Source organism: Carya illinoinensis, chromosome 7, assembly GCF_018687715.1.
Source record: "Carya illinoinensis cultivar Pawnee chromosome 7, C.illinoinensisPawnee_v1, whole genome shotgun sequence".
NCBI lineage: Eukaryota > Viridiplantae > Streptophyta > Magnoliopsida > Fagales > Juglandaceae > Carya > Carya illinoinensis.
The window spans coordinates 30862985-30935073 of NC_056758.1; the positions used below are offsets into that span (position 1 = coordinate 30862985).

Sequence of the window (72089 nt, forward strand, 5' to 3'; positions counted from 1 at the left end):
TTGATGGGGAAACAAACCGGTGGGATGCTGGGTTACTCAGGAAAACTCTTCCTCCTAGAGAAGCTGCTGAAGTGCTGAGGATACCTCTAGGTACTTCCCATAGAGAGGATAAGCTAATATGGCACCATGAAAGCTCGGGAGAATATATAGTGAGGAGTGCTTATAAGCTATTTTGGTCCCTAAAGAACCACAGGCCAGGAGGAGAATGTTCAAACTATCAGGCCCAGCAAAGTTTTTGGAAGCAACTATGGAAACTGTCTATACCACACAGGCTTAGAATTTTCTCATGGAGAGCATGCAAGCACGGATTGCCTACTATGAAGAACCTGATGGTTAGGAAGGTTGTAACTGAGGATATCTGTAAGCTTTGTCATGAGAGCAGGGAAGACACAAGCCATGCACTAATCTATTGCCCTTCCATTATACCCCAATGGAAGACACTTTTCAACTATTTATTCCAGGAAGGAGACCAAAAGGACTTTATGGAGCTAGCAATGAGGGTGCAAAAAGAAGGGCAGACAGGGGACCTAGAGAAATTCTTCCTCATTGCCTGGTCCTTCTGGTATAGAAGAACTCAGTTCTATTTTGAAGGACAAGTTCAACATCCACAACAATCTGCAGATCATGCCCTGTCCATGTTTAAGGAGTCACAAGGAGTTCAAGGTGGTAGCAAACAGCTTTTGATAAGAAGTATGGGGTGGAGACCCCGTCCCACATGGGTCCTTAAGCTCAATACAGATGGGACTTTATTCTAGGGGCAATGCAGAACAAGAGTGAGAGTAATATTGAGGGATGAGAAGGGGAGAGTAGTGCTGGCTGCGTGTAACAAAGAACCTGAGTTCTCTGATCCTATGGAAGTGGAGCTACTTGCCATCTTGAGAGGTCTCCAATTATGTATTCCGATGGGCATCAATGAGCTTATTGTGAAGACTGACTCTTTGCTCAGTGTTAAGGCCATAGCAACAGAAGGGGAGTCCAGGTCCCCCCAAGGAAATCTGATCTCCTCTATCCAAGACCTTTCAAAATAGGTGCCAAGGGTAAGTTTTCAACATGTTAGTAGAGAGCACAATGCAGAAGCTGATGGCCTGGCAAAATTAGCACGTTTTGTAGAGAATTTAACAGTTTAGTAGGATTCAATTCCCGAGTGTATTTCTCAAATTGTTTGTCATGATGCCAATATGTAATTCTCTTTATGACTCTGATTAATGAATGTGAGTCTGATTGTTATTAAAAAAAAAGGGAATAATGTCACATATAGTCATAAAGTATGTAAATACTGCGTAATTATTTTAAAAAATAGTATGATTCATTATTTAAAAAATTAATTTTTTTTTTCATGTGAGTCCTATTTACTCACCCTTTTTAAAGAAATTGCACAATAATTGCATGCTCCATGGCTGCAAATATCATTTCTCTTGAAACTATCCAACATGATCTATAAGAGATGTGAGGTGTTTTTCTATTAACCTTTAATTTAGACAAGATCATAACATTTTGATATATATATATATATATATAGCACCTATAGATCAAACTGGCCGAGAATTGATACAACAATTTTGAAGCCCCATTGAGGTATTTGTTGCGCATCAAAATCCAAGGTACTGACATGGAATTTTACTTATATATATATATATATATATATATATGTGCGCGCGCTCGAAAGTATTTATTCTTTCTTTATTTTTTAGTAATTTTTCTAAATTATATCTAGAAGCCAAAGCCTCATATTTGTAATTATGAAGAAAAATAATATTTACAGTCATAGAGTGCGCAAGTGTCATACAATCTATTTAAAAAAGTAAATAACTATGGAATTCATGTGAAAAAAATTAATTATTTAATAGTATCATCACTTTTTTTCAAAAAGATTATACAGTGCTTACGCACTCTATGATTATATGTATATAGCATTACTCAATTATGAATAAGCTTCCTACTCATTCTTCCTTATTAATTAGAATTAAAAACAATGCTAATTAAATCACCGGCCTATTAACAATTAATTAAGTACTCCATTTCCTATATATATATATATTAGGACATATGACTTATATATATACATGGAGAATGGGGATTCCATACTTGGTTATCTTAGTGAGAAATTAAGGTATTGTCAATTGATATAAAGTACATTGGCATTAGGACGTATAACTTGGGTTGGTTTGGTTTGGTTACAAATTATTTCATCTCATCTCATCTCATATAATCATTATAATTTTTTCAAATTTTTATATAAAATATAATATGCAATTCAATTTTTTCAAATCTTAAAACAAAACTAATTTTAAAAAATTATATTATAATAATATTTTATTCAACTTTTAACAAAATATTTTACCTCATCTTATCCAAACTATACAATTAAACGAGACAAACCTACTTAAAAAACAAATATAAAGTAAACTAACCATTGTAGGAACGTCTACCGAATTTCCTCGATCGGTCAGAATTTGATCAGCAAGCCAATCCATTCCAACAATTTTTTTTTTTTTTTTAAAAGGGGGCAAATTAATGAGCAATCAATAATATTAAGGAATAATGAATATAGGAATGTCGTTTTTCTTTTCTTTTCTACAAGTTAAGAAGACCACTCTATTTATTCACTACATGTACGTGACGATGACTTTTGACGTGCCCTTCCACCATTGCCATTACTTGTAGCTAGGGATCGAGCCTCCTCAATTAAGAGCTAGGGTTCCCAAAAGATTACGTTACAAAATCCGATGACATCTCCAAAGTGTGCAGATTAATTAATGCAATGGTGGTGGACTACCAGTGGAGATTGAGTAATTATTAGGTTATTTATTTATTTTTTATTATTTTGCACTATTTATATATGTATATATATATTATCCTTAGGAATATAATGGACCAGGAAAATTAATTAAAGGTAGCTAGGCATATATTTAGGGCGGGTTTGTGTGAAAAAGTTTTTATCTCAAAATTTTTATCTAATCTGATCATAATCTTATTTCATTTCATCTCATCTCTTTTTCAAATATTATTAAAAAAATATTTTTAAACTTATAATTACAACTTTTCCGAACTTTTAAACAAAAAATAAAAAATAATTCAACTTTTTCAAATCTTTAAATAAAAATAAGATTAAAAACTATATTCTAATAATATTTTTTATTTTATAATATATTTTATTTAACTTTTCCTCTCTCATTTCTCAAAAACTAAAAAATATTCAAGTCAAACTATATTATTACTATTCATAATTAATCTTATTACTATTCACGAAATTCTCATCTTATATCATTCTTTAATCATGTCCTTAGAGCACTAGTATTAGCTTAATTAAATGCCAGCACATCTTTAAAATTTGAAAGAATATAGATGAAATGAGCTATATTGGAGTAGTCAAATAGTGAGAACTTTAAATATGAGTTACATTATTTTCAAGTCTTTCTTCATATTTAGAGATGCACTAATTTTCTTCTTCACATGTAGTATTTTATTCTAAAATATATGACCCAATTGCTCCATAACATTTCCAACGTTTTTCATTTTCAAAAGTGATATTTATTCCAAAATATCAGACCCATGTTTTTCACAATAATTTAAGTAAAAATTAAATTATTAATTAATATATGGTTAGTGTAGTTAAAAAAATATGAAAAAAATAAAATTATTATTATTATAAAATAATATTATATTATTATTTTGATTAATCTAATGTAAAGTTATAACTTGAATAGTTTTAAATTTATAAAAAATATATATTTTTAACTAAATCTTAGAGGTGACTTTGATGGAATCAACGTGAATGCTCTTATTTTAAGTATAGGCTTCAGGCTGTTCTTTTGTCTCCTCAGTGAGTCTTCTCCCACGGCTCTCTGTGGAGTCCTGCGGCCTATTTATTGGCTACGTTTACTTTTAGTGCTTTTTGGAATTGAGGCTGCTTGTAAGAGTAATGAATGCTAAATTTCTTGCACGAGGCTACAAAATGATGCACTCCTGTACGTGGCTGTAAGGGAAGGAAAATAGCCTTGCAAATTAACGTATCTACGTACCGTATTGTTAATTTGAGGTAGTGCTGAGGTTTTGAAACTTTATAATTAAGCAACTGATCCATGAAAGGAATTGCAAAAATATTACATTATTCTTGTGAAAGATATCTTATTATTCATAGAATTTTGAGATATTTTTAATATCTAAACAAGTCCTTAATATTCTTCCATTCAAGAGTGGTGTAGTCAATACCCTCTTGGGTAGCCTATGCCATCGTGACAGTGATAGAGGGTGGATCAATGATAAACACACCTCTTTTTCACACCCTGCAACTTAATTGAAATAGTGGTACTATGCTCAATCTGGGTGAGAAATGCGCGTTCATTTGAATGAAAGATAGGTAAATTTATATTTAAATGTGTCACATCTTATATAGTAAAATAAGAATTAAATTATAGTATAGCGTATAGAATTTTTCAAATAATTAAACTGCCCTAATAGATTGACTACCATCCAAATTATGCAACCACCTTTTCAGTGAGAATGTACTCAGTTATCAACCTACAAATGCAGCCACCAAGTTGAAGTGGTTGCATACCTGGTCCAGTTCAGAAAGTGATATTCTTATTCCCGGCCCACGGAAACAAACAAAAAAAAACCCAAGGCATAAAGAGTAGGATCCTCTATACTTTTCAAGTAATTTGTCAGCTATATTTCTTTTAATAACTTTTCTAGATCAGTATTTGTCACTATTAAACTCAAATAGTTATCATCTTAATATTTATCACAACTAGCATATTAAATTTAAAGTTTAAAATAATATATATTTACATTCTTAACATTATATTTGAGAACAATGATTAAGATTTAAGATAACAGAACCAACAGAATTATTATTAATATACAACTTTAAGATAATCAATATTTATTTTTTATTTTTATTTATTTGAATTGTGGAATGCCAAATCATGGGTTCGAGTTGAAGTGAAAAACTTATCTTAATGTTTTCTATTTTAAAATTGTGTATGAGATGTAACGGTATCATTACTCTTAAGCTAATCAAAAGATTATTTTAAAACATGACTTTTTTTTTTTTTTTATCAATCTTTCTAACTTTTGCTGTGAACCCAATATCCAAAAAAACAAGAACTAAATACTATGTTTCACATCGCTCTGTTCTTGTATGTATATTTTTTCCACGTTTGTCTACCCCTTCTCTTTTACCTCAAGTTCTTTTTCTTTTTTTTTAAATAACACTAATCCATTTTCTTATGGGCTTTGGTTGAAATGTTATGTGCCCTAGCCCAACTCCCTAATGGGCCTGATGTCATCGGGCTACTTCCCCGCTCTTTCCTTTTTGTTTCGGCGTAAGTGTCACGGCCGATCCCATTCAAGACCCCAAAAGACAAGTCGGGTCAAAGAAGACCTACTAGTTTCCCATTGGGCAGGAAACTACGGAGGAAAGAAGCATCGATCCACGTGGCAAATAACGATTGGCTTGAACAACATAGAGCGTGTTCTCATTGGACAGTTTTGGCAAGAACACGTTGCAAAGCGTAGGTTCCCTAGACCCCGTCTTTTGGGTCAGCCCAGTTCTCTGAGAGGGACTCCGAAAAAACTCCCAACAAGTGCCAGGGTGCCGAACCACACATACAGAGATCCGACTTTTCCCTCGATCTCTACAGCTCCCAATGGCGCATCGAAGGACAAAGCTCTTGTTCCTCTTTTGCGCTCTGTGCTACGCTATCGCCGCCATTGCAGGGTTGGACGTCATCTCTCTCTCTCTCTATCTCTCTCTCAAATGCTAGTGTGATGAATTGTATTGTTGCGATGCTTAAATTTTCTTTGGTTTTCCTGCCAGGAAGAGCTACTATGATACACTGCAAGTGCCGCGTGGTGCCTCGGACGACCAGATCAAGAGGGCGTATAGAAAGCTCGCGTTGAAGTACCATCCCGACAAGAACCAGGGAAATGAGGAGGCTAATAAGCGATTCGCCGAAATTAACAACGGTATTCACTAAAAACAAAGCTTTTATTAAAATCTTTAATCAATCCTAGTTGTTTTCTTTGATTCCTTAATTAGTAGGTGCTGATAATTAGTCTCTTCACTATGATTATTATTTGTTGATAGCATACGAAGTGTTGTCGGATAACGAGAAGAGGAATATTTACGATAAGTATGGGGAAGAGGGGCTGAAACAGCATGCAGCTAGTGGGGGAGGCAGAGGTGGCGGAATGGGAATGAACATCCAAGATATTTTTAGCCAGTGAGTCTTTCTTTTTAAATACATTTTTCTTTTTAAAATTGTGAATGCTCGGTAATAAAGTTGAACTTTTTTGGAGGTGGAAGTTTGGAATACTTGGATTGAATCTCTGTTGAAGTTGTGAAAAGGATGAGTGTTCGTCTTTTTGGCGTTTTTTTTTTTGTTTTTTGTTTTTTGTTTTTTTTTTTTTTTGTGGTGTAGCGTATGTACATGCTAAAAGCATAAAACTAATTTATGGGGATTTCAATGGTTATTGTTGGCTGGCATTTGATAAAATGAAAAATGAAAGGATGGCGCCCAAAGTTTGATCTGCTATAACATTACACGATCTATTAAAAATACATTACACGATCTATTAGGTTCATCAGGGTGAGTTTACGATTCTGTTATTTTACATTTACCATTGTTGTCATTAACTTCACTTGGAAAGCTATTATTGTAGATGTAAGAAAGTTTATTATGGTGGTGCAATTATCTATAGGGGTATAGTGAACAATCAGAATTGATTTGGCAGATTGATTTCTTTTGTCATTGTAGAGTCATCAGTCATTCCATATATCTTGTGTAGCATGCGTCAACAATGTGTTTGTCTCTTTATTACTAACGTGAGATTGTCTTCTAGGTTTTTTGGTGGGGGCCAAGCGGAGGATGAAGACGAAAAAGTTGTTAGAGGGGACGATGTGATTGTTGACTTGGATGCAAGTTTGGAAGATTTATATATGGGAGGATCATTGAAGGTACTACTGTGTTCGATATGTAATTTAGAGCATGTATGTCCTGAAGCAAAAGAAATCTTTTGTGAAATTGGCTATATAGCCAGACATGGCTGAAAGAACAAACTGAGCAAGGGCATACGAGTCCTGAGAAATACTTTATGGGAATCACCAAGCTACTAACCAGTATTCATAACCTTCACATCTAAGAATTTTAAATGGAAATTACTGAACTACATTTACCCCAACAATCAAGTACTAAATTTCTTTTTAATGTGCTGTTGTTTGGTTTCTGTCCTTTTTTTAATCTCATTTCACATCTGCTAGTGGATGGGGTGGAAAATAGCCTTTTAATTTCATTTATTGAGCTGGGCCAGTGTTTCTCCTTGTGTCCTGACTTAATTTCTAGAAATGGTAAAAACAAACAAATATTTACAAGTGATTAAGTGGTGTTTGTTTTTTTTTTTTTTTAAATGACCTTTTATGTGCGATTTATCAGGTTTGGAGGGAGAAAAACATTTTAAAGCCAGCCCCAGGCAAGAGACGCTGTAACTGTAGAAATGAGGTTTACCACAAGCAAATTGGTCCAGGGATGTTCCAACAGATGACCGAGCAGGTATGCAATGGCTCTTAACAATTCTTCAAAGAAAGTCTTTTGAAGTGTTTCCCCCTGTTTTCCATCATTTTCCATTATATCTTTTCCATTTTCCATTATATCTAGTTTGCTGGCAGCATTAGTGTTTTTTTTCCAGCTAAGCCTTTGTTTAGCTTCAAATTATGTTCTTGTACACTGCAGTGGCATGATCACTTATGATTTTTTTGTCTCCATCTCTTGGTTGACCACTATCCCTTGGATGCTCTTTCCTTCATTATTTCTTTTTTTGTTTTGCACTGTCAGGTCTGCGAACAGTGCCCAAATGTCAAATATGTACGCGAGGGATATTTTGTCACTGTTGACATTGAGAAAGGGATGCAGGATGGGCAAGTATGCTTTTAGATTTTTCAATTTTAAGCTTTGTTATGGCTTATTTATTTTAGATCAATAACTTTACAATCTTTAGTTTGTACTTCTCTTGCATATCATCAGCAATGATATTCATGTTTTTTTTTATAAGTAAATGTCAAATGTCAAAAAATAAGTTCCGTTGCCGGGACTTGAACCCAAGCAATGATATTCATGTTAATAACATGCCAAAAAAAAATAAAGAAAGAAACAACAGCATTGACCTCTCCCCGCCCCCCCTCCCCTCCCCTTTTTCTCTTCTAAAATCACAGTTGTGTTAAAACTAATCTAGAAGCAGAGAACAGCTGTATACACTTACTCTTAAATATGATATTTGTTTATTGCAGAATAACAATTTACATGCTTTTCTCAGGAGGTTGTTTTCTATGAAGATGGTGAGCCTAAAGTCGATGGAGAAGCTGGAGATTTAAGGGTTAGCTCTTTAACAATGGTTTATGGATTGGTATTATGCATCTACTGTCTACTGACAATATGTAACAATTTTTGGGCAGTTTCGCATCCGCACAGCACCCCATGATCGCTTCAGAAGAGAAGGCAATGACTTGCACACAACTGTCACCATAACACTGGTAACTATTCCTGAATTTAAGTTCTGTGCATATCAATAGCTGGCTTTTCATTGGATTTTCTTGGTGAAAATTAAGTCAACATCTTCAGTTTAAAGTATCTATCACTGTATTGCATGGCATACCTGAGACCTCGCAAACTTCCAGTCCAAAATGAACTGTTAGGTCTTTTGTGGAGACTATAAACAACAGTTAGGATCATAATTTGAATTCTTGAAATAGAGAGATCAAAAAAAGGAAGGGGGGGAAGATGCGTGTTAGGTTTACTGAGCCTAAAGAAACCTGAAGGAGGTAATTAGATGGTCAAGAAAAGCTGATTCGGGTTTTCAATTAATTTCTGCTTAGTATAATAAATCTGAGCAAACATCAGACTTGGGCATTCTCATTTCGCAGTTTCTTTTACTCAATTTAATCCTCTTAAAATGCTAACTCCTTATATGATGTGGGGCTGATTTTCTTAACCTTTTCCAGGTTCAAGCTCTAGTTGGTTTTGAGAAGAGCATCCAACATCTCGATGGCCATTTGGTTGACATCAGTACAAAGGTAAGGAAGATCATATCATCTAGCTTCATTTTATATAACTAAGATCAGTAGTTGAGTGGGTGGAAGAAAGGGCCTATTGGCAACTTGCCTGACATGACTGCCTTAACTGCTCAGGGAATTACCAAGCCCAAGGAAGTGAGAAAGTTAAAAGGGGAGGGGATGCCGTTGCATTTTAGCACAAAGAAAGGGGATCTTTACGTAACATTTGAGGTTTTATTCCCAACATCTCTAAAAGAGGACCAGAAGACGAAGATCAAAGCAGCTCTTGGTTAGAATATAGGTGAAATGTTTTTGGTTGGGTTCAAAGATGTGCCCATTGTATCATGATGATGATATTATAGAAAATTCAGCGGACCCTGAGGTTTTTCCTTTTTCTGTTATTGTTTTAGTACGTTTCTGAGATGTTTATGCTGTAATCATTGAAGCCATTTGGCATACCAGTTTTCCCTCGTTAGCGGCATGGTTTCTCATTGTTTTAAGGGGAACTATAATAGGAATGAAAAGGTACAAAATTTACCGATGGAGCGAGCATTGATCTCTTTGCATTATGCTTATGGAAGTGCTGAATTTAAAAAAACTTCAATTTCAAAATTTATCAAAGAACAAGCGGAAGTCCATATCATACATGCTATGGTCACAAAAGCCCACCTTCCAAAAATCTACGCGAGTCACGAAGGAGTAGGCTAAATTTAATTCTCACAGGACCAACGGAGTTGGAAGTGTTATAAGATGCGAGCCTTCTCTGGTTAGAAAGATGGTACGAAAGTCGAGACTAGAGTTCATGATGTAATTGAGTTTCAAGGGCAAAAGCTGAGGTAAGCCTGCATGCACAGTTGCACATAAGCATCAGTTATTCTCATCAAAATTAACTGTCAGGAACAATATTGTTGGGGGTATTCTTCAGTTGTTTTACTCAACAAAATCAGCACTTCGGTATCTTAAAACACATCAAAAGCAGTTCCAGGAACAGCATTAGAAATGGCTGATTATTTCATCACCCACATCTCTGTCTCATGCCTCAACAGCTAGTGCATGGGATGCGAGGAAGCGCACTTTGTGCAGTATATTATGACTTGTGCTCGTCAAGCAATGGCCCGCATAGGTGCCCGACAGTGCTACCCGCTGTGTAGGTCTGGTGCTCGTAGTTTTCAGGCGAGGACTAGTGGAGGATGATGGGTTTGATGTTTTTGGAGGAAGATGATGGTTTTCCTGCGTTGAGAACAAAGTTGGAACGAATTTGTTTGAATGGAGGATTCATATATGGTAAGCCAAATCCCGATCTAGGGGAGAGGTGAAATTATAATTGGTCATAGTCCATTCCTACCATATCAGAAGCTTTCCTTTCTTATAATCTACATTTTGAAAGAAATACTAGCCGTTGGGCTTTCAAGTTTTATTACAAATACTCTCTCCCTAACATTCTGGACAAATAATAGATCACCAAAATCTCCATTAGATCATCCAAAGTAGGAAAAATATTGAAGAAAATCTTTGTGGGTGTGGGTGATATGGTTTGTTAGATTATTTGAAGGATTTGAACCATGATCTCTGGTCGTTGTGCAGCTTGCAAATACTTGAGAAGAAGATGCCCTTCACATTGCATTTTCTCTCCCTATTTCCCTCCCAATGATCCTCAAAGATTCGCTTGCGTTCACAGAATCTATGGTGCTAGTAATGTTGGAAAGATGCTTCTGGTAATATCTCAAATGAATCTCTATTCTCTCTTTACTTGTAACTCTGGGCCTATACGATTGGATTTGTTACTATTTTCTGCTCATTGCTCTTTACTCGAATCAGAAACTGCCACCACATCTCCGAGCTCAAACGGCGGATACTTTGTATATGGAAGCAAAATGTCGTATTCAAGACCCTGTTTATGGATGTGTTGGTATCATCTCTCACTTACATCAACAAATACGCATTGCAGAAAGCCAGCTAGCTAAAACCCAAGCTGAAATTGCAGTTTTCAATTCTATTGCTCGTGAAGCCCAGGTTCAGGAAATTGAAGCCGATTCCAACTTCTTCAAAAATTTATTGCCGGAAGAGATCACTGCTGCTGGCCTGAGGTCCTATGGCTATGGCTCTCCTTCCACTCAAACTTTTAAGTTTAATTAAGCAGAATTTGTTTCAAATGCTAAATAATGGTTTGGTTTTCTTAAACCGAATTGTACTGTTGTACAGCTTCCAAATTACTATTAAAAAAGGTCTTGATTTTTTTTTTTTTTTTAACTCTTGATTTTTTTATGGAAGATTAAAATAATGTAAGCCATCTTTTGTTGGTTATTGTATGCCAAAAAATTACTGTGGTCTACTCTTACCATAAAATCTTACCAGACCAGAAAGTATGAACAGATGCAAGTAGAATAAAACGACCACACAAATCGATCTAGTTTTTTTTATCTGCCTCAAAAACCTTCCTCAACTTCTCCTCATCTGACTCAAAAGCCTTCCTGGCTTGTTTCAGTTCCTCATTCAAAGAAAGCAACTCTGTACAGCGGTTAGTTTTGGCAAGTCCTGCAGGATCAACAGGTCAGATCGGCAGTTGTTTACCATCAAATAAAATAACAAACTTTGTGCAAGAAGATTCTGCAGTAGTCTATATCCCACGATTATAAAGCACGATAAGGCATCAAACGTCTCAAGACCATAAAGTTAACTAAAGCTTTTCTCATTGAAAAAAGGACAAAAAAAATTGTTTTCATGTAGATTATTTACTTTTAATAGAAAAAGAAAATGAAGAGTGTTAGTGCTGTTGGCTGAGGCACAAATTGGATGAGATATATATGAGACCAGCAGAGCCCAACCTGCACCTACAAGTGGCAGTCCATCTAGAGGAAAGTACCTCTATGATGCATTCGTGTAGCATATGTTCTAGCAAAGTGAGATTGCTAGATGTATGCCTCTGACTAATCGTAGTCATAAAGAAATTTTTAATGTCAGTGAAGTGAAGTTGTATGGTGAAATGGTAACTAATCAAGGTACCTTGCGTATCAGATACAGGAACTCTTCAACTGATAGCTTCCCCCTCTTTGATCCACTATCTTGGGCTTTATGTACCTACAGAAAATTTAAAAGCATGATATCCCCCATTACTTCTAACGTAAAAGTAAGAAGTAACAAATACCAAAGAAGTACCTACCGGGTCGGTGATACACTCCAAAACAATGTCCTCCACAAGTGCCACACTCTCTAGACGCGGCTGATAATGGAATAACAGACATCTATATTAATACAATAAAAAATACAACATTGCTTAATAATCAGAGAATTCCATGTCAAAAATACTCTACGTCATTACACCTTGCATTCTTTATAATCAGAGAATTCCATGTAAATAATATTGGATTCATTACACAGCTTTTTTTAAAAATGCAGTAAGTAAAAATAAGAGAAGCCAGGCACCCTTTTTGTTCAATGAGGTGTAGATAACAAGGGCAGAACATTTCAGTAATCAAATCATGGACAAATGAGATGAATGTATCGCATGTAGAGCCTAATATAAAAGAGTCCATGGAGGTCTTTCTAGTAGTTTTAGTTACCTGTGGATCCAATAATCCATGAGACACTGCCATAAGCTGTTGCTACAGGTCTGCCGCAAAATGTGATGAATTATGACATCTTCTTTTCAATCTCACAGCGCAAACCTATGAAAATGCAAACCCATTTTCATTTGATTAGCTTATGTAACTTGCTATGATATTATCTTGACTCTTGCCTTCCGACCTGTGCTTCAATTACTAAAATCAATAGGCTGACTAGGAGTATATTACCATCTTAGTAGCAAAGATAACTGTAGCAAATGGAGGATCGGATCATGCTTTCAGAACCAAGTTAAGTTGAAATCTCTTTCTTATACCGAGAATTTAGATGCCAAAGACCGCTTAAGACATCATTGTTTGAACTGAGGTTTGAAACCAAAATATCAGGAAGATAAATGAGGTGATTCAACCGCTAACAACAAATATACCAGCCATGGCAATCTATACCATCTTCACATATGAAAATTTGCATTTGTTCTTAAATCCAAGAGTGCCGTCTGAAAATATATATATGTATGTATGTATGTATGTATGTATGTATGTATCAAAATAGATTGCCATAACCATATCACAATCAGCAGGTCCGTTACAGGTTCAAAATCACCAAACAAAAACGATCATTATATAATAATGATCAGATAACCTTTTTGTGGTACAGTCTAAAAGCACCAACCATCATACAAAAAGAATGTGCTACCCACATTTGGGCCATGTCCAAAACCATACATCATATGCTGCACTACTAAGAATCCAAAAGAAGAAGAATTAGGCATAAAAAAAAAAAAAAAAAAACACAACTCTCCTATAAACCCATCAAAGCAAAAACATTTCTAGACACTCACATTCTTTTTGAAAGAATCCTCGTTAAACGAAGTTTCCGAGAGCTGCGATGACCGAGCCTTCAACTTCGAGGAGGCTCTCCCGGAACTAGTGATCATCTCAGACTCTCAATTCGGTCTGTCGCAACAATCAATGCGGTTCTACGATTGAATACAACACAATAAAACTATAAATTTCCATAATTTTAGCAAACATGTAAGAATTAGGAATCAAACAAGACCAAACTAGCTTAACGAAATCTTGCAAGTGAAATTTGAAACTGTTGTGGTCCACTCATGTGCACCGAGAATAATTGGGCATCTCCAGCATTTCTCCAACTCATATGTGTCCCTCCACTCTATTATGTTTTGTGGAGGGAGAAACTTAACCTCTCCTATAAATATGAGAGGATTGCTGAAGAGAAAATCATCCAAGAAGAGGAGTTCGCTTCTGAGTGTGAGTTTGTAGAGTGCAATTTGAGAGATAGAGAGTTGTTTTGAGAGAGTGTTTGTAATTTTGTATAAACACATTGAATATCAAGTTTCCGCTCCAGTGAACGTAGATAAATTGCCGAACCACTTAAATACTGTCTCTATCTATTGTGTGATTATTTTCTGGGCGGCCCTAGGCACAACAATAGATGAAGTATTGAAGATCTTCCTTGATTGGAAGAAAATGATCGAACTTAGACCAGCAGAAAAATCAAACGGCTCAGATCAGATAATGAAGGTGAGTACACTTCGGACCCTTCATTGAAGTATGCCGGATAGAGAGAATCGTCAGACACTTCACGGTACGAGGAACACCACAACAAAACGGTGTGGCAAAACGGATGAACCGTACTTTGCTAGAGAAAGTACGGTGTATGTTACTGGATGCTGGATTCAGTAAACAATTTTGGGCTGAAACTGTGACATATGTCTGCCACCTCATCAACCGATTACCCACAGCTGCCAATGGCAGGAAGACACCTATTGAAATGTGGAAATGTACTAATGTTACTGATTATGACTTTTTACACATTTTTGGATGTCCTGCTTAGTATCATGCTCAAGGAAGTAAGCTTGAACCTAGAGCCAAGGCAAGAATTTATTAGACTTTAGTACTGGTGTAAAAGGGTATAGACTCTAGTATATAGAATCTGAGAAGGTTATCATCCGTAGAGATGTAACATTCAATGAGTCTGAGATGCTCAAATCACATGAGCATAAAGACTCCAATGAAGGCAGTCATGATAGCGAAATACCTGGTGATTCGCAAAAGGTTAAGTTTACCACTCAAAAGGATTTAGGAGAAACAAATGGAGAGCACGAACAAGATGAGGTTGATAGTCCAGTCATAGTACCTCCAATACAACTTGAATCAATAGCAAATAACAGGCCGAGACCAGAGACACATGTACCGGCACATTTTGCAGACTATGTGACGTATGCACTACCAGTTGAAGGGGATGAGATCCCAACCAGTTACAAAGAAGTCATACAGTCATGTGAAAAGACTGAATGGACAAAGGCAATGAATGAAAAAATTCAGTCTCTTTATAAGAACCAGACATGCGAGTTTGTGCCGCTTCCATAAAGAAGGAAGTCAATTGGTTGTAAGTGAATTTTTAATCAGAAAGACGATCAAGCCGCTAAAAATGGAGTGCGATACAAAGATAAATTAGTAGCCAAAGGCTACGCTTAGATAGAAGGAATTGACTACAGTGAAGTATTATCTCCTGTTGTAAAACATTCATCCATTCAGATATTGCTAGCTTTGGTTGTACAATATGATTTTGAATTAGCACAGCTTGACATGAAGGCAACCTTCTTACATGGTGATCTAGAGAAGGAAATTTATATGTCTCAACCAGAAGGCTTAAAGAAGCTGGAAAAGAAAAATGGATATGCAGTTTGAAGAAGTCTCTATATGGGTTGAAGCGGTCACCCCGGCAATGTTACAAGCGTTTCGATCGCTTCATGATGGACTGAAATACACTCGTTGCCAATATGATCATTATGTGTATTTCAGACAACTCGTAGATGGATCTTTCATATATTTGCTTTTATATATAGACAATATGTTCATTGCATGTAAAAGCAAGGTAGAGATAAATCGTTTGAAAGCTCAGCTGAGTCAGGTAGAGATAAATCGTTTGAAAGCTCAGCTGAGTCAAGAGTTTGAAATAAAAGATCTAGGAAAATCACGAAAAATATTGGGGATGGAGATTAACAGAGATAGGATGAAAGGTACAGTTCACCTTACTCAAAAGCAGTATATGAAGAGAATATTATAACGCTTCAACATGGACTCGAAGACGAAGCAAGTAATCCAATGGCCCCATATTTCAAACTTAGTGTGCTGCAGTCTCCTAAAAGTGATGAAGAGCGGGACTATATGAAAAATATCCCATACGCAAGTGTTGTTAGAAGCCTAATGTATGTCATGGTGTGCACACGACCTGATATCTCCCAAGTCGTCAGCTTAGTCAGTCGATATATGCATAATCATGAAAAGACACACTGGCATGCAGCTAAATGGATTCTATGGTATATTCTAGGGACCGTAGACATTGGTTTGAAGTTCGAGAAAAGAAAAAATAGTCTAGTAACTAGATATATTGACTCAGACTATATAGGTGATCTTGACAAACGCCGATCGACAATTAGATATGTGTTCACCATGGCTAAGGGACCAGTCAGTTGGTGACCAACTTTGCAGTCTACAATTGCACTATCATCTACGGACGTTGAATACATGACTATAACAAAAGCCGTGAAAGAAGCCATTTGGTTACAGGAATTGGTAACAGATTTGGGCTTTAAGCAGCTAGAGGTTACCTTTACTGTGACAATCAGAGTGCAATTCAACTGGCCAAGAATCAAGTATATCACTCTTGAATAAAATATATAGATGTTTGTTTCCACTTCGTATGTGAGATATTGGAAGAATGAGACATTCTACTTCAAAAGATTGGCACTGAAGATAATCCAGCAGATATGTTGACGAAAGTCGTCACTAAGATTAAGTTCCAACACTGCTTGGATTTAATTAATATCTCACACTGCTGAGCACCTACAGGTGCATTAGCGCCTTAGCGTGTATTTGATAGCGGAAATCTTTCATGGCAAAAACAAACGAACATTTCGATGAGGGAGTGCAATCATTGAAAGGATGCAACATGTAGTATCCTAGTATAGCACACTTGGGTGGAGAGGGTGATTGTTGTGGTCCACCCATGTGCACTGGAAATAATTGGGCATCTTCAGTGTTACTCCAGCTCATGTGTGTCCCTCCACTATGTTATATTCTGTGGAGGGAAAAACTCAACCTCTCCTATAAATAGAAAAGGATTGTTAAAAAGAAAATCATCCAAAAAGAGGAGTTCGCTTCTTAGTGTAGAGTGTCATTTGAGAGATAGAGAGTTGTTTTGAGAGAGTGTTTGTAATTTTGTACAAACACATTAAATATCAAGTTTCTGCTCCAGTGAATGTAGGCAAATTGGCAAACCACTTAAATATTGTCTCTATCTATTGTGTGATTATTTTTTAGGTGGCCCTGGGCACAACAGAAACAAGTGAGACTGTTATGATCCTAAAGATGAAAGGTTTAACCAAATTAGTATTCACAGTCCCAGTACATCTAGATAAATGGTTGGTCTTTAACAGAGACCTAACCATCAGTTTGGTTGTGAAAAACTGGTGGAAGAGGAAAATAACTGGCCCACAAGTCACCATTGCTGAGAGATTTCGAGAGAAAAACTAGGGCTACAGAACAACGATACTTTCATCATTGACATCTTCTCGTCCCAACCAAATCATCCACCTTGAGTGGGATTATTGAGACTCCAACTTGGTATTTCCCAAAGCTCCCTTCTTTCATCTTCAATCAAAACACCATACTTCCTACAAACTTCTTCACAACTAGTAGCAACCTTAACTATAACATGAGCATCTCCTTCTAGAACCACGTGAGGCAGTCTCAATTCTACGCATAGGATCATAGCTCTTTGATACAAATTAGGAGGATGCTCCATAATTAGTAGAGTTATTTTATTTGATTGTTATCTTTTTCTAATTTATTACTTTTCTAGTTAGATTAGTATTTTCTAATTTTCATCTTTCTACAATTGTTATTTCTTAATTAGATTAGTATTATATTTTGTTGGCTATTTAAGGATCAAGAATGTACAATTAAAGGCACTTCTTGAATTATTAATGAAAGTGTGTGAATGATCTTGAGATGGAATTAGTTTGGTAAAATACCATAAATCTGTTAATTTATTTTTTTGAAGAAATTCCAACTTTATAAAGAGAGATTCTTTGCTTTTCTTTTTTGGCATCAACGTGAGGTTGAACTAGAAAGTTGGCACCGCTCTTTTTAGGGCACATGCTTCAACAGTAATTGGCTTCATTATATGATTAAAGCTTGAACATAAAGACGCTATAATCTCACCTTCTAAATTTCTTATTATAACTCCTATTCCCACATTATTTTCCTTATTATTTTTAGGGCATCCCAATTAACTTATACACACGTTTCACATTGCTTCTTCCATTTTATCTATTGTCTCACTACAGTACTTGGTTGATGATCGGTCTGCATATAATTCTGGGCTGATTTGAAGTCTTGTAAATTTTGTTTAGCAACCCTGAATAATTGTTTCAGGTTGTCAAGTCTTGTTCAAAAATTAGTAAATCTCTCCTTAACCACATCCTCTCCGTAACAGAAGCCACCAACTCAATATCTTCAACTTTTAACTTTTAATCTCTCACTAATTCTCTTTCACAACTACATAAAATCTACCTCTTCACTTTGACCATTTGTTTACTAGACTATCAATTTCAAACCACTTTAAACATAAAAATAATCTCATAAACTGATGTAACTTTTTATATTTTGTTAAATCTATTTTAAATAAAAATAACTTTACAATCTGACGAACTATATAAAACTATATCATTTAATGAAATTATTTTTATATAATTTTTTTGTGACTAAAATATTTTTCATCATTAAATCAGTTAGGTCCGATTTAGGTTATTCGATAATCAAGTCAATAACTATTTTTTAAATAATAATATTAGATATAGTTATAGGCTATGCAAATGTTGCGTACTTTTTTTAAAAAATAGTAGAATCTACTATTTAAAAGACTAATTTTTTATAAAAATCTCATTTTTACTTACTTTTTTTAAAAAAAAATGTACAGCATCTACGCACACTATAACTATACATAAATATCATTTATCAATTAATATAGTTCGCACTGATAATGCTCATAGCTCTTTTAAAATACCTATACATGAGATTTAGGGCTTCTACATGCAAATGTAACGGATACGAGCACAAACTTTTTTTCAAAACTGACGAAGAACTTGTTGTCGAATTCATCAAATGATAGATGGACGACTCATTTCAGCCGTTAATTGTTAAATGGATTATAAAATAGTTATATATCTTATGTAGAAAACTTAGGATAATTAATAATTATTACTTATGATAATTTAAGATTATTTGTTAGGATTATATCATCCATTTTTGAACAAGGGAGTAGATAAATATAATGGAAAATAGTACTTTCACCACTGGTTCTTACTGCTCGATGTTACTGCTAAAAATTTTTTAAAAGTTTTTGTTTTTTACTTAGTGATACATATTTTTTAATAATATTGTAATTTTTCTATTTTAAGTATTAAAAAATACATATAATTTTTTTTTTAAAAGACTAATTATACCTAGGTAGCTCCTAACAAGAGTTAGGAGCGGTCGACGTGCACTGTCCAAATATAATTAGGAGTCTTTTAAATAAGTTACGTAATATTTGATTTTATCTAAATCTCTTTTGTAAACCTTTATAAAGCCATCTTTATTAATAATAAAGGGTGGGACGTTGAATTAACTTTATTAGCAAACTTTATTTATTAATTGGGAGATTTGATCCTTCAAAATATTCGTAAAAAGAAAAGAATTTTGATATACATAAGTTAACACATCACACATTATATTTAAAAAAAAAAAATCTTTTTAAGCATTAGTAAAAAGAAAAGAATTTTGCTACACGTAAGTTTACACATCACACATTATATTTAAAAAAAAAAAAACAAATTCTTTTTAGGTCTATTTTTTTAAAACTTATTGAATTCTTCTACTCATTATATATATACCAAATATTTGATAAAAATAAATAAAAATAAATAAAAAAATGTGGTATGTGATTTATGTTTAAATTCTTTTAAAAGAAAATTTAAAATTTCTCTAATTATCCCCAAAAAAAAAAAAAAACAAAAAACAAAAAAAAACGGTACATGTATCGGACTCAATGTTTCATTACGAGTTTTCACCTGTCTGTCATTCTGATATCATTTTGTTGGATGAACCTAATCAAAAGGCAGATAATTTGATTTTATTCTAATTTGTCATATTCCTACAAGGGCATAAAGATTGAGTATGCCCTCTCGCAATTACAATCCTCGGCTTTTGTGCATAGATAATCCTCTCATTCCTTATATCTGTTTTTTTTTTTTTTTTTTTTAAATGATTCCTTATATCTGTTTAGTATCATAATATATACTTTTTCATATAAGGTAGAAGAGATTCGAAGATAGTTATTATATTTGGAGATCAAATCTTATTTCATCTGATTCAGTAGATCTTTCAACTTTTTCATATAGGGTAGGAGAGATTCGAAAATAGTTATTATATTTGAAGATCAAATCTTATTTCATCCGATTCAGTGGATCTTTCACACTCTTTTAAACCTTTGCCAAGAGTATGATCTTTACCCATTCTCTTTAACCTTAATATGTAATTACCAAAAGGGCATCCCTTTAAGTCTCTAATTTAAGGAATTCCCATCATAAATGTCCTAAAAATCCTAAAAAACCCACTAAAGAGATGCATGGGAAGAATATCTTCCTTTTGTCGAGCCAAGTAGATTCTCCGGGCCCACCTAATTCATGGGTGACCCGATCCACCTCTACGTGTGTAAAAGAGGAAGACCTAAGCCCGATCTATGGGGTATTTGTCAAGGAGGAAGGCGCCATCACATCATCCATGTGTAGCGCAGTCCACACGCCCGATAAGAGATCACGTCACATTAAATGTACATAGATGATAACAAACAATGATCACAGTTGGAGTCTCACATTTTCTAAAAATTCTAATAGTGGGCGCATCTTCCCCTGCCTACCACAGTGAGCAAACGTATAAAAGAACATGCCCGCATTCAATGGGACGGCATGTACAGTGCACGAACAGCTTGTTGATAGTAAGTGGGGGACCTCATCGACTTAGGTATATAAACCCACCTCCAGGCTTAGGTAAGGAATCTTCTTTTGTTTTTTTTTTTTTTTTGACTCTTCTAATTCTTCTCCTTTCATACGACATTCTTGTACTCTATACTAACTTAGGTATTAAATGCGTCATACACCACCATTCACCCTCACCCTCCAGAGTTTTGCAGGTTAGTTGGATAGGCTAGAGAAGTTGCCCAAGGTACAAAACACATCATTAACAAAGACCTATGGACATAGAGATGAGCTATAAAATTCTCAAAACTTCTCGTAATTTATTTTTCAAATATCACTCAATCATAAGATATTTTTTAATTTTTAATTTTTGATTTTTTCGTTTAAATATTACCTAATTATTATCCAAATACAAAACACAATACAGTTTTTTTAAACTTCAAAACAAAATAATATTAAAATTTATATTCAAACAGATTTTTAATTTTATAATATTTTTATTCAATTTTTTCTCTTATTTTCTTCAAAACTTAATAAAACATCTTAATTCAAACAATTTTATTACTATTAATAGAATTTTAAAATACTCCAAATATTCAAACAAATCCTAAGCTATGAAATGAAGGCCCCGACTCCACCCAGCATGGGAAAATTGATTTTAGGAGATAATTGTAGCCATCCATAGTATATTTTGTCTACATTTATCTGTCATTGCACTTTGATGTGTCCCATTCTCTACTCTCCATAACATTCCTTATAAATACATCCAAAAAATACAGTTCCAACAACCTTGAGTTTATGATGAACCTAAAAATGATGTTTAGAAGAATAGCAAAAGCCAGATATTGATTTTTCATCATTCTTGATATAACTGAGTTTACAGTGTAAGATAGAAATATACATAAAATGAATTTCATAATTTTTACAGTTATTTGAAAAATTTATTTGTCTATTTTTTTTCTAACTCATAGATTTCTTTTAGATAGTCAGATGAAACAAGATGAGATCTCTCTTAATAATTTGTAAATAGTAGTGAAATAATTTAAGTTAAGATTTTTATTGAGTTTTAGAAAATAAAAGAGAAAATGTTGAATAAAAATATTATAAAGTTAAAATATTGTTATAATATAATATTATTTTTGTTTTAAGATTTAAAAAAGTATAATTCTTTTTTGTGTTTTATATGAAAGTTTAAGAAAATTATAATGATTAGATGAAAAAGTATGAAAGAGAAATTGAAAAAATATTTATATTTAAGTAGTGTTTAAATATTGAGATAAGATAAGATGCATAGTTCTACTTGACCATTGAGAATTCTCAGATAAGAATTTTGAGTTTTAAGATTAAATATTAAAATAATATATTTTAATATTATTATTATTTTAAGATTTAAAAATGTAGGAAAAAAGTTAAATTGTTTATTATATTTTATATGAAAATTTGAGAAAATTGTAATGATGAGATTAAAATTTTATGTTTAAAATAAAAATTTTGTGTGACCAAACAGTACTGTGTTTTTATTCAGCGCCTAAGTCATATAATTCGGCAAAAAAAAAATTGACAAACTCGAATACAACCAAGCCCAGCCATAACAAACTTGTACAAAGTCTCCTAACCTTGGTGATATATTAATATTGTAATTATAGATTTGGATGGGGAAAATCATGGTGTCCTCATGGTCCATCCAACTCCCAACCACTTTTAACACTCTAAAATTTATGTTTGAGATGTTTTATGGGCTTAAAATCTCCCTTACGGTCCTACCTACCTAAAAATAGATGGACGACTCATTTCAGAGATTACTCAGTTAGTGGGTTCCCTCCGGCTTTGGGAACAGAGTTTTGGAGTATCCAACTTAAATTCTCTCAACCATAAACTGCAAACTTTTATGTCCTAAATGAAGCCCCATCCCTTGAAAGCCGATGACTGCTTTGCAATTAAAGTAAAGCCGACAAAAATACAAAAAATAAAAAACAAAGCATTGGTAAAGTTTACATAAAATTAAAAAAATAAAATAAAATTTATTCATAAGTCTCATATATCACACGTCATCTTTTTTATTATTTTCTTAATTTTTATTCTCTTATAAAATGTATGGTATATGAATGATTAGGAAAAAAATTAAATTATTTTAAGAAGAATAAAAGTAAATAAAATTTTAAAACTTTTTTGAAAAATAAAAAAATTATATTGTGTGTGATGTATGAAACTTATGAATAGTTAAACTCTAAAATTAATTAGAAGAATTTAAAATTTAGACCACAAAATAGATGTTGCCGAAGTTGTTTTCGCGGTGCTTTAATGATCCAAGCATTTCTTTGGTTACTCAATTTCTATCATTTAATCATTATATTTTTTTCAACTTTCAACACAAAATATAATCAACAATTTAACTTTTTCAAATTTTAAAATAATAATAATATTAAAAAATAATATTTTAATAATATTTTATTTAACTTTCAATTTTCAATTCCACTCAACTCAACATCCAAACGGCACTTATCGACTTCCAAAAGAGCAGCTATTACCGACATCATTGTCCTATTTTTCACTGTTGATGTAAACTACAGTTCATGAACCAAAACCGTAGATATTCAATGAGGTGTAGATAACAAGGGCAGAACATTTCAGTAATCAAATCATGGACAAATGAGATGAATGTATCGCATGTAGAGCCTAATATAAAAGAGTACATGGAGGTCTTTCTGGTAGTTTTAGTTACCTGTGGATCCAATAATCCATGAGACACTGCCATAAGGTGTTGCTACAGGTCTGCCGCAAAATGTGATGAATTATGCACATCTTCTTTCCAATCTCACAGCGCAAACCTATGAAAATGCAAACCCATTTTCATTTTATTAGCTTATGTAACTTGCTATGATATTATCTTGACTCTTGCCTTCCGACTTGTGCTTCAATTACTAAAATCAACAGGCTGACTAGGAGTATATTACCATCATAGTAGCAAAGACAACTGTAGCAAATGGAGGATCGGATCATGCTTTCAGAGCCAAGTTAAGTTGAAATCTCTTTCTTATACCGAGAATTTAGATGCCAAAGACCGCTAAAGACATCATTGTTTGAACTGAGGTTTGAAACCAAAATCTCAGGAGGATAGATGAGGTGATTCAACCGCTAACAACAAATATAGCAAGCCATGGCAATGTATACCACCTTCACATATGAAAATTTGCATTTGTTCTTAAATCCAAGAGTGCGGTCTGAAATAAAAAATATCAAAATAGATTGCCATAACCATATCACAATCAGCAGGTCCGTTACAGGTTCGAAGTCACCAAACAATAACGATCACTACATAATAATAATAAGATTACCTTTTTGTGTTATAGTCTAAAAGCACCAACCATTATACAAACAGAATGTGATTACAGAATGTGCTACCCACATTTGGGCCATCTCTAAAACCATACATCATATGCTGCCCTACTAAGAACGCAAAAGAAGAAGAATTAGGCATATAAAAGAAAAAAGAAATTATTAAAAAAAAAAAAAACTCAACTATAAAGCCAGCAAAGCAAAAACATTTCTAGACACACATTCTTTCTGAAAGAATCCTCGTTAAACGAAGTTTCCGAGGGCTGCGACGACTGAGCCTTCGACTTCAAGAAGGCTCCCCCGAAACCAGTGATCATCTCAAACTCTCAATTTTGTCTGTCGCAACAATCAATGCGGTTCTACGATTGAATCCAACACAATAAAACTATAACTTTCCATAATTTTAGCAAACATGTAAGAATTAGGAGTTAAACAAGACCAAACTAGCTTAACGAAATCTTGAAAGTGAAATTTGAAACAAGTGAGACTGTTATGACCCTAAAGATGAAAGGTTTAACTAAATTAGTATTCACAATCCCAATACTTCTGGATAAATGGTTGGTCTTTAACAGAGACCTAACCATCAGTTTGGTTGCCGAAAAAGAGGTGGAAGAGGAAAATAACTGGCCCACGGGTCACAATTGCTGAGAGATTGCAAGAGAGAAACTGGAGCTACAGAACAACGATACTTTCATCATTGTCATCTTCTCACCCCAACCAAATCATCCACCTTGAGTGGGATTATTGAGACTCCAACTTAGTATTTCCCAAAGCACCCTTCTTGCATCTTCAATCAAACACCATACTTTCTGCAAACTTCCTCACAACTAGTAGGAACCTTAACTATAACATGAGCATCTCCTTCTAGAACCACGTGAGGCAGTCTCAATTCTATGCATAGGATCAAAGCTCTTTAATACAAATTAGGAAGATGCTCCATAATTAGTAGAGTTATTTTAATTGATTGTTATCTTTTTTTAATTTATTACTTTTTTTAGTTAGATTAGTACTTCCTAAATTTCTTATATCTGGAATTGTTATTTCTTAGTTAGACTAGTATTCTATTTTGTTGGCTATTTAAGGATCAATGATGTACAATTAAACGCACTTCTTGATTGATTAATGAAATTGTATATTTGATCCTGAAATAAGACTAGTCTGGTAAGACACCAGAAACCTGTTAATTTATTTTTTTGGAGAGATTCCAACTTTATAAAGAGAGATTCTGTATTTTTTTTCTTCTTAGCATCAATGTGAAGTTCAACCAGGAAGTGGCACCACTCTTCTTAGTGCACATGCTTCGACAATAATTGGCTTCATTATATAATTAAAGCTTGAACATAAATAAGCTAGAATCTCACCTACTGAATGTCTTATTATAACTCTTATTCCCACATTCTTTTCCTTATTACTTTTAGCAGCATCCCAATTAACATATACACACGTTTCACATTGCTTCTTCCATTTTATCGATTGTCTCACTACAGTACTTGGTTGATGATCAGTTGCATATAAGTTTGGGCTGGTTTGAAGTCTTGTAAATTTTGTTTAGCTACCTTGAATAATTGTCTCGGGTTATCAAGTCTTGTTCAAAAATTAGTGAATCTCTCCTTAACCATATCATCTTCATAACAAAGCCACCAACTCAATATCTTCAACTTTTAATCTCTCACTAATTCTCTTTTACAAATCCATAAAATCTACGACTGCACTTTGGCCATTTGTTTACTAGACTATCAGTTTCAGACCACTTTAAACATAAAAATAATCTTACAAATTGATGTAATTTTTTATGTTGCGTTAAATCTATTTTATAATAAAAATAACTTTACAATCTGACAAACTAAATAAAACTACGTCATTTTATAAAATTACTTTTATATAATTTTTTTGTGACTAAGGTATTTCTCATCATTAAGTCAGTTAGGCCCGATTTAGGTGTTTCGATAACCAAGTCAATAACTATTTGTTAAATAATAATGTTAGATATAATTATAGACTATGCAAACCTCACGCACTTTTTAAAAAAAATAATAGGGTCTACTATTTAAAAGACTAATTTTTTTTATGTGATTCTCATTTCTATTTACTTTTTTAATAAAAAAATGTGCAGCATCTGAGCACACTATAATTATACATAAATATCATTTCTCAATTAATATAGTTCGCATTGATAATGCTCATAGCTGTTTTAAAATACCTATACCTGATATGAGAAATGATATTTGTAGTCGTAGTTGTGCAAGCAGCGTGCAGTCGCTTTGAAAAAAATGAATTAATATGGGACCCACATGAAAAAAAAAACTAACTTTTTAATCGTGGACCCTACTCTCTTTTAAAGCGATTGCGCGGTATTTGTAATTCTACAACTATATGTAGCATTGCTGTACCTGAGATTTGGAGCTTCTTTATGCAAATGTAGCAGCTACGAGCACAAACATTTTTTCAAAAATGACAAAAAGAACTTGTTGTCGAATTCAGAATTCATCAAATGATAGATGGACGAATCATTTCTGCCGTTAATTGTTAAATGGATTATAAAAATAAGTTTGTGTATATATCTTATGTAGGAAACTTAGGATAATTAATCATTATTAGTTATGATAATTTAAGATTATTTGTAAGGATTATATCATCCAATTTTTAACAAGGGAGTAGATAAATATAATGGAAAATAATACTTTTACCACTGGGTTTTAATGCTCGATGTTACTGCTAGAATTTTTTTTTTTAATTTTTTTTTTTTTTACTTAGTGATCATACGTATTTTTTAATAATATTGTAATTTTTCTATTTTAAATATTAAAAAATACATATAATTTTTTTTTTAAAAGACCAATTATACCTATTCGTAGCTCCTAACAAGAGCTAGGAGTGGTGGACTTGCACCGTACAAATATAATTAGGAGTCTTTTAAATAAGTTACGTAATATTTGATTTTTATCTAAATCTCTTTTGTAAACCTTTATCAAGCCATCTATATTAATAATAAAGGGTGGGACGTCGAATTAATTTTATTAGCAAACTTTATTTATTACTTGGGAGATTTGATCCCTCAAAATATTCCTAAAAAGAAAAGAATTTTACTACACATAAATTTACACACCACACAATATATATATATATATTTTAAATTAAAATTCTTTTTAGGTCTTTTCTTTTTAAAAATAAAAATACCAAATATTTGATAAAAAAAATAAAAATAAATAAAAAAAATGTGGTATGTGATTTATGTTTAAAATTTTTTTAAAGAAAATTCAAAATTTCTCTAATTATCCCAAAAAAAAAAAAAAACCGTACATGCATCGGACTCGATGTTTCTTTACGAGTTTTCACTTGTGTATCATTCTGATATCATTTTGTTGGATGAACCTAATCAAAAGGCAGATAATTTGATTTTATTCTAATTTTTCATATTCCTACAAAGGCATAAAGATTGAGTATGCCCTCTCGCAATTACAATCCTCGGCTTTTGTGCATAGATAATCCTCTCATTCCTTATATCTGTTTAGTATCATAATATATATATATATATATATATATATATATAGGGTTGGAGAGATTCGAAGATAGTTATTATATTTGGAGATCAAATCTTATTTCATCTGATTCAGTGACCTTTCACACTTTTTTAAACCTTTGACAAGAGTCTGATCTTTATCCATTTTCTTTAATCTTAATATGTAATTACCAAAAGGACATCCCTTTAAGTCTCTAATTACAGGAATTCCCATCATAAATGTCCTAAAAAATCCACTAAAGAGATGCATGGGAAGAATATCTTCCTTTTCTCGAACCAAGGAGATTCCCCAAGCCCACCTAACTCATGAACGACCTACCTCTATGTGTGTAAAAGAGGAAGACCTAAGCCCGGTCTGTGGGGTATTTGTCAAGAAGGAAGGGGCCATCACATCACCAATATGTAGTGCAATCCACACGCCTAATAAGAGGTCACACTACATTAAATACACATAGATGGCAACAAACAATGATTGCAACGGGAGTCTCACACTTTCTAAAAATTCTAATAGTGGGCGCACCTTTCCCCCCCTACCACAGGGAGCAAACATATAAAGAAGCATGCCCGCATTCAATGGGATGGCATGTGCAGTCCAAGAACAGCTCGTTGATAGTGAGTGGGGGACCTCCTCAACCTAGATATATAAACCCACCTCCAGGCTTAGGTAAGGGATCTTTTTTTTTTTTTTTTAACTCTCATAATTCTTCTCCTTTTATACGACATTCTTATACTCTATACTAACTTACATATTAAAAGTGTCAAACACCACCCTTCACTCTCACCCTTAAGAGTTTTGCATGTCTGTTGGATAGGCTAGAGAAGTTGCCCAAGGTACAAAACACGTCATTCACAAAGACGTATGGACATAGAGATGAGCCATAAAATTCTCAAAACTTTTCATAATTTATTTCTCAAATATCACTCAATCATAAGATATTTTTTTATTTTAAATTTTTAACTTTTTTGTCTCATTATCTAATCATTATCCAAACACAAAAATCAATACAGTTTTTTTAAACTTCAAAATAAAAATAATATTAAAAATTTATATTCAAACAAATTTTTAATTTTATAATATTTTTATTCAATTTTTTCTCTTATTTTCTTCAAAACTCATATTAACATCTTAATTCAAACTATTTTATTACTATTAATAGAATTTTAAAATACTCCAAATATCCAAACAAATCCTGTGACGCCCCCAAATTCCGTTTGGGATCGGACGGACATTTGAAGCGTCGAGACATGCAACACAAGGTTACCTGCCCCCATTCATGGCATATAAGATGCAATAATCCTAACATGCATCTAAAATTATGCAATATTCGCAGCGGATAATTTTTTTCTTTAGCAATACTATGCACCAAACTGAAAATATCCCAATACTTAAAACATACTTCATACATAAAGATCCATTGAATAACTAAGATCACAGCACTATTCCAAAATAGTTATGATCCAAAAGTACTGGAGATGCAACTCCATCGTACAAGTAGTAATTTAACTACTATATTAACATTAACGACGCACCGTCGTTCAGTCGACTGTGTCTAGTTGGTCAGCTCCTGGTCCTCCTTCAGGTCCTGTAACAAGATCTACCATTCGGGAGGAATGGTAGTTGGGACTACCACAGTGAGATTTGATTACAAATCTCAGCAAGTTAACAAAAAACTTCCACACAGACTAATGATGCATGGATGACAGTAAAAGCATAAATGCATAATCAAATTCATAAGTAATTAAAGAATAACTTAGCGTACAACATAGCATAATTGACATAACTTAAATTGAAACATGAACTGAACTTGACTTAGCATAAACTTGCTCTGAAACTTGAATTAACATGAAAAATACATACTCCACAGTTGTTGTGGCCCCATGTATTCTACGTGTAAATACATACTCCACAGTTGTTGTGGCCTCATGTATTCTACACAAACTTGACTTAACATAAAAAATACATACTCCACAGTTGTTGTGGCCCCATGTATTTTACGCATCACAATTGTAGTTAAATACATACTCCACAGTTGTTGTGGCCCCATGTATTCTACACAAACTTGACTTAACATTAAAAATACATACTCCACAGTTGTTGTGGCCCCATGTATTCTACACAAACTTGACTTAACATGAAAAATACATACTCCACAGTTGTTGTGGCCCCATGTATTTTACGCATCACAATTGTAGTTAAATACATACTCCACAGTTGTTGTGGCCCCATGTATTCTACACAAACTTGACTTAACATTAAAAATACATACTCCACAGTTGTTGTGGCCCCATGTATTCTACACATCATAATGTACTCAAGATGAAATGTGACTGGAATACGAAAGGACTGAAGTCCTGACGTAACATAACGTGACTTGAACATAACTTAAAATACATGACCAACTTGAGATAGAAACATTTCGTAACATGGCATAACATATAATAGACAACATATTTAACATGACATACTTGCAACAGTGAATATTACATGACTTGACTTACATGTAATGGATGACATACTTAGCATGACGTACTTGTAATGTACAGTAATATATAACAGAATATATTATGTAACAGATAAAAATTGATGACAGAATAAATTCTGTATAATAGACAATTACATGATAACTTGACATGGCATGACACATATGATAACATACATACATACACTGTAGTTCTTTTACTTAGCACACATACACAGTAGACTGCTAGTAAGTTAAAAGCTAACTTACCTCGATCTCCGCGTTTCTTATAAAACTTCAAGTGCGATCACGAGGAACTGTAATTAGTAATTCTAAAAGTTAGAACTAAATCACTAATAATTTGAAATATGAAAAATACTAACTTAAAGAGTAAAATTTTCATTTTACTCTCTACATGTGGAAAAATGACCGTTTTACCCATAACTTAAGGATTTTGCATACTAACTCTAAAAGTTTCTAAAATTTACATTCCTCATGTAAATTTTATCCTAAACTTAAATATCAACTCAGAAAAATTTAAAACAAAACACAACTATGAAGAACACACTATGGTTAAAACATCCATAGGTCATTTCCCTTTATTTTTGTTGCAATTCCTTCCAACTTCAAAACTCATGCTTAAACCAAAATTTTGCAACAAACATCTTCCAATCCTAAGTTCAAAACCATACTTAAAACATCCATTTAGAAAAAGCTAATAATCAACACCAAACTTTTTTGTAAAAAGATCCAAGCACTTGAATCACAAGTTTTGACCTTAAATCAAAACATCTCCAAGAATTTCAAAAATCAAATCTTACTTCTAACATATTCATAATATCATCCTAACATCAACCATGCTTTAAATCATCAAACTAAAGTCACCAAAATCACAAAATAAAATTTGGAGTTTTTGGTTTTACACTTAGTCCAAAAACAGAAACTTTTTCCTCAACTAGTTTTGATAAATCTCTTGATCTATGACTTATAAATATATGATCTTCAAACCAAACCATTGCATGGTTTAAAAAGATGTCCTAAAACATATACAAGCTTCTAATTCAAGATCACATGGTTAGAAATTAATCAAAACATAAATTTAGCCAAGAATATCCACACTTTGGCTTATCTGAATATCTCTTTGCATAAAATTTCATATCTTTGAAACTAACATCAAATATCTTCAAAATAATAATATAACATGTATATAAGATGTTTAGGATCCTCCAATAAAATTATCAAAGTCATTAGAATAGGTTTAGACCACCAAAGAGTTAAACTTTCTCAAAACAGAAACTGTTTTTCCTCTTCCAGTTTCTAAGTTTCTAAATCTAAGAAAAATCTTTCATCAAAACCTTTAATCATGCAAAAATCCTCAACCAATAGTCATATATACATGTTAACAATACTCCATAAAAATTTCGGACCAATATCTATCCATTAGTTTGGTCAAAAACTCCAAACTATAACATACTCTCTAGATTCACGCCCAGAATGACCTTTCTATGGTTAAAAATACTTTTTACTGACCAAATGACCATGGAATGATACGAAAAATACATCTACGGAAACTAGACTCAAAAAGGAACAACTTATATGAAGGAGACTTTATGATAAAACACTTACAAAAGCTTCGAAATGGGTGTGCAAAAGAACTCCTAAAAGCTGTCCGAGAGAGAGTGTTTGGTATTCTTTCAATGGAAAGCATAAATGAAGATAATTTCGTGGGGAGGGGTGGCTGGAGATACTTGTGGATAAGATATGGAAGAGATGAGGCTGGAGTGAGAGTTAAGTGTAGGACTCTCTTACCGGAGTGAGAGTGGAGTGTAGGACTCTCTTACCTAATAATATCTACAAAAATCAACTCAAAATACTTTTTACCCAATAATATTCACGAAATTAGTTCAAAATATTTTCTAAATGTGGAGTAGACTTGGAAGAGTAAGGTGGTTAAAATCTTTCCATGTGTATTTTAAATCTATATTCTTAAGATATTTTCCAAATGTGTATTTTGCTTAGGTGTCATGATCTCACACCTTGATTTCCTTCACAATTCCATCTAATGGTTTCTCTTTGTGCTAAGTATCTAATACTATTCATTATGTGTGGTTAAGATCTTGCCAAGTATCCAAATAAAATTTCGCTAACCTAATTTGGACATTTCACACTGTGATTTTGAAAACACTGCATTTAGTACGTTTACCGAGATTACTATTCACTCCAAAAATAAACGTAATAAACTTAGTACTGAAAAATCCTAAATATTCAATTAAGCCTAGTGGTGTAGACTATAATGTATTCTGACACTTCTAACTATCTCAAATAATTAAAATCGCATTTCTGGCACCATAGTGAGTGATAACACTAACTATGTTGACAGGCTAAAACCTATGCGATTAGTCGATTCGTGTAAACTTACGGAATTTTCACGAGGTTCTTAAGGTCAAAAGAAATTCCACAATTGAATTTCTAGCGGACTGTTACAAATCCTAAGCTATGAAAGAAGGCCCTGACTCCTCCCAGCATGGGAAAATTGATTTTAGTAGATAATTGGCTCCATGTAGCCATCCATATTATATTTTGCCTACATTTACTTGTCATTGCACTTTGATGTGTCCCATTCTCTACTCTCCATAACATTCCCTATAAATACATCCAAAAAATACAGTCCCGACGACCCTCAGTTTATGATGAACCTAAAAGGGATGTTTAGAAGAATAGCAAAAGCTGGATATAGATTTTTTCATCATTATTGATTGTTAAGAATTGAATTCAATATTCCTAAAAAGTACATTTAAAGTGTAGGAATGTATAAAATATATAGATACATGCCTTGTCCTTCTATGGTAACAATTAAAAAAGGAATAAAATAATTACAATTACAATAAAATGCTAATATCAGGGAATGGCTAATTTGGTGGGATGTGATCTTGTCAATACTCCCTTTCAAGTTGATGCATGGAGATCCGTAATGTCCAACTTGCGGAGAAAGTGATGGAAAAGTTCATGTCTCAAGACTTTGGTGAAGATGTCGGCAATTTGCTCGTGAGAAGATGTGTGAACAGCGGTAAGAAGGCCGGCCCGAATTTTATCACAAACGATGTGACAATCAATCTCAATATGTTGTTGCACTCATGAAAGACAGGGTTGTGAGCGATGTAGAGAGCAGATTGGTTGTTACAATAAAAACTAATAGGTTCAGGATGAGAGACACCAAGATCTGTGAGGAGTTGTTTCAACCAGATGAGTTCGCAAGTAGTGACTAACATGGCGCGATATTCAGCTTCGGTGGAGGAACGGGCCACTGTCATCTGTTTTTTTGTTCGCCAAGAAATGGGGCTCGTGCCAAACTGAATGAAGAACCCTGTGGTGGATCAATGGGTAGTGGGACACCAGGCCCAATCGGAGTCGGTGTAGGCAGTAACATGCAAAGGATTAGAGGAGAAGAAGAAAATGCCTTGACCAGGACTGCCCTTGAGGTAGCATAGAACACGAATGACAGCTTCCATCTGTGGATCGCGAGGAGCATGCATGAAATGACTGAGAATACTTACTGCAAAAACAATATCAGGACGAGTTATAGTAAGATAGATGAGGTGACCAACCAGTCGGCGATAGGCGCCAGGGTCGGTGAGAAGAGAGCCATCATGGTCGGCGAGCTTTAAGTTTTGTTCCATGGGAAAGAGTACAGCCCGAGCACCAACTTGGCCGCTATCAATCAGGATATCAAGAGTATACTTGTGTTGGTTGAGAAGAATGCCGATTTGAGAACAAGCAACTTCAAGACCAAGGAAGTATTTAAAGAAACCAAGATCCTTTGTTTTGAAATGTGTAGATAGAATGTGTTTGAAAACATCAATTTGAGAAATATCATTGCCAGCAACTAAGATATCATCAACATAAACGAGAACCATGGTGATGCTAGTGGGAGAGATAAGAGTAAATAAAGAGTGGTCTACCTGAGACTGATGAAAACCTACATCAAGAAGCACAGTGATTAGTTTAAAAAATCAATTACGGGAGGCTTGCTTTAAACCTTATAGAGATTTTCGTAGCTGACACACACGAGTCTCCCCCTTAGAGCAATAACCAGGTGGGGGTGTCATATAGACCTCTTCATCAAGATCACCGTGTAAAAAAATATTGTTGACATCAAGTTGGTGAATGACCCAATTTCTGGTGGCAGTGACGGCCAGTAAGCAGCGACCAGTGGTCATTTTAGCAACCGGAGCAAATGTTTCATTATGTTGAACCCAAGGTTTCAAAATTTGTGTAATTATATATCTACACATGGATTTTGATGATAACAAATGAATTCAAAGAATAAAGAAGTCTCAAACTCAAGTTGTCTACACAATGGAGTCAAGTATATCAAGGAAACAAGCATGAGCAAGAAATGAACAAGTTCACATTAAAGTCATAGATTAATGTTGTAAATCTCTTAAAAATTTGAAATTAGGATTAAGGCTCAAAATTAATATTTTATCATAAAACATTAAAATACATTTTCCACATGTGCATGAATATTTTAAAAATTAAATTTGAAATTTTTGAAAGATGATTGATTGTCATCTTTCACATGTGCATACCTTGATTAAAATGTTGAAATTTGAAAATATTAAAAATGATTGATTGTCATCTTTCACATGTGCATGTTTTATTTGAATATTTTTAAAAGTGATTGATACTTTTTTTTACTTATGCAAAAGGTAGATGATTTTGTTTGAAAATTTTAAAAAGTAAAATGTGCTCCTTTTGTCATATGCAAAAAGTAAAAGATTAGATTTGAATTTTTTGAAAAGTAAAATGTGCTTATTTTGTCATATGTCAAAAGTAAAATATTAGGTTTGAAGTATTTGAAAAATGAATGATGTTGTCTTTGACAATTGAAAAGAAGAACCTTTTATTTGAATTTTTTAAAAAAGTGAATGATGTTGTCTTTGACATGTGAATCTTTTTAAATTTAAATATGAAGTCTTATATGCTTATAAATAAATCATTTGAGAGCTTCACATTCACAACACCAACAGCATACAACATTCATTCAAAACTTTCATTCTCTCTTCTCTAAGCATTGAGCCTTAATTCTTATTCATTTTGAGAGATATAGTTTGCACTGTATTGTTCTTATTCCACTCATTGAGGAGTGTTTTCTGATAACTTACCCACTATCAGCTCTTGTATCAGTAAAAGGGTGTGTATAACCCTTGTGCATGTAGAAAGTGTTCTACACAGGGAATAGTTGAATCACCACGTGTAAGATGATTGTAAGTGTAGAGGGTGTTCTACACGGATCCTTTGTAGCGGTGTTGTTCAAAAGTGTAATAGGTTTCTATCTCCACCTGAAGGAGGTTGAATAGTAAATTTGGGAATTCTTAAGGGGTAGCTTGAGGCGAGGACGTAGGCAATGGGGCCGAACCTCGTTAACATACTGAGTTTGCTTCTCTTACCCTTACTCTTTATATTTATTATTATTTCATATTTTGTTTATATTTTATATTGTATATTTGATTTATAATTGTTATTTTTTTAATACAACTCAATTCACCCCCCTCTTGTGTTAGTCATCTGGGCAACAATTGGTATCAGAGCTTAGAGCTCTATTATAAGATTAACTATTTTTTGAGTTAAGATCTTATGGCTAACATTGTAGTTTTATTTGGTGAAGGTCAATATAGCAGTCTGCCTCCACTCTTTTGTGGAGACAATTACTCATTCTTGAAAGTTAGAATGAGAATATTCCTTCAGGCTCAAGGTCGAGAAATCTGAAAATGTATTGTAAATGGATCTTATATTCCAACAAAAGTGGTTGATGGAGTAAAGGTCAAAAAGGAATAAGAATAGTTTGATCGTGAAGACGATAGACTTTATACTTTGAATTTAACTGCTATGAATTTATTATTTAATGCTCTCAATGGAAATGAGTTTAACAGAATTATGGCTTGTGCTACGGCAAAAGAAATTTGGGATAACTTGGAAGTTACTTATGAAGGAACTTCGCAAGTTAAGGAATCAAAAATTTATATTCTTACTCATGAATATGAAATGTTTAAGATGAATGATGATGAATCTATTTCTAGTATGCACACTCGTTTTACTAACATCATAAACAGCTTGACAGCTTTTGTCAAAATTTATTCTAAGGTGGAGATAGTAAGAAAAATTCTCAACTCTCTACCAAAATGCTGGGAATCAAAAGTGACAGCGATTCTTAAAGCTAGAGACTTCAAAAAGCTCGAAGTGAATGAACTCATCGGGTCACTTATCACCTATGAGTACACATTGAAAAGAGAAGAAGAAGAAGGAAAGCCAAAGAAGAGCTTGGCACTTAAAGCTGTTGCTCATGAAAGTGAAAGTGATAAAGATGAGGAAAATGAAGACAAAAATGAAAAAATTGCGGTGATAATAAGAAGAATTCAGAAGTTCTTAAAGAAAAATAAAACTCCTCTGATGAAATCTTTCAAAAAGTTTTCTAAAAAAGATTCAGGTAAAAATGACACTTTAATTTGTTATAAATGCAATAAGCCTGATCATATCAAACCATATTGTCATCTGCTAAAGAAAAATAAACAAGGGCAAGAAAGTAATGAAAGCTACATGGGATGATGATTTAAGTAGCTCAGATAGTGAACAAGTAATGGAAAATCATCAAATTTTTGTCTTATGGTTAAAGATGACATTGAGGTAACAAATCTTGATAATATTGAATATCCTTCATATGAAGAATTGTAAAATATTTTAGAAAATGTATATAAGGAATTTGAAAAATTAGGTATCAAGTATATTACTTTGAAAAACAAAAATTCTTTTTTAACAAACGAAATTGATATTTTAAGAAAAGAAAGTATCGTTTTGAAAGATGAAAATCTTGAGTTAAAGAAGAAAAAAACTGATTTAGAAAATATTTTTGAAAACTTTAAGAATGGAAAAAGAAATTTTAAAAAACTTCTTGGTAGTCAAAGATGTGTTTTTGACAATGCAGGTTTGGGATATATGCCAAAACAAAAATACAAATCTTATAAAAATTTCTTTGATAATCCTTCTACATCAAAGACCAATATTCAAAATTCTTTTCATAAAAATAATTTTGTCAAAACAAAATTATTATAATCATTCAAGTTCTTCATATATGTCACATACTATTTGCAATTTTTGTAATAGAAATTATCATAATTATCATACTTGTCCTATTAGAAGAAATCATACAATGACTATTAGGGTCATTTTGGTACCTAAAAATCTTATTTCTTCTAATACTAATAAATAAAAGACCCAAATAACTTGGGTACCAAGAAAAATCATTTTAATTATTTTTATAGGTATACATGAAGTCATCCACAAGCAAAAACAAATAGTTTTTAGATAGTAGATGTTCAAGACACATTGTGGGAGACAAGACTAAATTCTTTTATCTTAGATCTAAAGAAGAAGGACACGTGACATTTAGAGACAACTTGAAAGGGAAGATCGTGGGAATAGGTAAAATTGGTAATGAATCTTCTCTCATAATTGAAAATGTTCTACTTGTTGAAGGTCTAAAACATAATCTTTTAAATATAAGTCAATTATGTGATAAAAGATTTACAGTTACTTTCAAAATGGATAAGTGCATTATTTTGAATGATCATGATTGTAATATTTGTTTTATTGCTTTTAGAAGCAACATTATTTATACAATCGATTTTGAAGAAATTACCTCACAAGATGGTATTTGCTTTTCAGTTCAAAATGAAACTAGTTGGCTATGGCATAGAAGGTTAGGTCATGCCAACATGGAACTTATTTCCAAACTTTCAAAAAATGATCTTGTTAGAAGTTTACCAAAAACAAATTTTCTTAAAGACAAAATTTGTGATGCATGCCAATTCGGTAAACAAACAAAAATTTCTTTTAAAACCAAGAAACATATTTTCATTACTAGACCATTGCAACTAATACATATAAATCTTTTTGACCAAATAAAGTTGCAAGTCTAGGAGGAAAATATTATGCATTTGTTATTATTGATGATTTCTCTAAATATACTTGGGTCATCTTTCTTACTCATAAAGATAAGGCACATAATGCCTTTACCAAGTTATGCAAGAGAATTCAAAATGAAAATGGTTATACTATTTCAAGTATCCAAAGTGATAGGAGAAAGGAGTTTGTTAATAAAAATATTGAAACATTTTGTGATGAAAATAGTTTTGTGCATAATTTTTCTGCTCCTCGAACTCCTCAACAAAATGGGGTAGTAGAGAGGAAAAATAGATCTCTTCAAGAGATGGCAAGAACAATGCTCAATGAGAACAACTTGCCTAATTATTTTTGGGCTGAATCGGTAAGTACTGCATGTTATGTTATAAATAGAGTTATGCCAAGGTCTAAATTAGATAAAACCCCCTCTGAGCTTTGAAATGAGAAAAAGCCCAACATTGGTTACTTTCATGTCTTTGGATGCAAATGTTTTATTTTGAATGACAGGGATAATTTAGGCAAGTTTGATACAAAATCTGATGAAGGTATTTTTCTCGGGTATTCTACTAATAGTAAAGCTTATAGCGTATTCAATAAAAAGACTTTGACTGTACAAGAATCTATGCATGTAGTATTTGATGAATCTAATTCTCCACTCTCCAAGAAATCTATTGATGAAGAAACATGAGGTATAAATAACACGAAAAATCTCGATCTCAACAAAGTGAACACAATAGAAGAAGTTCAACATGGAACCATCAGGAAAGATCATCAAAATTTAATACAAGATGCAATCAAACAGTGGAAATTTGTGAAAGATCATCCAGTTGAACAAATTTTGAGAGAACCTTCACAAGGTGTAAGCACTCGATCATCTCTTAGAAATATTTGCAATCATACTGCTTTTCTATCTTAGATTAAACCCAAAAATATTGATGACGCACTTCTTGATGAATCTTGGATTCTAGCTATGCAAGAAGAGTTTAATCAATTTGAAAGAAATGATGTTTGGACATTTATTCCTAGACCCAAAAATTATACTATTATTGGAACAAAATGGATTTTTAGAAACAAGAAAGATGAGTCCGGAATCATTATTAGAAATAAAGCTTGACTTGTAGTCCAAGGTTTTAATCAAGAAGAAGGAATCGATTATGATGAGATATATGCACCAATCGCAAGATTAGAAGCTATTCGAATTCTACTTGCATATGCTTGTTATAAATATTTCAAACTTTTTCAAATGGATGTTAAAAGTGTTTTTTTAAATAGTTTTATAAATGAAAATGTATATGTTGAGCAACCTCCAAGTTTTGAAAATCATATTTCCCCAAATCATATTTTCAAATTCACAAAAGCACTATATGAACTCAAACAAGCCCCTAGAACTTGGTACGAGAGACTCAGTAGTTTCTTGATTGAAAAAAAATTTTCAAGAGGAAAATCGACACAACTCTTTTCATTAAATATGAAAATGATGATATTCTTTTAATTCAGATTTATGTTGATGATATAATATTCGGTGCTACTAATGAAAATATGTGTCAAGTTTTTGCTAAGACTATGCATGAAGAATTTGAGATGAGCATGATGGAAGAACTTACTTTCTTTCTCGGATTGCATATTAAGCAAGCAAAAAGTGAGACATTCATCAATCAATTAAAATATATTAAGGAATTACTGAAAAAGTTTGGGATGGAAGGTACTAAGGAAATTGGAACGCCAATGAGTCCATCAACTAAACTTGATAAAGATGAATCCGGTAAGATAGTTGACTCGAAGATATATCGAGGTATGATTGGTAGCTTATTATATTTAACAGCCAGTAGACCAGATATTATGTTTAGTGTGTACTTATGTGTACGCTTTCAATCATCTCCAAAAGAATCACATTTAATTGCAGTTAAGCGAATTCTTAGATATCTTAATGATACAATTAACTTTGGGTTATGGTACCCTAAGCACACATCTTTCGATCTAATCAGCTACACAGATGCAGATTATGCTGGCTGTAAAATAGATCGAAAAAGTACGAGTGGAGCATGTCATTTCTTAGGTCATGCACTAATTTCCTGGTTTAGTAAAAAATAAAATTTTGTTGCACTATCTACTGCTGAGGCAGAATATGTTGCTGTGGGTAGTTGTTGTGCTCAAGTTCTCTACATGAAGTAACAACTTAAAGATTTTAAACTCATGTATAATCACATTTCAATCAAATGTGATAATACAAGTGCTATAAATATTTCAAAGAACCCAATACAACATTCTAAAACTAAGCATATTGAAATAAAATATTATTTTCTTCGAGATCATGTGCAGAAAGGCGATATAGTACTAAAGTTCACAAACACACACGATCAATTAACAGATATTTTCACAAAACCTTTACCAGAAGATAGATTATGTATGAGCAGAAAAGAAATAAATATGATATATGCTATGAATATCTCTTAAAAGATAGACCAGAGTCAATAAAAATAGAGATTGATTTTTTAAATACTTTTACATAAACTTGAGATTTTTAGCCTCATGTTTGAGACGCTCATTCTCTTCATACAATATCATGTCATTCTTATCCATGGGAACCGGTAAGCGGAATGAAGAATTTAATAAAGATTTCAACTGTTTATTCTTCTGCCGAATGATTCATTTCCCTGTGTGAGACTCTTGAACAATTCGTTGAAGTACAACAATTTGTTCTTTGAGATTTTCAACTTCATGATTTTTAATTTGTAGCCACTAGGAAAAAACAATAATAGAGGAACAGTAGCGAGTCCTAAGACTCACCAAGTCATAGATAGCATCAGAATCTGATTTATTAGCCAAATTATTATTTTCTTGCTGCAACATGGTACCAATGGCAGCTGCAGAAAGGACAGGAGGTTAAGATGCAGAATACCTCATGGATGGATCTAGAGAAATGTTAGAAAAATGAGCCGTTGAGAAAAGAATAGAAGGCTTAAAGCGAGAATGTTGAAGGAATGCATATGAGTTATAGAGATGAGAAAAAAACTTGATGCAGATTGGATGAACTTTAAGACTGATTTTATAGATATAGCATAAAGAATAAGACGAGCTATCATCCAAGTCAAAGAGCAATGTGATTTCTTTTACCGATCGGTGAAAATGATATTTTTTTAGAAACTCGGAGCCTTCAATCTCGTTTGTCAACAACATCTAGTGATTTTTTTTCAAATCTCCAGCCACACTTGTCGGGTCACGGACGGATTCTTTTTTTTTTTCAACTATCTATAGTTTCTACTAACGCACCGTTTTCTTCAGTCTATTTTTTTTTTTTGCGGATCCTTTTTAATGATGCCAAAAGGGAGAGAAGCGTTAGACTAGAACATTAACATTGTTTGAATTGCTAAACTTGTTATATATGCTTGGAATTATATTCATATTTTTGTTTAAAAAACTAACGCATATTCTCAGGGGGAGCTTAAGTATTAATACAGGTTTCAGGTTCTATCAAGTATTTTTCATCATCAAAAAGGGGGAGATTGTTGAACCTAAGGTTTCAAGTTTTGTGTAATTATATATCTACACATGAATTTTGATGGTGACAAATAAGTTCAAAGAATAAAGAAGTTTCAAACTCAATTTGTCTACACAATGGAGTCAAGCACATCAAGGAAACAAGTATGAGCAAGAAGGGAACAAATTCACATTAAAGTCATAGAGTAATATTGTAAATCTCTTAAAAATTCAAAATTAAGATTAAGTCTCAAAATTAATATTTTATCATAAAGCATTAAAATACATTTTCTACATGTACATGAATATTTTAAAAATTAAATTTGAAAATTTTGAAAGATGATTGATTGTCATCTTTCACATGTGCATACCTTAATTAAAGGGTTAAACTGTGAAAATATTAAAGATAATTGATTGTCATCTTTTACATGTACATGTTTTATTTGAATATTTTTAAAAGTGATTGATACTATTTTTGACTTATGCAAAAGGTAGATGATTTTGTTTGAAAAATTAAAAAATGAATGATGTTGTTTTTGACAATTGAAAAGAAGAACCTTTTATTTGAATTTGTTGAAAAAGTGAATGATGTTGTCTTTGACATGTGAATCTTTTTAAATTTGAATATGAAGTCTTATATGCGTATAAATAGATCATTTGAGAGCTTCACATTCACAACACCAAGAGCATACAACATTCATTCAAAGCTTTCATTCTCTCTTCTCTAAGTATTGAGCCTTAATTCTTGTTCATTTTAAGAGATATAGTTTGCGCTGTATTGTTCTTATTCTACTCATTGAGAAGTATTTTCTGATAACCTACCTACTATCAGCTCTTGTATCAGTAAAAGGGTGTGTATAACCCCTGTGCGTGTAGAAAGTGTTCTACACAGGGAATAGTTGAATCACCACGTGTAAGGTGATTGCAAGTGTAGAGGATGTTCTACACGGATCCTTTGTAGCGGTGTTGTTCAAATGTGTAATAGGTTTCTATCTTCACCTGAAGGAGGTTAAATAGTGAATTTGAGAATTCTCAAGGGGTAGCTTGAGGTGAGGACGTAGGTAGTAGGGCCAAATCTCGTTAACATACTGAGTTTGTTTCTCTTACCCTTACTCTTTATATTTATTACTATTTCGTATTTTGTTTATATTTTATATTGTATATTTGATTTATAATTGTTATTTTTTTTAATACAACTCAATTCACCCCCCCTCTTATGTTAGTCATCTGGGCAACACATTATAATCAAGACCTTCAACTTGAGTGTAACCTTTGGCAACTAACCGAGTTTTGTACCTCTCGACAGAACCATTGGCCTTGAGTTTAGTTTTGAAAACTCATTTGCTTCCAATGGACTTCTTACCAGGAGGATGAGATTCGAGGGTCCATGTGGCCTCACGCCAATGAGGGTGACGAATGGCAGTGGAGTAATAGGAAGGATCAATAAACATGGTGAGAGCAGTTAAAAAGGTAAGATGAGAAGGAGCAAAATGAGAATAGGGAAGAAAAATAGATAAAGGATGAGCAGTACCTGAAACTGATGTAGCAGATAAGAATGTAGTGGACTCCGTATGTATGGTCAGACATACGTAATCCTGTATATAAACAGGTCGAGTAATGGTACGAGAAGATTGGGGAGGTGGTGGGGGTTTGGGAATAGAGGAGGAAGAAGGAGAAGATGCTGGTAGTAAGATGGACTCGGGAACGGAAAGAGAAATAATAGGTAGATATGGATCTGGAGGGGTGGAGGTGATTTGGAATAGAAATATGTGTTCATGGAAAGTAACGTCACGAGAATAAAAAATAGCATGGGTATCCAGGTTATAAAGTTTGTAAGTTTGATGATGACCGGGATATCCAAGAAAGACGCATTTTGAGGCACGAGGTGAGAATTTGTCGCGGGAAGCATGAAAGGTTTGAGCGTAATAAAGGCAGCCAAATACACGTAAGTGAGCGTAATTGGGTGAGGTATTGAAGAGCAGTTCAAAAGGAGATTTATTTTGAAGAATGCGACTCGGGGTGCAATTAATAAGATAAGCAGCATTGAGAACACATTCAACCCAAAATTTTAAGGGTAAATGTGCTTGAAATCGAAGACTACGAGTGACATTCAGCAGGTGCCGATGTTTTCACTCTGCAACACTATTTTGTTATGGAATTTCAACACAGGTACATTCATGAATGATCTCGTGGTCATGGAGATAATTTTGAAATTTATGGGAGAGAAATTCTTGTCCATTATCAGTTCGTATAATTTTGATCATGGTATTGAACTCATTCTGGATCAATGCAAAAAAATGGAGAAGATGAGTGTAAGTTTCATATTTATGGCGCATGAGGTAAATCCAAGTGGAGCGAGAAAAATCATCAACAGTAGAAATAAAAAGCACCACAAAGTGAAGAAGTATGGTAACCACCTCATATATCACAAAAAATGTGATTGAAAGCAAAAGTACTTTTATTAGCATTTAATGGAAAAGGAAGTCGAGTATGTTTTGAACGAGCACAAACATCGCAATTAGAAATAATACAAGGATTATTATTGAAAAGAGTGGGAATATTTAAACGAGAAGGGTGACCTAGGCGTTGGTGCCATAGAATCTTATTAGCGAGAGTCTGAGTAGAAAAAGCCGCGACGGGTGGAGGCCGATACACGTAAAGTCCATTTCAAAACTCACCCGCTCCAATCAGCTTCGTCGATTGTGGGTCCTGAAAAAAACATTGAGTGGAGGAAAAAAGAACAAGACAAGTATTAGTAGAGGGGAGTTGGGGTATAGAAAGTAAATTAAAATGAAAGGAAGGGACAAAATAGACATTAAATAAAGTGAGGGAGTCAGCCAAATGGATTGTGCCGATCCCTTCAATGGGAAGCAAAGTGCCAATGGGTAAGCATATGTTCGGGGCATGGGAGAGTGAGGAAAAATCAAAGAATGAGGTCTGATCATGGCACATGTGGTGGCTAGCTCCACTATCAATAATCCATGTTCGGCTGAGAGTATAAGAGAAAGGGGAAGAAACGTTACCCACAAAGTTGCTGGAGGGATTCGATGGGCTGAGCAAATCCAAGAGTTTTTTTATAGAGTTTGGGGGTGAGATCAGGTACCGGTGAGTTCATGGTGGAGGAGGAGGTGTGGTGAGCCATCGGTGAGGGACCCGACGGGGGTTTGCCAAGTAGAGAGGGCTGGGTCTTTGGGCGAGGTGCTTAGCTTAGAGGATAGCCTATGATGCACCAGCACCGGTCACGCGTGTGACCGTTCCCTCCACATTCCAAGCATCAGAGGGTTAGTTTTGAGGAGCCATTGGAGTGGGCAACAAAGCTGATGATTTCGGTTGGAGTATTCTGAAGATGAAGGAGTCGCTGCTGTTCCTCCTAAAACAAAATAGAAAAAATTTTGATGATGGGGGGAAGGGGTTCCATGGCCAAAATCTGGGTTCTTAGTTGGGAGAATGAATCATTGAGGCCATGGAGAAATTGGTAAACTCGTTCATCCTCTGCTTGTTGTTGAAATTCTTTGAGATCACTGCATTTTTGGAGATGAGTAAGTTCATCCCAAAGTTGTTTAATCTGGTTGTACTAGTCATGAATGGAGGAGGTGTTTTGATGCAGGGATGCTAATTCTCATTTAAGGTGATAGACTCGTGCATTGTTCCCATGACAGAAGCGAGATTGAAGGTCGAGCCACACTTCATAGGGATCAGTATGGAATTCAAGAGAGTTGGCGATAGAGGGAATGATGGAGTTAAGGAGCGAGGTAAGAAACATGTCCTTGGTTTGAGTCCATTGAAAATAATTGGGTGAATCTGTGGCGGGTGGGGGAAGGGTACCATCAACAAAATTGAGTTTGTTTTTGGCGTTAAGAGCACGAGTCAAGACTTTTTACCATTTGGGGTAATTATCTCCAGTAAGTTGGCTAGAGACGAGAATAAGACTAGGAGAATCAGAGGGGTGAAGTAGATAAGGAGAAGGAGAAGAAGGAGGGGGGTTGAGGGTTGGGCCATGAAAGGCGTTGGATTTGGAGGTTTAGGAATGTTGTTTGGCTGATACCATGTTAAGAATTGAATTCAATATCTCTGAGAAGTACATTTACAGTATAAGAACGTATAAAATATATAGATACATGCATTGTCCTTCTATGGTAACAATTAAAAAAGGAATGAAATAATTACAATTACAATAAAATGCTAATATCATGGAATGGTTAATTTGGTGGGATGTGATCCTGTCAATATTGATAGAATTGAGTTTAGAGTGTAAGATAGAAATATACATAAAATGAATTTCATAATTTTTACAATAACTCGATAAATTTTATTTGTCTATTTTTTTCTAATTCTTAGATTTCTTTTAGATAGTTAGATGAAATGAGATAAGATCTTTGTTAATAATTTGTAAATAATATTGAAATAATTTGAATTAAGATTTTTATTGAGTTTTAGAAAATAAAAGAGAAAATGTTAAATAAAAATATTATAAAGTTAAAATATTATTATAATATAATATTATTATTTTTTAAGATTTAAAAAAGTATAATTCTTTTTTGTGTTTTATATGAAAATTTAAAAAAATTATAATGATTAAATAAAAAATATAAAAAAAATTAAAAAATTATTTATATTTAAATAATATTTAAATATTGAGATAAAATAAAACGAGACTAACTATTTATTAGGCGCCTAAGTCATATAATTCGGCAAGCCCAACCATAACAAACTTGTACAAAGAAATTTCGGTGATATATTAATATTGTAATTGTAGATTTGGAATGGGGAAAATCATGGTGTCCTCATGGTCCATCCAACTCCCAACCACTTTTAACACCCTAAAATTTATGTTTACCCTAAAATTTATGTTTGAGATCTTTTATGGGCTTAACTCTCCCTTACGGTCCTACCTACCTAAAAATAGATGTACGACTCATGTCAGACATTACACAGAGTTTTGGAGTATCTAACTTAAATCCTCTCAACCATAAACTGCAAACTTTCAGGTCCTAAATGAAGCCCCGTCCCTTGAAAGCCGATGACTGCTTTGCAATTAAAGTAAAGCCGACAAAAATACAAAAACCAAAGCATTAATGAAAGTTTACATAAAATCAAGTAGAAGATTTTAGAATTTAGATGATGTTACAGGTACAGTTGGTAGTTTTCATTGGAGTCATTATTAGGTAAAAAAAATTTTATTTTTTTATTTTTTTAAAATTATTTTTTAATAGTTTTAAACATTTTAAAAAAATTATAATAATATTAAAAAAAAATTCTTAATTATTAAAAAAAATTAAAAAAAAAAATTGTGCCAGAAGTTACCTTAATGTTTCCCTTAGAATTTAGACCACAAAATAGATGTTGCCGAAGTTGTTTTCGCGGCGCTTTAATGATCTATATCTACTCCCAAAAGAGTGGCTATTACCGACATCATTGTCCTATTTTTCACTGTTAATGTAAACTACCATTCATGAACCCAAAACCAACTGACGGAACTAGCTAGGTATTATTTGAACATTTTTATATCATATCAGTAGATGTTAAGTGCAAATTTTAAATATATAAAGATCATATAAACTTTTTGTAAAAAGTAACTAACACTCATAAAAAATAATATTTTTTACTTTTATAAAATGAGATTTACATTTTTTATAAATACTTGCGTGAGATTTATTTATTTAAAAATTAAAAACTCGATGTATCAGTCAATTTTATAGACTTCTATGTGCTTTATTATTATTATGACTAGTTACATTATTTTTTTAATATAAAATAATTATTTTAATCAATCACATTAATAAAATATGTAATGAATACGTAAAAATAACTGTATGTAATAAAATTTTATTTTACTTTTTATAAACTCGTGTATTAATAAATTTATTATAAGATTTATTTTATTATCAAAGTGGTGTGTAAAGTACACTTTTCATATTACTTAAATAATAATATTTAATTTATAAAATCAAATTTTTAAATTAATTTTTTAAATTAAATTGTTATGTTGTATTGATGACTTTACTCTTATTATAAATATAAAAGAAAAATTAAAATATCAATACCTTTTATTTATTGTGAGATTCGCTTTGAATTTGTAAAAAATAAAAAAGAGATGTTTTTGGGAAAAAAAAATATGTAGATTTGAATAACACGTGTTGGTGAAATGCAGCGTGTAGCGTGGAAACGATATCTAAGCGAGTATGAGTTATCCCTACAAAAGACGTGTCTACCAAAAGAAATGCAGCTGTTTAGTGCTTTAGGGACACGTCACTGGTGAGTTGTTGTTATTCGGTTCATCTGCATCCTCTGACGTGGCGAAGATCAGACAGATAGATTTCCCATCCCGGCAAGAAACTTTGACGAACCAAGCTACGTCTACGCGCTTTTTCCTACGAAACTCCACCCATCGTCCCCGACAGATCTAAAGTGTAAACTCACACGCTGACATTATTACGACGTCGTATATCTCTCTTTTTTTTTTCTTTTTTTTTTTTAATGATCCTAACTCCCCGGAAGGAGCTGTAGTTTAAAACGGAATAATAATTTAAAAAGAAAAAAACAAAAAACAAAAAATTGTTTAGAATCTTGAGTTGAGAAAGATCGTTAAAAAGAGAAGCGAAGGTTGGTTACCTGTTGAAATGCTCCGCAAAGAAGAACAAGAAAGAGAAAAACCCCGTGTTCAAAGAGTGTGGGTGCACGTTTACATTTCTGTGCTATCAATAAATACATAATTTGAAAAACCAAAGAATTAAGGAACGTTAGGCGTTGAGAAGAAAGTGCTGATTCGATGATGGATAGTTTGTGTTTGAAGACGGGGATTCATGGGGGGCTGGGATCCTCTATCTCCGTCTGCAGTGGTGGTGCTGGGGGTCTTGAATCCCGCTCGCCGCCGTCCCAGGTGAGCACTGTGGGGAGGGAGAAGAAGACGGCGCCATTTTCCAGGTTCTCCTTCAAGGTTCCCTTGAGATCTCTCTGGCCGCTGAATCAAGGTGGCGGCACCAGTAGGTACAATGGGTTGGCCGTAGAAGACGCTGTTCTTGCCGACAATAATAGCAGTGTTATGAATAGAGACGAAGGGAAGGTTGGTGTGGAGGTGGCAGAGGAGGTGGAGGAGGATGTGGGGCAGAGCGAGAACTGGGTGTTGAAGATTTTGCACGTGAGGTCGCTGTGGAAGGAAAGGAGTGCTGACCTTTCGGAGGTAGAGAAGGAGGAACGGGGCGCTGTGGCAATTAATCAGAGAATTGGTTCTGATGCTGAAGATGACGAGGAAGGGTGTGATGCTTGTCGAGTTGGTGATGATGAAGATGAAAAGGAACGGGTCGAGTTTGATAGAGATTCGTTTTCGAGGTTGCTAAGGAGGGTGTCCCTGGCCGAGGCCCGGTTGTATGCTCAAATGTCTTATTTGGGGAACCTGGCATATGGCATTCCCAAGATCAAGGTACCCGTTTTTTGTCCAATCTTTTGTATTTTCCTTGATTTCGTATATTCAAAGTTCTCCCAATTTTATTGTTGGTTGATTTTGTGGAATGGTTTGTTGAAATGGAGGGAGATTTGGAAGTTTATGTCTTGATTGTGGGGTTGGGGGTTTATGAGACCCTAGATCAAGTTCCCCATTGTAAAGAGGGTTTTTCTTTTTATTGTCGTTGAGTTTTCCGTGCGGGAATCATCTCATCTGGATGAGTTTCTGTTTCTGGTCCGGTGGTTGAATCACATTGCTTGAAATTAAAGTTTCCAGTTTTTTCTTCAATTATGCTAATTTCAGGTAAAATTTTATCTCTGTTTTGATTCGAAGCAAGATGACATTTTATGAAAAAGTTTGATCCTTTCCAGGAGATTTTCATTGGATATGAAAACGTTGAATTAGAACATCGAAACTGATACAGCTGATGCTGTGTTTTTTGACAATGGAATTAGTTTATTGAATTTGGAATCAGATGGAATTAGAGGTTCCGCTTCTCTAGGATAACCAAGAGTGAGAATATGACTCGGTGCTCCATTTTCCATGTTGCCTAACACTGGACTGATCTTTTTAACACCGCTGACATTTAGTGAAACAAATGTCAATATCTGCACAAGAATGATGAAAATTATGGTGTACTAGGTAGGGTTTTTGGCATTTTGCATCGATATTCTCGTCGTCCTTCTGCAAGATGTTTTGTATGTAGGGTTTCCAATTTAATCGCTGTCTCTGTCTGTTGTATTTGTGAAGCCTGTGAATTTTAATTGGGCATAAAGGAACTCAATATCTTAATGTTATGTTTTCATAGATATTTCGTTCTGACGTTGGTTTGGTGCACTTTGTATTTCTTGCTCATTTGAATTAAATCATTTTAGAAAAATATTGCGAAAGCTCTGCCATGGTTTGTGTGGAAAATTTATCTCATGAATCCAGTACCATGATTTTTGATAATCCAGCCAGGGAATCTCCTGAAATACCATGGTCTGGGTTTTGTAACTTCATCAATAGAGAAGAAGGAATTGGCTGCAAAAGCTGAGCAAAAGCAATTGTCAGCTGAAACTATGGAAGCAGAAAAGGATGTGAGGGACAAGGTGGAAGGCAAGGAGAACAAGAAAGAAGGGTATCGGATAAGTGCATCTGCAGCATACCATATTGCTGCTTCTGCAGCTTCCTATTTGCATTCTCATACCACAAGTATACTTCCCTTCAAATCCTCAAAACCCAAGGCTGGTGAACATCCACCTGAAGGAAGCGGTGGAAGTGATGACAGTTCTAATTTGATGAACTCAGAGGTCGCTTCTTTTATGGCAACCAGGGACTCCGTGACAGCTGTGGTTGCTGCAAAGGAGGAAGTGAAGCAAGCAGTTGCGGATGATCTGAACTCAACACGTTCATGCCCTTGTGAGTGGTTCATATGTGATGACGATCAGAGTGGAACAAGATTCTTTGTCATTCAGGTAGGGTGAATCTATCACTAATATTATCTGCTTTCTACTAAGATATGTTCTAGGCATCAGGTAACAGAAGACTACATCTGCTCTCTACAAAATTTGTTCACTTCATGAGGAAGGGGCACATATAATGCGTTGTAGTTATGATCTATCTTTTCTAGCTAGTAGATCAATGGAGCATGTATTGCTTCATTTCTGACCAACAGGTCTATAATATAAGATGGCTATCGGGACACAACTAAGTTTGCTAGTTTTGGCATCTTTTGTATCCAGCTGTAATGAAAGTTGTCCTGTGCAGGGGTCAGAATCACTAGCATCTTGGCAAGCAAATTTACTTTTTGAGCCCGTTCAATTTGAGGTAAATTCTCTTTAACTGTGTTTTTGGAAATTTACATATTTATTTCACGATTTTGAAATTTTTTTGTTGTAACTGTTTATGATGAATGAGGCAAAAAAGAAATTCGTATACTCACTTTAAATGAAGTTTATATCTGTACTGCTACTGTTATATAGAAATGAGATGGACGTATATTTCCCAAAACTGAGGAATGTGAGACATCTTTGTACAGGGACTGGATGTGCTTGTGCACAGAGGCATTTATGAGGCTGCAAAAGGGATCTATCAGCAAATGTTGCCTGAGGTCCATTCACACCTAAACTCTTGTGGAAAGAAAGCAACTTTTCGTTTCACTGGGCACTCTCTTGGGGGAAGCTTGGCACTAGTCGTAAATCTCATGTTGCTGATACGGCATGAAGTGCCAATGTCTTCCTTACTTCCTGTAATTACATTTGGTTCACCATCTATCATGTGTGGAGGTGAACGCCTGCTTCGCAAGCTTGGATTGCCACGGAGTCATATCCAATCGATCACAATGCACAGAGACATTGTACCTCGGGCCTTCTCTTGCAATTATCCTAATCACGTTGCAGAGATTCTCAAGGCTCTCAATGGGAACTTCCGCAATCATCCTTGTCTCAATAACCAGGTAATTTTCACTCTCAAAAAAGTAAGAGCTCATGAAACAAATAAGTTTCCTTGATCATCTAAGTTATCTGACTGTACTCTTGTTTATTTCTATACTACAGAAGCTACTTTATGCTCCAATAGGTGAGCTTCTTATACTACAGCCAGATGAGAAATTCTCCCCTAGCCATAATCTCCTTCCTTCCGGAAGTGGTCTGTATGTTCTAAGCTGCCCATTGTCTGATACCAATGATACTGAGAAGCAGCTTCGGGCTGCACAAATGGCGTTTTTGAACTCGCCACACCCACTTGAGATCCTAAGTGATCGCTCTGCATATGGTTCTGAAGGAACCATTCAAAGAGATCACGACATGAATTCTTACATGAAAACTGTCAGGGGCGTGATTCGCCAAGAGCTTCAACACATCAGGAAGGCAAGGAGAGAGCAACGCCGCAAAGTTTGGTGGCCCCTTGTTGCACCGCGTGGCATCAATGCCGGTATCATTGTGGGGAGGCCCATGATATCAATCAATATGGGCCAACACCAGTTCCACTTCTCCAGCATCTTACAAACAGGAAGAGAGTCCTTGAAAAGGTTCAGTAGGCTCGTGGCATCACAGCACATGCATTTGTTTGTGGTGCTCTTGTTTCCAGCTCGATTGTTACTCTTAGGGGCATACAGCATGATCAGTTTTCGTTGACCAGCCTACCATGCTTGGTACATGATTTACCACCTTTTTGTTTGGATAGCTCATTGCTGAGGGCACATGGTTGGCAGGATGGTTAGATGATTCTTTATTCATTAGTTCTGAAAATTAAAAGCAATTCATGTTGGCTCAGGCAAAAAAAAAAAAAAAAACATTCATGTTGTCTTCTTTCTTCTTTTAGTTTGGAAAATTTCATCGAAGGGTATGTAAAGGACATTTAAATATTAATGACTACAAATGAAATTAGACAATCAATGCAGGGATTCTATTCTGGTAAAGCATTTAGTCCTTGATCTTTTTTGGGCACGGTAACAATTACCCTGTCATGATTGCTTTATCCTTTGTATTCTTGATGCTGGGAAGAATTAGAATTATTCTAATAGTTAATTAACAAAAATTAGGGATTGAGATTGAGGAAAATATGCAAAACAGAGAGGAAACTCTAAAAAATATTGATTGATGATAAAATTTAAAATTATTTTACGAAGTCTACAAGCCAGATTTAAATAGCCCATGGGGTCTCGAAATTGGAGTCAGAAACATCCATCTCCATCTCTAGACACTGGGTTAATTTTGCCATCTGTCTATGCAAATCTACAATCGTTCAGAACCCCAAAATGAAAGTAAATAGATGATTTGGAAAAAAAAAAAACACTTGATATTGCCTCAATCCAAAGAAAATATTACCCCATATTTGCACAGATTCACTTTCTCAAAATAGTTTAACCCAATCAATTTAGAATCTAAACCAAAATACCCAATATCAGTTTAGATTTGCATCAATTATCTGATATCAAAGTGACCAATATGTTTAAGGCAAGGAAAGGGTCGTAGTCTTCTTCTGTTTCCATTAAAAATGGAGAAGAGTTGAAAGCGAGATATTGCGTGCATGTTACAGACACGATATTCAGCTCATTGGTATGGTGTAATTATGTGGTGAATATCTACTTAGCCATCAACAAACGTCTCGGTCAGTCCAATAAATAATTCAGGCATGCCTTATATATGTACCAAATACGAGAGATATCACTCTTTCGTGCATCTTTTTTTTTTTTTTTTTTTGGGCAAATCATTCCTACCGTGATTCATGCAGCTAGCTCTTAGTTTTTGCTGCGGTAACATTTCAGATTGCAACTGCAGCCTGATAATTTTGTTTTCAGGATTTAGAAAACGAGACCAACGAAAAGGTGAAAAATAAAAAAAAGGCCAAAAACTGAATGCCCACTTGGGGATCCATGATAATCACGTGTCAGATTCCCTTTTCAAACTGCATGGGGACGACAAAGCCACCGGCCAGGACAACCCTTTTGTTTTGGTCTTGAGGGTGCGCATGAGGCTGAGTTGCAGACAAAATAGGTGTCCAAGATGGCTGAGCGCTGGATGCCTATCCATCCAACAAGGCAGAGTCAACCGTCTCAGTCTGTAGATTGACGGCTTTACTGGGTTAAGCTTCAGTTATTATCTTAATTTCTCTCTGTCTGAAGACGTTGCACAACACAATGCAAAGCCTACGCGCACTTGCTACAGCGTTTACGTTTAGATTTGTATCATTTTCATGTCCACGTTGCTTGTTTCGGATTTCCATCCCAATGATCAAATTGCGAAAGATTTTGTCGGGTGTGAATTCTGCCACCTTCCACGTTCTCCATTTTAGTCTGTCTTGAATCTAAAGAATAGAAGAGAAAAACTCAGGAAAAAAAAAATTAAAAAAATGGGGTGGACCATTTATAAGAGGCCAAAATCATGAATATGACTGTAGGGTTTCGTTTGGGGAAGTTAGAGGTGGACCAGTTCCAACTGGCCAAAATTATGAGCATGAAATTGCAGTTTGTTTGGTGATAATTATAGGAACGAGCATGTGGTTAGGTGGGATGAAAAATAAAAGAGAAAAGGAATTAGAATGCATCCTACTGTAATCAGATGCATGTTGGCAACGTACCTACGCGCGTGTAGGCTCGATCGAGGACTTTCCAGACTCAATTTACAACTCCTTCAGTGCTTCAGCCAGCCATCTCAGGCGCCATGCTTTTGTATCTTTGACGATATTGAATTATGAAAAATGACACGCGCTACCTTTCACAACATATTTCATAAATATATTTTTAAAAAAAATTATAAAAATAATATTACTTTATAAAAATATTCTCATTTTACATTGTTTTATAATTATACTAGGTGGGAGTAACGTGCAAAGCACGTTTGTCTAATTTTATGAAATGATTATTTGTAAAAAATAATATATATTTTATAAAAATTATTGATGTCACTTAATAATTTAAGGCATATTGGAGAAAATAAAAAAATTAGTTCAAAGTATCATATAATCCAATACATGTTTATAACATCTATAATTTTAGCAAAGATATATACGAAAAATTTAATAAAAGTCTAACACAAACGGTAGTTCAAAATATGTGTCGTTTAATGTTTGTATTATAATTCATTAATTTATGTCATCCTGTAGACAATCAATAGAGACAACATTGAAATTCTTATTTTGCCGTTGGTTGAGTCGATCAGGGACAACATAAAGTTAAAATATAATATTTTTATAAAATTTGTGGTATAATATTTTCTATATATAGCATATATATAAATCATAAAATATATTTTGAAATTGTTGGCCGAATTTACTCTTTCTTGATCAGTTCAAGGATCACGGCCTTTGTCACGTGCCTATCATAGCAAGCCCACGTATGGAATATGACTTAGCGGAAGCTACGTCCTACTACCATGGGAAAAAAAAACACTTTGATTAAACACACTTATATTATCTATTATATGAGATTTTTAAATTTGGAATACTCAATAATCTGAATTAATGAAACGTATAATACACATATATTATACTTAGGGATTCACGTCTTATGCACCTAATACACGTGTATATGTTAAGGAGAAAGAGAAAAATATAATAACTAATCTTTAATTACTTATTATTATATAAACTATTAAGTATTATAATTATTGAGATTAATAAATCATATAACAACATTGAATGCTATCCCTCTCAACATTTATGTCTTCATTTTATGTGCCAAACCGTTAAAACAAACGGTGTTAACTTTAACGGAAAAACAAGAAAAACCGTTAAAACAAGATTTTCCGTTTCATACACACTTTTTATATATAGAAGATGTTGTGAAAAACATTGTATGGTATCATTCTTGAATTATCGGGTAAATATCTTTCTAGACTTTACAGTCAGCAGGAAAGTGCCAAAGCCATCGGTCCAGTCCCAATATTTCATTAAATTACACTCAGAAAGTAGACTGTGTAAAGCACACGGTGGTTGACAAATTACCATTTGATGATTTCTTTTTTCTCGTGTCAATTTTCAGAAAGAAAAATTTTACCATCAAACTGGTGCACTGAGTATATCTAATAAAATATTTACATGATATAATTTAATTTAAAAAATAAATTAAAATTTAAAATTTTATAAATCAAATCTTACCATTTAAGTAATATGTATAATATACTCTACCGACTTAATATTAGAATATCTCAGTATAAACTAAAAACAACATACTTGACACCTTCAAAGTTTTGACCCCTTTTGTATGGCAGTATTCAAAATTCCACCTTTTATCCTTAAATCGATAAATTATGGGTCGGACGATAGGATCCATAAGATTTGTCTGGTTTTGAATATATTGGGTTTTCTAGATTTGCCATTTGGGTTTCGTGTCGTTCATGGCAAGTCCGAATAATTTCACATCTGCCTCACTTTGGTGACAAATTCAGCCCAGCTATGATTATTAATGGCCACTACCACCAGAACAATATCGGAACTTTGTAACCCAGAACCATTATGATTTTTGTTCTTTTCTTGATGTTGTTGAACGGAACCTCTCACCAAGGCATTTCTGCAAAGTCAAACAAATATGAACAAGAAAATTCCCAACATTATTAACAATTGATTTATTTCTAATTCCCACCCTTAACTACGACGGATGAAGTTAGCTGACAAGTTATTCAAAACGACCGGAGCATGTTCTTGTTTGTGTCTCTAGACTGTTGTTCCGAAACGCAACCAAATCAAAAGCAGGAAAGTTGAGGGAGTACTGTTTTAACCTTGAAAACATCCATGCTTAAATGTTCTCTGTCAAACTTAAAACTATAGAATTCAGAGTGTGTGACATAGTCTATTTTGAACACAGCCTCAGCGACTAAAATTATACAGACAGCTAAGCCATCTTATTCCAAGCGTATAATTAATGTTTCTTTGACTGAATAACAGGTAGCATAGCATGCAAAAGAGGGCGAGGGAGGGATGGACTTGGTCATATTTGAAGACAACTCCCCAGCGAAATTCAATACCATCTCGCTCAACTGTAAAATAAATATCTTTTATTCTGCTGAAAACAGTACAAGCATCTATGGAAACCGATTTCTGGGCTTATAGATAAGAGGACAAAACCTGGAAAAAGAAGGAATTGAAATAAGAGGCCGGGTTTGGCAAAGCGTACATATACAATTTGTTGGGGGCCTGAAAAGACATCAGGCTGAGGATAACAGAAAGGCATGGAAGGTAGTTCACTATATAGCCCTAGATAAAGCACAACGAGAAAAGGGCGAGAAAAGGGCTTGTACGAGCATCACTGAAAGATCTCAAGCAATTGAGAACTTAGTTCAGTACAATGTTGGTTGATATTGTGTAATTTAAGTAGAATCTTGCAAATGCGCATCTTAAAGAACTTTGCCTAGCATTACAGTTACTGAACAAGGAAAGTGACATTCTTTGGTTAAAAGGGATGGCAATATATTTAAAAAGGAAAACAATTGTTATTAGCATAAAAATATATTATTATAATCCACAGACAAGGAAAGGATTCCTACTCTTGACATATCGTATAATTACCCCTTTTCTAATTTATTTAAGTATTGTTCCATCGTACATTTGACAGGATGAATCCGAGGTAATTATAGAAGAAGAGAAAGCACAAAGGTCCTCGCTCAATGGAATGGAGGTAATCTATAGCTAGACAACACCTTCCCTAATAAAGGGAAACCAGTTTCGAATTACAGATTGGTTTTACCTGCCACGTACCACGAGTGCATGGCAAGGCTGCCAAAGGACATGATATTAGCGAGGGATGATAAACCATGAATCATCCCAAATTTCTTGTTCATGGCCTTAAGCTTGGGATTCACCTTTGCAACCTCCACATTCTTTGACCACCCAACTTCTTCCCCAATGCTGGATTCTCTCTCCACCTTATGCCTTTGCTTCATCATCTACAACAACAAATAGAATAACATGACACTGAAAAAACAATCCACCAACGACAGATTTTTTACTCAATGTGATTTTCAGCATGAATAGGAAGAACATTATCAGAACATTTCCTAAAAAATCCAAAACAATACAATGAACATTTAAAAAAAAAAAGAAATCAAGCCTAATTCAATAATTTGGCTAAAGCTTCATTCACGTTAATTTTGAATAAACTTGTTTCAAAAGCTAGTATAGAACCTACACATGAATAGATAGATAATTAAGGCAATTTTTTCATCAAGTGAAAACTATTGAAGAAAAAAGGAGGCTTGTAAATCCTGCAACTGGTTGTATCTCTCTGTATATCTTTGAATTAAGAGATGCCTTTCAACCCCTTCACCCACAAATATATGCGCACATTGAATAGAGGACTTGAGAATGCTAAGGGAACCAAATAGAGGGTAGTTAAATCTACATATTTTTTAGATTAAACAAACGGTTCAAAAAAATCATAACCACGTAACTCAAAAGAGAAATTCTACATAGAAGCCTTACACCACACGCCTCCACCTAATCAACATGTGATTCTCATTTTTGCCTTTTATCTTAACGCTTAAATATATGTGTTTTTAAATAGAAGGAAAAAAATGAGAAATCGCATATTGGTTTGGTGGAGGTGTGTGGCGTAAGGCTTCCTTGTAGCATTTCTCAACTACAGATATCACAAATCCAAGTCATGTAATTGGCCATATGAACTTGTAATATACAAGAACTTTACCTCAATGGTCATGGGAGTAAAGACAACCAAATTAGCAAGATTGAACGCAAACGCAGATAGCAAGAAGCCAAGTTGGTACTTCTCAGCAGTAGATGATGACTTCCATGGATGCAGATACCCAAACGACCCTGCTGATATTGCACAACAGGTACTGACCATGCTGAAATATGCAGGAAACATCTTGCTTTGCAGATTTCCAAACTGATGCCTTGGAAGATTCCTAAATTTAGAAATGAGGTTTTAGCAAAAATAGTTTATGAAAATGCTGCTCATAGAGAACTTTAATAAGGAATAATATGGATTCTATATACTCTATCATAAGAGACCTTTATTTGGTGCAAAAGATCCATCCCTATACCATTTTCTATGAACTTGTAAGACTTATTCATTTGTATGAAATTCTTCATAGTTCATACACATTACAATAATTTTATATATTCATATATCCCTTCCAAGTAATTAAACCACTTTGACGTTGGTTTGTTGAGATGATAGGCCAATTATTGAAAAGAAATTAAATTTGTCGAATCTTAAACTTCAACACTTCGCCTATGATAAACATTAAACAATGACACTGCCAAATCGAGCATGACAAAAACATCAGGCTTTCTTAAGTTTGATGTCCATAACTAAAAACACTAAATTTTCATTTATTTCATTTTTAATTCTCTGTCTTGCAGTAAACATAGCTAAAATGCTCCACTTTATTTTCTGGCCTTGGAACTATTTAAGGTGAGGTTTAGATAGTGAGAGGAGATGAATATGAAAATTGAATAAAATATTATTATTATTTTGAAATTTGAAAAAATTAAATTATTTATTATATTTTGTACAAAAGTTTAAAAAAGTTATAATAATGGAGTGAAATTAGTTAAGATGAATGAAAATCATATTTGTATCCAAACCTAGCATAAATTATCATGTTCCTGGTGAATAACTTTTTCTCTTCGAAGAAGAAAATTAGGGAACCAGTGAATGAACTTAAAATAAATAAATAAACGAATCGTCGAATTCGGTCAAATTTAATTTTACAACTTTTCGAACGAGAACGCCAGAACACACAGAAGAGTAATATTTTACCATTTTTTTCTGATAAATCAAACACGGTGTAGTGACGTACTAAGGATAAGGGATAGAGAGAAAGAATGTTACTTGAACATGATGATGCCGCTAATGAAGGTAACCCAGAGACCGGAGCCAAAAGCCGTGGAGAAGCCGAGGAGATGAGCCAACTTGAGGTAGATAGCAAGATTCGACGAATTCTGACCGTCCGATTTCGATCCGAAGGTCTCCGGCGAGAATATCACTCCGATTGCTAGGAAAGCCACGGCCGCAATGAATCGCGTTAACCAACCCATCTCTCTCTCTCTGTCTCTCTCTCTGGGAAAATGAAGTTGTATTTCAAAGGGGAAAAATAGTCAAGGGAAGGGTAGCCCTGGGTAGGTACCATGTTGTATTTCAAAGGATGGAAAATGCTAGATCCCCCCGCTGGGGGATCCGCTGGGAGCTACCGCTCCCAGTTTTTTTTTTTTTTTTTTTTTTTTTTTCTTTTTTTTTAATGATTAAGTAAAAATTATTTAATATTATTATGAATTTTTTATATTTTTTTAAATATTTAAAAACATTAAAAAAATGATATAAAAAAAAATTAAAAAATAAATAAATTTTTGACCTAGTGGGAGTTCCAACTGTGGCCCTAGCAATACCTTTAAAGGATAAAGCTTGTATGCCGCCTGGGTTGACCGGAAAAAAATTTTTTTTATTATTTTATTTAATAATTAAGAAAGTGATTTTAAATATATTGATATATTTTATTTTTTATTTAATAATTAAAAAATATTAAAAAAATATAAAATTAAAAAAAAATTAAGGAGTACATATGGTACGGCATAGTAGCCGGACTCTATTTCAAAGGGCTTTGCTACACGCAGTCGGGAAACGCAGTCGGCGTGCAGTCGGCTGTACGGAATGAATAAAAAAAAATTATAAAAAAATTATTTTATATTCAAGGGGACCTGCATGAATTATAAAAAGTTATAAAAATAATTTTTTTTTTTCATGTAGGTCCTGTATTAATTTTTTTTTTACAGCCGACTGCACGCCGACTGCGTTTCCCGACTGCATAAATCATTTCTCATTTCAAAAGAAGCAGTTGTACACTGCACCTGCCACCTACAATGTCATTTGACCTGCAGTTGTCCAACTGCCACATCAATACTAATTTATTTATTATTATTTTAATAATTTGTCATAATAAATAATATTTTTATTAATATATATATATGTGTGTTAAATTTTATCTCAGTTTATATTTTAACTCATTTTAATTCATTAGATTTTATTTCATATAATTATTATAATTTTTTAAATTTTAATATAAAATATAATAAATAATTTAATTTTTATAAATATTAAATAATAATATTATTAAATAATAATATTCTAATAATATTTTATTTAACTTTCATATCAATTTAACTCAACTCAATTCAACATCTAAACACAATTATTTTCCTTATTCTTCTTTTTTGAAACTTTTAACAACTCCTAATAAAAATTGTCCACGTATAAAATTTACACTGCATGGAATAAATTCGGTCTCATCTAATAAAGCCAACGAAAATCAGGGTTTGAAGTTTTCTGCTTTGCCACTGAGAATTCTCAGATAAGAATTTTGAGTTTTAAGATTAAATATTAAAATATTATATTTTAATATTATTATTATTTTAGAATTTGAAAAAATAAGAAAAAAGTTAAATTATTTAATATATTTTGTATAAAAATTTAAGAAAGTTGTAATGATGAGATGAGAATTTTATGTTTTAAATAAAATTTTGTATGTCCAAACAGTACCTATTCTCCTTGATGCCTCTTTGAAATTTCTGTAAATTACCATGAATTGTGAAAAGAATCTAGACCACTGCATGACACCAGGTTTGTTGTCGTCACAATTAGACAACGCCGTCATTTGGGGTACCTCTCGATTTGTTTTTAAAAATTAATATAGTATATAAATAATTATAATTTTTTATAATTGAAATTGCCCCCCAATACTCACGTAGCCCCCAAATTTTTTTAAAAAAATTAATATAATATAGTTTATAAATGACTTTCACTTCACTTGACACCCTTGAGTCTAAACTCTTAACGGCTAACACCGATTCTAACATCCTACAATACTCAAACACCCTCACTCTAACTCTAGACTTTAGTAATTCAACATGCTACTAAATATTAACTGAACACCATTTTAATTTGAGCACAAGCTACACTACTAGATTATTCTAACAATTACACAGCCTTTGGAGTGGGATTATTCTAACAATTACATGGTTACCCAATCCAACGATACCTCTCTCTTTCTCTACTACACAACCCATCTTTTTAAGTTTTCTTTTCATTCTCTACAATACTAACGCTAGAGCCAAAACACAGCTGCACAAACCATAGTTTTCAATTGATCTTCTCCTAAAGCAGTCTCCACTAGTAACACTAGATTTACAGTTCCAGATTTGTTAATTTAAACATGCATAGTGTACTGATGTATATTATTATTATTTACTTGCAAGAACAACTCTATTTTATTTCTTTTCATCTTCGTTGTTAATGTTTTAAATCCATGGATTTAAAAGTTTATGAATCTTGATGATTATAATTTATTTTGAGCTTGGGCCATTGATGAGCCACAACTTTTTTTTTTAATTTGTGATGACGTATTGATTATAATTTAATTGTGAGAGATTCACAGTCACATTTTTTTTTTTTATTCACTTTTGTGAAGTTTATTTGTTATTCACATTTTTTTTTTGTTCACTTAGTAATAAATACAAACTATATAAAAAAAATCTAACAACTTTATATCATTACTTATTAGGTATTTTTCAGGTTTATTCTTGATCTATAAATTTTTCTAAAGTATAGAAAAATATGAGCAAATAAAGAACAATTGATTCTATTTTTTGAAAAGAAAGACGTTGATAATTTGGAGAGTAATATATGTTTAGAAAGTTCAATAACAACAGAATGTGATGCTTCTATCACTAATGAGCATCTCTCTAAGACTTCAAGAATCCAACCTGGAGAGATCGATGCTATCTCTTTGGAACGTGATCTAGGATTATGTCTACAAATATGAAATTTTCCTCCTAACCTACAAAATGAGATCCGACCTGCCAATCTTAAAACTGGTCCATATGAACCTAAATTTTTAGAATATCTATCTTCAAGAATAGGCAATCAATGTCATCAATCTCAATTTTATTGGTTTAAAAAATATTCAAATTAGTTGGAGTGTTCACCATCAAAGAAAGAAATCAACGAGCCATCCAGAATCAAATGCATATATCAATAAAAGTTTTGACAACTAAAAAAAAAGGGAACGATAGAATGAATTATCCTTTAAGGACATGTGGGGAGAGATGCAAATTCACCACATAAAGATATTGTGAAATGTTGTGAGGATATAATAAATCAGTCAAAACATTTTGATAAATTAGTTGAAAAACAAGTATCACAAGAGATGAAGAAAAAAAGATTACGGCTCACAAGTATCACAAGTTAGGATTGATATATTTACTACTACAATATACTTGCAGTTGCAAGAATTAAACAATAGATTTAATGACTATACAATGGAACTTCTCATTCTTAGTATTACTTTAAACCCTAAAGGTGCATACAAATAATTTAAAATTGATGATAGATGTAAATTGGTTAAGAGGATTTATCCACAGGATTTTATTGAGTAAGAAAAATTTATTTTGAGAATTCAATTGCAGAATTATGAGCTTAATGTGCTAATGCATTTAGACTTTTAAAATATGTCTACATTATCTGAGCTATGCAGAAGACTAGCAATTTCATAAAAGTTAAAAATTTATTATTTGATTGGCATGTTAAGTGCATGTTTGATATTGCCGTAAAAAATATAGTTCATAGCTTTAGGGCTTATAGCTTATAGCTTAAATAATAAGCTCTATACTTTAAAAGCTATTTAGGGCCTGTTTGAGATTGTGGTGAGAGGTCTAAAAAGTGCGGTAGAACGGTATAAAGTACTTATATAATAAAATTTATCCGTTTGGTAGTTTTACATTAAAGTACTTCTAAATCAAGAAAAAAGTAATATGTAATTTTTGCACTTAACTATATAAAAAACAATAATCATACGTCATAAAATTGTATACAAAAAATACATGTCTATAAATCATCTTATAAGATAATTTTCTTTACGATTTCCATAATTTGTTAGAGACCATTACAAAAGAAAAACAGAAAATGAAATATCAACTTAATTAGGACTTCTCCTTCAAATTAAGCTCGACGACTATCTTTCATGGAATAAAATTCATTCATTATCATCTCTGAAGTGAAATTCTTGACAATTTCTTTATCAATATAAACTAACAAATGATCTGCAAGAAACTCATCTTCTATTCGAGTACGCAATCTAGTCTTTATAAGTTTCATGGTAGAAAATGCTCACTCAGTAGTAGCAGTAGAAACAAGAAGAGTTAATATTAGACGAGCTAACCTGTCAATCAAATAATAAATCTTCGACTTTTCTGAAATTGTTAGTCCTCTGCATAATTCAGATAATGTAGATATATCTTGAAAATCTAAATGCGTCGGCACATCAAGCTCATAATGCTGCAATTGAATTCTCAAAATGAATTTTTCTTGCTCAGTATAATCCTATGGATAAAACTTCTCAACCAATTTGTATATATCATCAATTTTAAATGATTCGTATGAACCTTTACGGTTTAAAGCAGCACTAAGAATGAGAAATTCCATTGTATGGTCATTAAATCTATTATTCAATTCTTGTAACTAGAAGTGTATTGTAAGTAAATATGTCAATCCTAAAATGATGCTCCATTAACTTGTCAACTTAACGACGAGATTTGTCTCAAACTCTAGTATACTGGTCATTCATGTCAAGAATATCAACTTGATGTTTTTCACAAAATGATTTAACATCAATAAGCAAAAGCTCCCACCCATCATCTCTCATATTTTGAATGAGCACTTTTGTGGTTGAAACTAGGCTCATGGCATTCACAATTTTTAGAAATTTTTTTGTAAAGATTGGTAAAGTGCATTAGTGATTCCCATGATTTTTTTTATCATATGTAATATCATAATAAATTTAAAAGATGTTAATACCATGTAAGCCACTTCATCATCACCACGTTGAGAATAATTTAATCCCTCATTTGAGATAGTATTGATAACTGAGCAAGTAGCACTGAACATTCTCATCAAGCTACAAACAGATTGAAAATGAGATCCTTATCTAGTATCTCCAGCTCGTTGTAGTGTGTCAATTTGATTTGCTCTTTTTCTAGTCTTAATCTCATTGAAAGCGATCAAACTTTCAATTTCAGCAGCTTGAGTAGATTGTAACTCATCATGACGTTTAGAAGAACCAACAACAATATTGATAATAGATGTCAAATGGACAAAGAACTGATGAACATATTTGGCTTATCTAGAGGCCGCAACTAAAGCTAAGTGTAGTTTATGAGCCTAACAATGCACATAATATGCATAGGGACAATCTTTAAGAAATAAAGTTTGTAATCTATTCCATTCACCGTGCATATAACTTCCTCCATCATATCCCTGACCTCGAATATTCTCAATTTGAAGGTCATAACGAGAAAGAAGAACACATATCCCATTTTTTAAAGTTAGTGGCATAATATCTTTGACATGCACAATATAAAAAAATCGCTCTCTAATAAAACCATATTTATCAACAAACCTCAAAATGATAGCCATTTGTTCTCTTTTATACTCATCCCGAGTTTCCTTAATAAGAATACAAAATTAGGCATTTTCGATTTCTTCGCGAATCACATTTCACACTTTATTTGCAAAAGTATACAAAATTTCCTTTTGAATTTTGGGTAATGTATATTTTGCATCCTGTGAATCATTTTCCACGAAAACTCCATTAACTTGATCATTATAACTTGCCAAAAATTTTATCAGTTCAATGAAGTTACCTTGATTTTTTGAGTCAGAGCTTTCATCATGACCTCTAAAGGTACAAGCTTGGAATGTAAGTCATCAAAAACTTTCTATCAAAGTTTTGAGCTGCAACCAATTATTCTCTATCTCTTGTGATACTTGTTTTTCAACTAACTTGTCAATATGTCTTGACTAATTCATTAGATTCTCACAGCATTTTACAGCATTTTTATGTGGTGAATTTGGATCTCTCCCCACATGTCCTATTAAAGGACAATTCATTCTATCATTTATTTTTTTTCAATTGTCAAAACCTTTATTGGTAAATGCATATGATTTTGGACGGCCTGTTGATTTCTTAACAAAAATGTAGCATGGAAGATAAAATATAGCATTCTTTGATAGCCAGTACTCCAACCAATTTGAATATCTTTGAAACCAAGAAAATTGAAATCGACGACGTTGATTGCCTATTCTTGAAAATGGATATTCTAAAAGTTTAGGTCAATATGGACCAGCTTTAAGATAGCCATGTCAGATCTTGTCTTGTAGGTTAGAATGAAATTTCCATATTTGTGGATGTAATCCTGGATCATGTTCCAAATATGTAGCATCCATCTCTTCAGGTTGGATTCTTGAAGTTTTAGAAAGACACTTGTCAGTGGTAGAAGTATCACGCTCCGTTGTTACCAAGCTCTCTAAATGTATATTACTCTCTAAATTCTCCATGTCTTTCTTTTTAAAAAAAGAATCAATGTTATTAGCTTGCTCATATTTTTCTATACTTTAAGAAAAATTTATAAATCAAGAATAAACCTGAGAAGTACCTAATAAGTAATGATATAGAGTTCTTAGATTTTTTTGTATAGTTTGTATTTATTACTAAGTGAACAAAAAAAGCTAGAAGAAAATGACAATAACATATCCAATGGAAGCAATTCACCAAATCCAAATGACAAAAAGAAAAAGAAAAAAGGAAGCAATTCACCAAATCCAATGGCAACATGATTGCACAATGCAAAAAAAAAAAAAAAAAAAAAAAGAGAACACTCTAGTAGTACATAGAGGGCCAAAGCCTACCTGCCACCTGGGCTATTGAAAAAAAAAAACTCTCTTTATCTTTGAAAGCTAACCTCAAGTGATTCATCTCTCTATCTCCATAAAAGCCACAACCCACACACAATACACACTCTTCTTTTGAAACCAACTATGGACTACCAAGACAATCTTTTCTCTCTACCTCTGTTTCTATCTTGAAAAATCGCACTTCCTTAGTTCCTCAATGAAAAAAAAAATCCCTCTATATGCGTATGGGCCACACCAGTATGCTGAAGGAGAAAGGTATATAGCGTGTACTGAAAGTCTAAAAAAGTCTAATCAAGCAGAGGTACGGCTCTTTCAGGTGCAGTGTGCTAAAGGAGAAAGTCAAATCATGCAAAGGTGCAGCTATGCTAAAGGAGAAAGGTCTAATCACAAAGAGCAGTTCTGTAGTTTGAGTATTTTCATTTTCAAGGTGTATTGGTAAGCGATGCAGAATATTTGAGTGTAAGTAATGTGAAAAGTTAAAATAAAAATTGAGATTTGAAAAATAATTTCAGTAAAAATTTTGAAATCTTAAGTATTGGGTGGGCTAATTTCAGTAAAAATTTTAAAACTTAAGAAAAATTATACTTATTTATATACTATATTACATTTATAAAAAAATTCCACCCCCTAGCATGCATCTAGTTCCGCCCCTGCACATGGAGCATCATATGCTCTATCCTCAAGTAAGTTTGTATAAATCTGAAAAATTTCCTTACTAAAATGATTGCATGAATTTCAGACTATATGCTTAGCTTTATATATATATATATATATATATATATTAAATCAGTCGAATTAGATTGTTGAAAGATCTTATTTTATATTTTTTGATTGATTTTATAATATGATTGTTTTGTAACGAATGATCAAGTTTTGAGTTCTAATAGTGATGAATATGAGATAATGATGAGTCAAACATATCCAGAAGGTGAAAAGATGTAGAGCTTCACGCTGAAAGTGTAGATGAATAATGTGATGTGAATGTGAAAGGTATAGTGAATGTAGAAGATTGAGTGAATGTAGAAGATAAAGTAATTGTGGTTGATGGAGTGAACATGATTTCTTCTTGAGCAGTGGTGCTTTGAAGTCATTCGTTGGTACGATATTTAATGACATAGAAAACAGTTAAACATTTTACAAGGCATTTACAACAAGAAAATGTTTTGTCATTTGGACCAGCTATACTCGATTGTCAAAAGATGAGTGAAAACTAATTGCAATACACTATGTTAGCTTAATGGAAGGATTTCGGAGGGAAAGTAACAAAAAAAAAAGAATGAATAATTCTTGAACCTGTTCAGACAAAGACTAGATATAAAGTAATGATGAGAATAAAAAAATATAATGAAAAGTGGACAATATGCAAGTTTGTGCTTGAACATAGGGGAGTCACATGTGTCCAAAAAAACTTATTATGACTTTGAAAAATTTTAGTGTACTGACAAGGAAAATAATGTTGGTTTTGAATAAAGAATCAAATGGTGACTTTAACACTTGTTGTATTGGCAAGAATGTGAAAAATTACTAGAGAAAAAAAATTATTTGAAGAGTGAGATGTACAAAGGTTATATGCCTACTTTATTGATCATCTAAGTTTGTGTACTGCATTAAAGTTTATGAAAATTGGTATATAGGAAGTTGTTTTTGGGCAAATACATGATCAAGGGCTGCATACCAATATTTTGAAGATGTTGTGTCATTTGATGTCACATATCTAATAAATATTTATAAGATGTCATTTGTGTCATTTTCTGGAATTAATCATCTTTACCAAACTATAATATTTGGTTGTGTTTTGTTGATTAATGAAACAACCAAATCATATACATGATTATTATAAACATTGCAAAAGACAATATTTAGACGTGCCTCTTCAACTATAATTATTGATGATAACAAGGTTCTGTTGAAAGCCATTATAGAAATACTCCTAAATACGGCTCATAGGTTGTGCTTGTGCATGGTATATTTTACAAAAACATTTCAAATATTTGTCTAATGTATATAACAAATTTTATAGACTTTTAAAAAGATTTTCGTCATTGTATCCATGAGACAGTTATAACTGGAAAGTTCGAGTAAGAATGTAGTTCAATATTAATGAAGTATGGGTTAGAAGATAATACTTGGCTATAAAATTTGTACATCCGATAAGAGAAGCGGGCTCTAGCTTACTTACATTCAACTTTTTGTTCTAATATGTCAACAACTCAAATGAGTGAAAGCAAGATTAAATTTTCAAAAATTATGTTCATTTAAGCTCCATAATTGGTGACTTTATGCATTAATATGAGAAAACTTATACACGTTATTTTGAAGACAAAAAAAAAGTGATGTGCGAATAAAATCTATACTAGTAATATTGAAAACATATCACAAAATTGAATAAGAGACGTCCATTGCTTACACAAAAAAGTCTTCGATAATCTTCCAATATGATTTTTTCAATAATCAAAAGTACAGATCAACCAAATTTTTTAAAGAGAATGAAAGCAAGGAATGACACCTCATGGCAAAGAAACGTGTACATGTCATATGTTTAAATTTATGAAAATTTTTTATAGGCATATTCTATGTGTCCTTAGTAAGAAATTGTAATTACATAAGTTACCACAATACTATGTTATAGAAAGATGGACAGTCAATGTTAAAAGTCGAGCTATTCTTTACATACCATATCCTGAATGACATGTAATATTATATGATGATTCTACAATAAAAAAAACAAGTTGATAATGTAATTTTACGACATTGAAGAACTTGATCACAGTCAACATAAAAACTCAACAACCTCTTTCTTGTCTTAGACAAGATCCATAAAGGGTTTTTTTTTTTTTTTCGGAAAATCATATAGATATTCAAAAAAATAAATTATCTAGGTGGAGGAAAGTCAACCAATGATTCATATATATTAAGAAGTCAAGTTGCATCAAAATTTTTACAAACTGTATAGGATCCTCCGAGAGTGCCAACAAAAAGGATGATAAAAATCTTTCAAAGCAAAAAATCTAAAAGAGACGTAAGCAATGAAAAAAAGGCGTTGTAGCATTTATAAAAATGAGGGACATGCTAAGAACAATTGTCTTTTAGTGAGGTATAGTAACCTGTAAAATTTTTGTGTTTTATTGGTTTCTGATTGAAGATTTTTTTTTTTTTTTTTTTTTTTTTTTGGTATTTTGTATTTGGTTGGGGTTTATGTAGGCATATTGGACATACAACTAAGAACATATATCAAAATTTAGTTTTTTAGTAAAAATTTGCTTATACATTATATGTGATTTTGTCTTTTATTTTTTGTTATTTATATTGTCATTTATGGATAAGATTTTTTTTAATTTAATATGTGATAGAGAATTTTTTAATATGATAGAGAATTTTGCAGTAGATTGTGAAACTTTTGATGATTGGATTGAAGCTCGTGAACCTTTTGAGGAGTGTATTGAAGTTTGTGAAGAGTGGATTGAAGCTTTCTTTAAATGTATTGAAGCTTCATATGCCTTTTATATTATTGTATCCATGTGTTTTTGAATTATGCATGTAACTGCAAGCAAGTATTTTGTTCTTATGTAATTATGAATTTCAAACGTTATTTCTTTATATAATTATGAATTCCAAATGTTATTTCTTTGTATAATTTTGAATTCCAGATGTTATCTCCTTATATGATTCTAAATTCCAGATGTTATTTCTTTATGTGACATTGCAACATAAATTTCATATATTTTTTATGAGCTTTTAGTTTTGTGTACTTATTTCAGGTTGTGTCCAAAGCATGTCAAAAAACTATCAAAAATATTTGTAAAGCTTGTCCAAAATATTTCCAAAATATGTCCATCACATGTTCATGCACATTCATTATATGATCATTAAATTTCAAAACCCTGTCTATAACATTTTCATTACATTCACCTAATACGACTCATTACATCATATATTCATTCATTCAACTGTCCAAAAATGCTCTAAAAATTATAATGGATTACATGAGTCATAGCACTAGCTAACATGCATTAATGTTTTTCAGACACATAAAAATTTCAGCACAAGTCATAATAAAAAACAATCATGACAAAAACAATGCTTTCAAGGTTTTGTAATATGTCTTCTCATTACTTTAAATTTGACTTATTCAATCATTACATGTTCATGAAGTAATCTCTCGTTTATTTGTAGAGCTAACTACAACGTCATCTTGCAGCATATATTTTGTTTATTTTCAAAATCAATCCATTCAAAAAATTAACATTATTTATTAATCTTATAGTTTGGACAATTGTAAACTTTTCTGCCAAAATTCTTAGTCTTTTTAGAAATTCGTAGTTTCGATGGAATGTCACAGTAGCAAAGTAATCTCTCCAAAATAGTTTTGTCTTTCCCTCTTGCAATTCACGAACTTGAACTGGAATGAGAACCTATGTCATTTGTTAGAAAATATATACAATATTAGATATAATAAACATTATCTATGAGTAGAACATATGCAGCCTAAACAAGTTGTTACAACATCATCCTAATGACCAATTTTAGCTAGTATGCTAGGCAGTGATTAACATGATAGAAATTTATGATTTTCACATAAGCAAAAAGAGAGGCACCCAAGTACATAGGCTGCTTAGAAGTTCTTAATGCTTATATACTTTGATAACTTACAAATGGTATTAATTATTTTTCTAGGCTATCGAAGATATTAACTAATCAAATAAGTACGAGCCATACTTGAACAACTTCCAAAACCCCATGAATGAAACCAACACCTATCATTTGAATCTTGTGAGGACCTTGATAGTGGCATGCATAATATCCTTTAAGTTAGTCAAGATAATCATATCTTATCTTTCAACATATTTAAGTTCATATTAAATTGAGAAAAAATCTAGAAGCCAAAATAAGTTAAAAAAAGACTCAGCAAGCCATTTCCTTGTTTTCAGGAATGAGTACATATTATACTTGTAACAACTACAGTATTTCAAGGCATGATATTCCCAAACTCAAAGCTTAGAGCAATTATCAAACCACAAAGAGATTTTGTTTCAAAAAATTATCTTTGTTCGCATACTAAAAAGGCAGTAATTTTGTTTCAAATGATAAAATGAATATAAAACCGAAACCTAAATTCCCTTGCTCTCTTTGAGATACCTTGACTTATTTTAACCAATAGAGTAAGTTGATCCAGTTGGAATTGTAACATACCTCAATCAATAAGTAACAGTGAATAACTCAAATTGAAAGAGAATATTAAACTAAGTGTAATATTGTGGTCATTGCACTGTGCTGCATTGACAATATACTTCTCTATTCTTTCAGTTAAATAGAATATTAGTGCCAAAAGAAAAGAAAGTCTCAACTTTTTTATACCTTTAATGAACCAACAACAGTAGTTTCTAGGACATTAATAAAAAACTCTAGCACCTTGAAGGACGTGATGCTAAACTTCATTGCACAGAAAAACTTAAACACATACAAACCTCTTGGATCCAAGAAGAAATAAAATGAAAATACTGAATGTATATCTCACATTCTAGAATTAAAAGATATCTCTATCAATAAGCAACAATAAATAGCTTAAATATAACAAATGTGTACTTCCATGATAGGAAAGAGGAAAATAAATATACTTCAATAATTTCTTTTCGAGGTGCATTAATAGCCAAGCACAGACAGTAATCAATCTTCATGGGTTTATTATAACTAGAACTTGGTGTTGTAGTGTCTCTAATGACTAGCATCTCCATAAACGGGTAGCAAGCATGCATCACGATATCCCTAAAAAATCAATTTAAATCTACTATCTGGGAGAACATATTACACTAGAAATAACATTACAAGTTAGGAATACCAAGGGAAAACCTTTCATAACCGCATCGCCAAAAGTGCCCGCGTTCTAAGAGTAATATGGCAATATGTGACCAACTAAATCTATAATTACAGCCAATGTACCGCTAGGTGATAGGGTTAGCTTCTCAACCTTCCTAGTATAATATTTCAAACACGTCAAAGGACAAGCTACCACAAATCATGTTCCCAATCAATGAGATCTCAAATCTTGTTGGCTACA

General features: G+C 33.1%; 4 protein-coding genes and 1 pseudogene across 5 annotated transcripts; 3 read left to right on the forward strand and 2 right to left on the reverse strand.

Moving 5' to 3' along the window:
- Positions 1–5529: 5529 nt before the first annotated feature.
- On the forward strand, positions 5530–9590 carry LOC122317234 (dnaJ protein ERDJ3B-like). Its single transcript, XM_043134210.1, has 10 exons — positions 5530–5722; positions 5822–5970; positions 6092–6227; positions 6847–6961; positions 7437–7553; positions 7836–7922; positions 8314–8373; positions 8453–8530; positions 8999–9070; positions 9185–9590. The coding sequence occupies exons 1-10, from the start codon at positions 5652–5654 to the stop codon at positions 9341–9343; spliced, it is 1044 nt and encodes a 347-aa protein (XP_042990144.1). The 5' UTR covers positions 5530–5651; the 3' UTR covers positions 9344–9590.
- Positions 9591–9736: 146 nt separating this feature from the next.
- On the forward strand, positions 9737–11295 carry LOC122317235 (LOB domain-containing protein 24-like). 2 transcript variants are annotated; one of them, XM_043134211.1, is made up of 3 exons: positions 9737–10333; positions 10634–10764; positions 10868–11295. In XM_043134211.1, the coding sequence occupies exons 1-3, from the start codon at positions 10240–10242 to the stop codon at positions 11183–11185; spliced, it is 543 nt and encodes a 180-aa protein (XP_042990145.1). In that variant the 5' UTR covers positions 9737–10239; the 3' UTR covers positions 11186–11295. The 2 variants fall into 2 exon arrangements, with proteins under 2 accessions (XP_042990145.1, XP_042990146.1); XM_043134212.1 differs by lacking the exon at positions 9737–10333 and having other exon boundaries at positions 10340–10764.
- Positions 11296–11416: 121 nt separating this feature from the next.
- LOC122317236 lies at positions 11417–13714 on the reverse strand (annotated as a pseudogene).
- Positions 13715–47942: 34228 nt separating this feature from the next.
- On the forward strand, positions 47943–52252 carry LOC122316685 (phospholipase A1 PLIP2, chloroplastic-like). The gene is made up of 5 exons (XM_043133400.1): positions 47943–48831; positions 49809–50309; positions 50602–50661; positions 50873–51289; positions 51390–52252. Exons 1-5 carry the CDS (start codon positions 48181–48183, stop codon positions 51966–51968), a joined length of 2208 nt encoding a protein of 735 aa, XP_042989334.1. The 5' UTR covers positions 47943–48180; the 3' UTR covers positions 51969–52252.
- A 4490-nt stretch (positions 52253–56742) lies between these two features.
- Positions 56743–59431, reverse strand: LOC122317416 (transmembrane protein 205). The gene is made up of 3 exons (XM_043134506.1): positions 59126–59431; positions 57974–58193; positions 56743–57215 (listed from the first exon to the last, which is right to left on the reverse strand). Exons 1-3 carry the CDS (start codon positions 59329–59331, stop codon positions 57000–57002), a joined length of 642 nt encoding a protein of 213 aa, XP_042990440.1. The 5' UTR covers positions 59332–59431; the 3' UTR covers positions 56743–56999.
- Positions 59432–72089: the final 12658 nt, after the last annotated feature.

Bases quoted from the DNA above. Each gene is read 5' to 3' on its own strand.
- LOC122317234 (XM_043134210.1), top strand. From the start codon at position 5,652: ATGGCGCATCGAAGGACAAAGCTCTTGTTCCTCTTTTGCGCTCTGTGC. The intron at 5,723-5,821 runs GTTGGACGTCAT...TTTTCCTGCCAG, and splicing joins GCTATCGCCGCCATTGCAGG to GAAGAGCTACTATGATACAC. The intron at 8,531-8,998 runs GTAACTATTCCT...AACCTTTTCCAG, and splicing joins CAACTGTCACCATAACACTG to GTTCAAGCTCTAGTTGGTTT.
- LOC122317235 (XM_043134211.1), top strand. From the start codon at position 10,240: ATGATGGGTTTGATGTTTTTGGAGGAAGATGATGGTTTTCCTGCGTTG. The intron at 10,334-10,633 runs GTAAGCCAAATC...GTCGTTGTGCAG, and splicing joins GAATGGAGGATTCATATATG to CTTGCAAATACTTGAGAAGA. The intron at 10,765-10,867 runs GTAATATCTCAA...TACTCGAATCAG, and splicing joins ATGTTGGAAAGATGCTTCTG to AAACTGCCACCACATCTCCG.
- LOC122316685 (XM_043133400.1), top strand. From the start codon at position 48,181: ATGATGGATAGTTTGTGTTTGAAGACGGGGATTCATGGGGGGCTGGGA. The intron at 50,310-50,601 runs GTAGGGTGAATC...TGTCCTGTGCAG, and splicing joins CAAGATTCTTTGTCATTCAG to GGGTCAGAATCACTAGCATC. The intron at 50,662-50,872 runs GTAAATTCTCTT...ATCTTTGTACAG, and splicing joins TTGAGCCCGTTCAATTTGAG to GGACTGGATGTGCTTGTGCA.
- LOC122317416 (XM_043134506.1), bottom strand. From the start codon at position 59,331: ATGGGTTGGTTAACGCGATTCATTGCGGCCGTGGCTTTCCTAGCAATC. The intron at 58,194-59,125 runs GTAACATTCTTT...TTCTAAATTTAG, and splicing joins AGCGGCATCATCATGTTCAA to GAATCTTCCAAGGCATCAGT. The intron at 57,216-57,973 runs GTAAAGTTCTTG...TTGTTGTTGTAG, and splicing joins TTACTCCCATGACCATTGAG to ATGATGAAGCAAAGGCATAA.